This window comes from Theobroma cacao, chromosome 10 (assembly GCF_053813885.1).
Source record: "Theobroma cacao isolate CCN51 chromosome 10, ASM5381388v1, whole genome shotgun sequence".
Taxonomy (NCBI): domain Eukaryota; kingdom Viridiplantae; phylum Streptophyta; class Magnoliopsida; order Malvales; family Malvaceae; genus Theobroma; species Theobroma cacao.
The window spans coordinates 24,482,284-24,554,372 of record NC_142648.1 but is presented as its reverse complement, the minus strand read 5'-3'; the positions used below and the strand labels follow the sequence as shown (position 1 = coordinate 24,554,372).

General features: G+C 33.2%; 5 protein-coding genes and 2 pseudogenes across 13 annotated transcripts; 3 read left to right on the top strand and 4 right to left on the bottom strand.

The window, feature by feature from the left end:
* The first annotated feature begins 15,104 nt into the window (after positions 1–15,104).
* Positions 15,105–16,663, top strand: LOC108663643 (uncharacterized). The gene has a single exon (XM_018128875.2). It carries the CDS (start codon positions 15,149–15,151, stop codon positions 16,445–16,447), a length of 1,299 nt encoding a protein of 432 aa, XP_017984364.2. The 5' UTR covers positions 15,105–15,148; the 3' UTR covers positions 16,448–16,663.
* Positions 16,664–25,466: 8,803 nt separating this feature from the next.
* On the bottom strand, positions 25,467–35,575 carry LOC18587101 (uncharacterized). 9 transcript variants are annotated; one of them, XR_016028822.1, is made up of 9 exons: positions 35,430–35,574; positions 34,857–34,894; positions 34,484–34,571; positions 33,333–33,443; positions 27,156–27,260; positions 26,644–26,939; positions 26,478–26,570; positions 26,257–26,373; positions 25,467–26,033 (listed from the first exon to the last, which is right to left on the bottom strand). XR_016028822.1 is itself a non-coding variant. In XM_088810595.1 (9 exons), the coding sequence occupies exons 7-9, from the start codon at positions 26,905–26,907 to the stop codon at positions 26,311–26,313; spliced, it is 420 nt and encodes a 139-aa protein (XP_088666721.1). In that variant the 5' UTR covers positions 26,908–26,939; positions 27,156–27,260; positions 31,695–32,249; positions 33,333–33,443; positions 34,484–34,571; positions 34,857–34,894; positions 35,430–35,574; the 3' UTR covers positions 25,467–26,310. The 9 variants fall into 9 exon arrangements, 7 of the variants coding, with proteins under 7 accessions (XP_088666721.1, XP_088666720.1, XP_088666722.1 ...); XR_001929946.2 differs by having other exon boundaries at positions 25,467–25,682; XM_088810595.1 differs by adding an exon at positions 31,695–32,249 and having other exon boundaries at positions 25,467–26,373.
* LOC148760471 (uncharacterized) lies at positions 27,239–30,345 on the bottom strand (annotated as a pseudogene).
* A 1,196-nt stretch (positions 35,576–36,771) lies between the features above and the next one.
* Positions 36,772–37,880, top strand: LOC148760470 (uncharacterized). Its single transcript, XM_088810501.1, has one exon. It carries the CDS (start codon positions 36,809–36,811, stop codon positions 37,865–37,867), a length of 1,059 nt encoding a protein of 352 aa, XP_088666627.1. The 5' UTR covers positions 36,772–36,808; the 3' UTR covers positions 37,868–37,880.
* Positions 37,881–41,513: 3,633 nt separating this feature from the next.
* Positions 41,514–42,461, top strand: LOC148760469 (cytosolic sulfotransferase 15 pseudogene; annotated as a pseudogene).
* Positions 42,462–46,695: 4,234 nt separating this feature from the next.
* Positions 46,696–54,326, bottom strand: LOC18587097 (tRNA nucleotidyltransferase cca2-like). The gene is made up of 3 exons (XM_088810500.1): positions 54,052–54,326; positions 50,638–52,275; positions 46,696–46,768 (listed from the first exon to the last, which is right to left on the bottom strand). The coding sequence occupies exons 1-3, from the start codon at positions 54,324–54,326 to the stop codon at positions 46,696–46,698; spliced, it is 1,986 nt and encodes a 661-aa protein (XP_088666626.1).
* Positions 54,327–55,536: 1,210 nt separating this feature from the next.
* Positions 55,537–71,014, bottom strand: NRPA2 (nuclear RNA polymerase A2). Its single transcript, XM_018129537.2, has 27 exons — positions 70,753–71,014; positions 70,156–70,238; positions 69,940–70,059; positions 68,480–68,556; positions 67,986–68,049; positions 67,604–67,674; positions 67,377–67,454; positions 67,238–67,283; positions 65,746–65,926; positions 65,611–65,663; positions 65,381–65,454; positions 65,133–65,250; positions 64,337–64,424; positions 63,252–63,367; positions 61,832–61,959; positions 61,652–61,731; positions 60,697–60,938; positions 60,458–60,622; positions 60,165–60,329; positions 60,006–60,080; positions 59,301–59,404; positions 59,144–59,219; positions 58,574–58,702; positions 58,324–58,464; positions 57,542–57,754; positions 56,888–57,142; positions 55,537–56,346 (listed from the first exon to the last, which is right to left on the bottom strand). Exons 1-27 carry the CDS (start codon positions 70,937–70,939, stop codon positions 55,933–55,935), a joined length of 3,543 nt encoding a protein of 1,180 aa, XP_017985026.2. The 5' UTR covers positions 70,940–71,014; the 3' UTR covers positions 55,537–55,932.
* Between the last annotated feature and the right edge of the window lie 1,075 nt (positions 71,015–72,089).

Below are 72,089 nucleotides of genomic sequence, written 5' to 3'. Positions count from 1 at the left end.
TACTGATAGTCTTACATAATTAAATATGTTTTTACATTTTGACTATTTTCCAAGAAAAATACTTTAATCAGTAGCCAATGACTTTAGAAGATTACCTCTCACAAGTAATGCACAAAAGCATAACTCACATAGAAGATGGAATGGAGTTTGACAATCTATTTCTTGTTTTCTTAATGGGCAAAACGAACTATGGAAGGAGTCTTTCTCTCACTCTCTGTGTGCAAGAGTGGAAGAAAAATCAATTTTTCAAACTCAAATAAAATGGCTTCTTACTTTGTGTGTTTTGCATGAAATGGGTAGCTGCTTGAGAAAGCTCTCTCCTTATTTTCTATTTGCCTTTTCAACTGCTAATTGGTATATTATACTATTAGGCTAAACTGCTAAGATATAACATGTTATAATAGGCTTAGATTTATGTTAAGACTTAGTAGATTTACATTAGTAGACTCACTCTTATTTTTTAAAGGAATAATGTTTAGATAAGCCTCTAAACTATTCAAGAATATATAATAAGCCCTCACTTTATTACATTCAATCAAGTCTTTGTACTTTTATTTTAGGTCAAATAAGCCCTTATAACTTATGATTGACTAATTTAACCAAAATACCATTTGTCATTTTATATCCGCATGGCATTGACATGACGTTAATGTGGAGGATGAAAACTGCTACATGGTCATGTTATCATATCACGTTATAATCAATTATGATATGTCAATATGTCACATCATCATCAATTGTGATATATTAGCGTACCATGTTAGTACCACACGATATAGAATGACAAATGATATTTTTACTAAGTCAATCATTAGTCATAAGAGTTTGTTTGACTCAAAATAAAAGTACAAAGGCTTATTTGGCACAAAATGAAAATACAAGAGCTTGATTGAACACAATAAAAGTTTAAGGGCTTATTTGAATTTTCTTGTATAGCTTAGGAGTTTTTTTGGATATTATACCTTTTTTAAATTTGATAAGCTTAACATATTAGTTTAGAATTTATATGCCTCTTTTAAATCAAGATTTGTTCATTTGTTTGAAAAATATCATCAATGTCAAATTATCACCCTTAAGATCATGCTTAAGACAACACTTTCATTTAATTTCACAAATCATGATAGAAATATCAAGAAACAAGAAATTTGTGCCATTTATGTTCATATATTAGATCAATCAAAATGAATCACTTTCAATCAACATGAACAACGAGATTTTACAAGGAAATCATTTGAAAAAGATTTAGTCCTTTTGCACTTGAAGAATACAAGATTTGAGTTAGATATGCTTTATGCAAGATCATTAGCTTAATGTCACTCAATTTTGTTTAATTATGTTCTAAATAATTTATGAAATATGTAATTAGCATAATGAAACATATTATGTATGCTAAGGGTCATTTTCAAATATTTCACAATCATGTACCAAAAATGCCCTTATGAGCATTAAATCTTGTAAGCAAGCATGCACATCTAATAAGAACAAGTCAATAAGTATTTTTATCAGGGAATACGCTTGTTCGATTCATAAATTATTATAAGATCAAGGATGGCACACATTAATCATAAATCATTATAAATTCATTGTTAACCATCTTGAACTATTCAATCAAGTTCTAAGTGACAAATCAAGGTTGTTCAATTGGTCAAATTTTCTTAGACACAAGAAAATCAAAAAGTTAACTTTTTCAAGCTCAATTTTCTTTGTTTAGACTAATTGAATAGGCAAAAATACAAATAAATTATGTAAGCTCATATTGTCAATATAGCATTAGCATCAAATCTTTTATGTTCAAGAACATGCTCAAGGAAATCATTTTATTTCAAAGTAATGACATGAAATTCATTTCACAATGTATGAGAAAATTTATCAAAACAATTTTACACAATTAAGCAAAACAAATAAGATTCAATAGCAAGCAAGATATATTCAAGATCAATTATAAATATATACTCAATCTTCTTTTAAGATTATGCATATCAAAATTTAAGCAAGAATAGGCACTCAATCAATGCCCACAAACAACCAAGATTCGCAATTTGACAAATAGAAGGTTGTTGATAAAAAAATTACCCAATTTTCTTTGTGTGTCAAGAGAGCCTTCAATTTTCAGGAGTTTATTCCTCCTTACTCGAGTATCTCTATGAAAGACATTCTCATTTGATTTTTATGACCAAATTTCTTTGGATCCTTGAGGGTTAGTCTTAATATACATAGTTCCTTTTGGAACCTACATCTAGGATAAATGCATTTTAATTTAAACAAGCACATTAATGGTAACCATAAAATGAGCAATAATTGCATGAGAAATTCATGAAACCCTCTTCCTTTATTCTCTTAATTTTCCCTTTACAATATTTTTCATTTTCTTGTTTTCTTCTTCTAAAAGATCAAACCTTCTTTGGAAGATTTCCAAATCAATTTTCAGCTTGTTGTTTTTGTTTATCAAGGATTCATTTTCAATTTCAAGCTTTGAAATCTTATCCTTTTGTTCTAGACTTAGGACTTGAAATTTAAAAGTCATTTTCTCAAAAATACTTTCTAATCCACTATTTGAAAAATAAGTGGTTCACAAGATGAAGAGCTTACCTCATGGCTTGATCTTGAGGTTTGAAATTTGCTGAATTCTTCATCATCACTTGTTGACCTTTCATCCGAAAGATCATCTTCTTCCAATTCTCTTTCTCGAGTTTCACCATATAGCCTTTCTAGCTTTTCCCATATCTCTTTAGCATTTCCACAATTTGAGACTTTCTTGTACTCCTCTTCTCTAAGTGCACTAAAATTCATATGCATAACTTGAACATTGAGTTCCACCAAGTCTAAGTCACTTGAATTCCAATTAGCCAAATCTTTTTCTATCTTGTAAAGACCATTCTCAATTTGCTTCCAAGCTTGATAATCTTTGGCAATGATGAAGTACTTAATTTTATTCTTCCAATAAGGGAAAATTTCTCCATTGAAGTATGGAGGCTCTAAAAGAGATTGTCCTTCATCAAAGATTGGTTCAAGAGAATTTATGGCTATGTCTTGGAGTTAACAAGGATCACTCAAAGGCTGTTAAACTTACAAAATTGAGTCCAAGTTGTGATACCAATAGTTAGATGGTATTAGCTCAAATAATAATGAAGAGAAATGTCCTAGGGGGCTTGAATTGGACTTTAAAAATTTTTTGCAATGAAATCTTGGGTTTTATATAAACTTGAAGAAATTTGTTGGTTTTCACAAGGTATTTCTAAGAATGTTTAATTCACAGATTTGAAAGGTATATAAGTTGAAAAATAAGTTTGCAAAGTGCACAAGTAAGATTGATGAAATGAAAAACTTTAAAACAACTAAAATGATTTTGCAAGCTAGTCAAGAAATTTAAAGGCTATAGATAATTTCTCTTAAGCTTCTTCATGCAAAATACACACATTAAAGAAATGGCACAATAATTTTATAGAAGTTCGGCCATTTCAAGATGGCTACATGTTCTCCCTTTGCAAGCTAAGGAGTTTCAAATCCATTATGAATGTACTTTTGCAAGGTTTAATATAACCTTCACAATGACTTTTTCCGAGCTTAACCTCAACCCTCACAATCACTTTTTACTTGGTTCAAGTACAACCTTCATAAATTTCCTTATAACGGAGTAAGCATAACCCATAATTTGCCTTTTCATGGGAATAAGCACAACCCAAAATTTGCCTTTCCATAAGAGCCAACACAACCCACACTAACTTTTCAAGACTAATTTAGAACCTTTACAATAAGTGGATATAAAGAATAGTGTTGAGTTTTAGGTTGACTAGAATTCTAGATCTTATTTGATTAGGATTTTTGTTTGTATACAATATTAAGTAGTTGTATGGTTTTAAACTTCTTATTCCACATCGAATCCTAATCACATTCTACTTTAGACTTTTATACTATAAATGTGGATTTCTAGGCTTTAGAATTGCAAGTAGTGCTTTAAGAGCTCTAGAGAGTAAACACCTTGTAACTCTGTCTTTTGCTCTAGGTGGAGCGAGAGTGGTTTAGGTGAGTGTTCTTGGGAGGTTATTGAAGAAGAGTGTGCAAGGGATCTTGGGTTGGTTTTGGGAACCATAAAGGTCAATTTATTGTACTTTAAATTCTCAATAATAGAAGAACAGTTTCACTCCGTGGACATAGACAAGAGGCCGAACCACGTAAATTCTTGTGTTTTTCTGTTTGCTTATTTTCTCTGGATTTTATTTTTGTTGATTCTTGGGCAATTTTCACAACAAACTGGTATCAGAGCTTCGGGTTCGGTAAATTCAAGATTCAACAAGGATGTCGAAAGTTACTAGTTTTACGAATTTTTCAATTGAGAAGTTTGGTGCGAAGACTAGTTTCACACAGTGGCAGAGAAGGATGAAAGATCTCCTTGTGCAGCAAGGTTTAATGCGCCCCTTGCTAGGAAAGGAGGAAAGGCAACCAGATGACATGAAGGATGTTGAATGGGCAGAGTTGGAGCAAAGGTGTGTGAGTACCATTCGACTTTGCATTGGAGATAATATGTTTAATCATGTTATTGATGAGGATTCTGCTCTAAGATTATGGGCAAAGTTAGAGAAAATTTACTTGGCGAAAAGTCTTTCTAACAAGTTGCAGCTTAGGTGAAAGTTGTATCATTTAAAGATGGAGGAGAATGGAGACCTCATGAAGCATATGAATGAATTCGATGGAATCATTGATCAGTTGAAGAAGGTTGATGTCAAGGTGGAGGAAGAGGAAAAGACACTATTGTTCCTAGCTTCGCTTCCAGACTCCTATGAGGTATTTATGGAATCTCTTATATGTGGGATGGATACAATAACGTTAGAACAAGCACAAGCAACGTTAATGTCTCGTGAAGCCCGAAAGAAAAGTAAAGAAAGGGATAGAGATCCAAATGGCTTGGCATTGGTAATTGAGGCTAATAGAAGGAAGTCAACTGGTAAGGGATCTAAGGGTGGCAAGTCTAGATCCAACAATGTTCAAGGCTTTAAATGCAAAGGGTATGGGCATATAAAAAGGGATTGTCCTACAAAAGGGAATGAAAGTAACGAGAACAAAGGTGAGTGTGCTTTCGTTACTGAAGGTGATGATTGTGATGTCCTTATAATTTCAGAAAATATGGATGCAAATTCTGATTGGTATTTAGATTCTGCTTCTGCTACTCACATATGTTATCAAAATGATTGTTTTGATTTACTTCAAGAAGGGGTGGCTAGGAATTTGACTTTGGGTAATAAGTCAATAGTGAAGGTCATGGGTCTTGGAGTGGTGAAAATCAAAATGTTTGATGGGGTTGTGCGCTCTTTGAGTGGTGTGGCCTATGTCCCAAAAATGCGTAAGAATCTAATATCATTGAGCTTGTTAGACTCCAAAGGGTATGGATATTCTGCTTGTGATGGAGTGGTAAAAGTCACACAAAGCGACATGGTCCTGATGAGGGGGAATTTGCATAATGGCTTGTATCATCTAGAATGTGAGGCCTCGAAAGGATGGGAACAGTGCACAGGGGATGGTAGCTACCAAAGTGAGATTTCATTTGCCGAGGAGGTGATGAAAGGTTCTCATGGTGTAAACGATGGTGAAAGAATGAAAAATCTTGCCAATAGTAAATTGGAAGGGTCGTCGAGGTCCCTTTCCGAAGTCAATTAGTGCCATTGACTTGATGACTACACAGGTGCATTAGCCGTTTTGTGGAATCAAGTGTTGGACCATGCTTGATTCGGTATGTGTAGTCGTGGTAATTATAAAGGCCAATGATTTAGAAAGTCTTATGCTTGGAGAGTTGTTCAAGGTGTTGGAAAGTAGGTGGAGTTAGGAAGTTGCAATTAGGTGTGACTAGTGGAAGAGGTTTAAGGAGTTTGAATTCAAGTCAAAGGTGGAGATTTGTTGAGTTTTAGGTTGACTAGAATTCTAGATCTTATTTGATTAGGATTTTTGTTTGTATACAATATTAAGTAGTTGTATGGTTTTAAACTTCTTATTCCACATCGAATCCTAATCACATTCTACTTTGGACTTTTATACTATAAAAGTGGATTTCTAGGCTTTAAAATTGCAAGTAGTGCTTTAAGAGCTCTAGAAAGTGAACACCTTGTAACTCTGTCTTTTGCTCTAGGTGGAGCGAGAGTGGTTTGGGTGAGTGTTCTTGGGAGGTTATTGAAGAAGAGTGTGTAAGGGATCTTAGGTTGGTTTTGAGAACCATAAAGGTCAATTTATTGTACTTTAAATTCTCAATAATAGAAGAACAGTTTCACTCCGTGGACGTAGGGAAGAGGCCGAACCACGTAAATTCTTGTGTTTTTTTATTTATTTATTTTCTCTGGATTTTATCTTTATTGATTCTTGGGCAATTTTCACAACAAATAGTAAGAGTGTCTCTAAGAGGTGGATTTTGCTGGGTAAGTACAAAAGAGGAAGAGTGTGTACAAGGATTGGAGTGAAAGCAGAAAGGAATTTTCAGCTCAAGTAAAAATGCTCGATTTTGCTTGGTTTTTCTCTCTTTTCTTTTTAAGGCCTGACTTTCAAATGTTTGAACTTTTTCTCTTTTCTCCACAGCTTAGAATGCTTCCAAATGGTCCTTTTTTTATAGTTGGAGAAGTCTTGGAGCCGTTGGAGTTGATTACATGAAGAAACTAGCCATTTGTCTTTTGAAATCTATGTCTAACGGTCATCTAAGGTCAAGTATGTCTCAAAAGAACTCGACTATGTCTTTGAAATAGTTTGAAATTTGGCTTGAGGGCCAAGTATTTAAATGATATAATCGACTATTTACCCGTGGGTGTCACCATCTCTTTTTCTCTACTTTAGGGTCGAGTATTGCTTCTCTATAGTCGAGTTTTCAATGCTTCAACTTTTCTATACATTCTGCCATGGGGTCGAATATTGCTTCTGTATAGTTGAGTTTTCAATGCTTCCTTCAACTTTTCCTTGCATTCTGCCATAGGGTCGAGAATAGGTACATTGCAGTCAAGTATGGCTTCACTTTATCTTTATTTGTGCATGTGTTGTTGAGTATGGCTTCCTTGTACTTGAGTATCAAGCTTGCTTTTTGTTTCCTCTAGTTGAAAACTTAGTATTTGAAAGCTCTTTGATATTTTCTAAGCTTAAATGATTTGTCAAACATTTTCTAAGGCTTTAGAGGATTGGAATGATGAATCAAAACATTTTGAAATGCTTGTAATCGAATTTAAATGAACGTGCAATCTTGTCAAACTAAAACATAAATCATTTCAAGTCTAACAATATATATATATATATATATATAAGGCTTGGTTATAATTAATTTTCTCCTTGTGAAAATCTATTTGAAATTTGTTCTCTATGTAGTAACCTACATGGTTAGAATTAAATTGTAAAGAAAATATGAAAATGAGCCTATTAATTAGAGCATCACACCACAAGCCTTATTTGACATGAAGTTGCTTAGGGAAGTCGCTTGAATATAGATAAGGATACAAGTCATATTATTTGTATTTTAAGAGTTTAAATAAATATGATATAATACCTAAAAAAATTCATAAACTTTCAGAAAAATTCAAATAAGCTATATTTCTTTTATTATGTTTAATCAAATTTTTATTCTTTTATTTTGAACTAAATAAGTATTTATAACTAATAAATAATTTATTATTATTAGTTAAAATATAGCTTATTATTTTATATCACATGGCACTGATGTGGCATGTTAACATATCTTAATAAACGATAAGGTAGCATGTTGGTGTGGCACACTCACATGGTCATTTGATATTTTTACTCATCACATCAGCGGCACGTCAGTACCATGCTCTCGTCACTTGGATATAAAATGACAAATGATATTTTAATTTATGATAATTAATTAACTATTAATCATAAGAGCCTTTTTTTTTTTTGGTGAAAAGCAAATGATGGAATATCATTATTATCATAAGTTTACAAACACTACCTTTTTAATCGACAGTGTGCAGAGCTAAGCAAAAGTGATGGAGACCTCCTCGATAAGCCCTCTGCGTAAGCTAAATAAGAAAGAACAAAAACCATAGTTGCACTTGGGATCAAGCTGGATGAGACAAATTCCTCTCAACATCATCCCCTTGCAAGCACGATTGCTATACAACAAAACCAAAAAAAAAAAAGGAATTGAGCAAAATAGTCTTTACAATGCCAACTGATCCTCCAAACCATGGGTGGACATACATTAAGAGGAGTGGTGTCACATGACACCACTCATTCGTTGAGGTGTCAAAAATTTCTATTTGGTATATTATTTATGCCAAAATTTTATATAATTAGTGATACTCATTAATTTTCGGCAATTTTGTAGAGAGTGAGTTTAAAGACTCCAGTGAATAATCCTCTTCAAAATACATCAATAAAGAACCAGTGATTTGTGGGCTATACCTGGGCACAAAAAGCAGGTATAATCCCCAAATCTTACTCATATCAACCCAGAAAAATTTGCTATACAAACCAAAATAACTCGTTTAAGCTTCAATTGTAGGTAATTTTCAACCAAAATTAAGTTTTCAAATAATTCATGTCTAAATATTTTTTGATTAATTTGGTAGCTTAGGTTCATAATTATAATCTAGTAGAAAGAAAATAGTATTGCATGTCAAAAAATATTTTGAAAATATGAGTCTTTTTTTTATTTATTTTGTAAATATATTATTTTATTATTTGATTTTTGTATTTAACTTTACGTGGTTTGTAGATGTTTATATTTAGTTTTGATCAATGAATAGAAAATTGTCATATTGTTAGTTGTTGAATCTAATAATTTACTATATAAGATCATATTTTATTTAATTTTAATATTTTAATTTATGTTAATGAGGAGTAATTTTTAACAAGTTTTTATAATTTTGGATAAATAAGCTATGAAAAGATATTTTTTTAAAGAAATTATCTTTCGAGTAACAATAATAAAATTCTATTAATAATTATTTTTTTAATTATGACACCACTGTGAAAAATTTTTGAATCCACCCTTGATCCAAACCGTGAGATATCTCTGAACCATGTTACAACCCGGACATTCGCAGCCAAATCGCTCCCTTATAAAAAGCAAGCAACAACCCGAGGCCTCAAAACTTGTAAAGCCACACTGTCCGAGCACAACATTCCGTATTGAAAAACAACGCAACAAGTAGAACAACACGTCAGAAGACAGAGCCAAACCTAAACGAGGGTCGCAACCTGAGACCATAAGACAACAACAGCATTGACAACTACATAGGGCCTGTTACTAGTAGCAACAAAAAATCAGAAACAGAAGCAATTTATTACAGCACCACAAGAGCATCCAACTAGCATTCGCCACATCCCACATCTGTCTGACCATCAATCTCCCTTGTGCCCGTTGTTGCATTTCCATCACTATCATTGCTATCAAACATTTTGCAGATATTCATTGATAATGGTTATGTCTTGTAAACCTTGTTCTTAGATAACTAGTCGGCAATCTCAATCGCTTCCTTGGCACGTGATAGATCTCGCAACTCTCCAGCATCTGTTTGCAAGCTTCGATGTGCAACATGATTCTCTTTAGCCTCCAATGACCCTATTTGATTTAAAATAAAAAGATAGAAGTTTGATAGAGTGCAATAGAAGAATAAATATTTATTTAAAATTTTTTTAAAAATTCAAAGATTTTTTCAAATATTATGTTAATAAATATTTAATTGGACTTGGACTACTTTGTAGTTACATTTTTACAGTTTTATAGGTACTTTTAGCTAAATGATTGACTATACAAAAGAAAATGAGTCTATTTTTAAATAGTTCAATTATAAAACAATTTATGAGATTTGGACTTTTAAAAGAACCAATTAATGACTTTTATTTAGTTGTTTTGGGAATGATATTGATTAAAATTGGTTCATGCTTTGTAATTTCTTATACAATGTCAGAATTTATTAAAAAAAATTGAAATTATTGATTGCTTATATATTTTGTGTATTTTGTATTCTGTGATTTTTTTAATGCAAAACCGAAATGATTTGCAATATCATAACAAATATGGCAATTTAAGATCACCATTAATTAAATCATTTGTCGTGATCTCAAAATCAATACCCAACACTATCTTAATGCATTTGTCAATTGTCATGACCCAATACTTCTAACCCAAAAGATATATCTATCAAGTGAAAAAAGTTTTACTTATATATTCAAAACTTATCTCGTCTCTAATTAATATAAGATCCGTGACATTTTGTTCAAACCAATTGTGCAACGTTCTTGTTGTCTTGACTCTTTCAACCGAAAATGAGAGAAATCCACCTCGATTCAGATTTACTTTAACTTTAGTATCTCTCAGAGATGGTCTCATATAAATGAAAAATTGGATAAGTTTTGATATCACTAATCACAAGTCTATACTCCCAACTTAAAAAACATGAAGCGTGCATATTATGTAGAAGAAGGTCCTTACTTGTAAGTCCAAAAACTCCTCTCATCTCATACTCATATAATATTCGTGAAACATTCTTCTAGCTTTCTAATTTATAATGTGTTTAATTAATTGTTATGAATATCATTTGCTGGTGTTGGAATGTTTGTTGATTGTATTGATGTCTTTGTATTTTTACTGTGTCTCTTGCAATAGTTTTGGTGCTGTTGTTCTTTTTGGCTTTCAATTGGCTGGTTTTTGTGAATAAAGTTTTTGAGATCATAGATGCAGGATTGTATGTTGATACAAGTCTTTGTATAACTCGTGAGACTCTTATCTAACTTTTGTACCCCTGCTGTGAATCAATAATATTCATACATTTCAAAAAAAAATTTACTATATATTTTGATTACTAAATTAATCCAATTAATTTAGGAAATAAATTCATAATTACAAAAATAATAAAAAATTAAATAGAATAGCACACCATGTTTACATGGTCATAATGGCCGTTATAAAAAAGGAAAAAGCAACGCAACCGCCTTGGTTCGTGGAGAAGTAAGACTTCATTCCCATGCAAGCAGTTCCTTCTCCCTCTCATCGTCAGGTCTCGCTCCTCAGCCTTCCCTATGGATTTCGAATTTGTTCTTAATTCTTTTTAACTTTGAACTTATTATCATCTGATTCTGGTTTGCTGTGTCCAAGATTTTATTTTATTTGTTTTGAAATTATGTTGATCGTAGGATTGCATGCATAATATATGGTGGTGGGTTTGAATTATATTTAATTTCAAATCATCTTGTTTAGAGAGTTGTTCTTGTTCCGAACTGAAACCCCAAAATCTATGGCTTGAAATCGTCATATAATTTCTTTTCTTTTGTTGCCTTAGTTGAGTTATATTGAAATTTCTTTGATTTATTAAATGCAGTTCAGTTAGAGTCCACCTTGATGATGCTGCCTGAAGACAAAATCAGTGAAGGAGAAGATGTAAAAAACAAAGGTATTCCTTAAATTATATAATCCTCTTTTCTTTTTGGCTGTTTAGTAAGGAAAGAATAAGATGGACTAAAAAATGTAACAGACTAGGAGGCAGTAATTTTTTGATTAGGTTTTCTATTTGATTTTACCCTTTCTTTACTTTTTATCACTGCCTGTCTTAACTATTTTGGGACTTAATGTGTGTATTGATTTTCATTGATTTTTTTTTTTACATCAATGTTGTTTTATGCTTTAACAGAAGATAATATCAGCCGGGGACTCTGGTGGTTCCTCGAATAGTTATGGGACTAATCTTTACCTATATAGGAATAGAAAAAGGGTATGATCTATATGATTTTTTCTGTTGCTTTCAGTTTTTCAAGTGTAAGTAGTTCAATCTGCTCTTTTAAAACTGGTTCTTGACACTTCATTGCTCCATCTTATGCAACCACAGTGGTACAGGGTAGGCTTGTTAGAGATGAATGACCATGATGAGCAGGTAGCTTTGCTGTTAGACATGCTTAAATGGTAAGAGCAAGTCTTTCTTTCACTTGGCTCTAGTCTAATGATTGGTAAACTCCACATATATCCTCTGTGGTTTTAACTTTTTTCCTTATTTTTTTCTCAATTAGCACTTTGCGAATGAGTTCTACTTACAAAGGGGTTACATCATTAATTTACTTGATGAAATTACAATAATACTCTTCAGTGTTAACAAATACAATACGTTTTGAATTGATGGTGTTTTGATAATATCACTAAGTGAAATTAACTTGATAATCCCTTGTGGGAACAAAACTTAATAACAGGTACTAATTGAGAAAAAAACAAATTACAGGGTGCAATGTGAGAAAAGTTGAAACTAAAAGTGGTGTAGGTGGAGTTTACTCCTTTTATGCTTATGGATTGAATTATATGCTATTAGGTGAATGATACAATTTTATGTTTCTTCAACAGTGATAAGTCTGAACTCTGTTCTATTTATCGATACTGCAGTATCTGTTTGTTTCAAGCTTACATGACTTATGCAGAGGCTCAAAAATTCCGTGGTTAGTTCCTTCAGTTTTCTCCCTCTCTTTTCAGATTTCCCCTAGGAAAAAGAACCTTTGTGTTAAAGTTGACTCCTCCCTTTTTTTTCTTTTGGTTTCAAGCGTTGGCAGAAGTTAAGTACGTCGCAATGGTTTCACCGAGTGACGATGTTCAGTCTGCAAAACGGATCATGTCTGGAATTTTTAAGGTTAGACCAAAATCAAAGAAACAAAAGCTTAGCCTAGGTATGCTTTACTTGCTCTACGGTTGTTTTGCCCTTCGCTTTATCTTCTATGCTGTTTGTTGAAAATGTGAGATCTATATTATGATTGTGGCAGGCAGCATACTCTCGGAGTGGAGACAAAACAAAGAGAAATGGACGTATAATGAAGGTATGCCTCACGTGACATTGAATTATTTGGATATGTGGTATTAATCTTGCATTCTACTAGGTGTGCTATTGAAATGTTTGATTGCTCATGTTTTGGAATCCTTGGGCTGTGTGCATGAGAAAAGAAAAGTAGTCAAGTTGGCTTTTAAGAAAAACAATGACAATGACCAAGAGGCTGGTTTGAAAAGAAAGTTACAGTGATGGATATTTGACATCTCCCTCGTAAACATTATTGTCACACATTACAGTTGAAGTGCAAATAATCTTAGGATTGGAAGCTATCTTATTTACTGGTATTTGTGCACCCTCATTTGGAGAATTCATATGATGTGGAAGTTCCTGTGACCCAGCTTTTATTAGTCTTTGGTCTGCTCAATTGCTTAATTAAGCCGTAATCCCAAACTGATAGGTTTGACTAGATGAATTTGTTTTTCTCATTCTGCTCACTTAAGTAGCCAAACTTCTGTTTTGTGACTTCAAAACATGATTTATTAGCTTTAGATGCTACAGTGAAATCATGGCCTGCAGCATAAAGCCACTTTTCTCCGTAGCTAATGAACTAATTTTTAACGTTTTCACTGTAAGATTAGGTGGATACTGTGTTTCTAAGAGCTGTTAAAGTGGGAAGTTGTAGAGTTTGTTGAGTAATTGAGTATAACTCTTTAGAGTCTTGTGATTTTCTTTTTGGGGTCTCACTCTTTCACTCACTGTAAACAGATTTGGAGCAGAAGGATTCAGAAGAAGAAGAATTCTCAGGTATCACTTTGCATTCATCTTATAAAATTATGGATTTTTTTGTTTCCCGTTCTGTGTTGCTCATGTGTTTGTGGTTTTTGGTAGTTTTACCTCTTACAATTTTGGAACTTAAGTTTGTGTTGTTTTATCATTGATGATGGTTCTCTCCTTTTTTTTTTTTTTTTAATAATTGCTTTTACAGAGGATGAATGCAGCTATGATTTCAGTGGTTTCTCTGATGACAAATACGATAGTTATTTTCATTTTGATGAGTTTGGGAAAAGGGTTTGTTATATCTTTTTGTTGCTTTTAATTTGTGAGGTGTAAATAGTGATGTCTGCGTTGTCTTCTTGTTTCCCCTCTTAAAAGGCAATTATTCTCTTCCCCACCTTTTCCTGAAATTCTCTCAATGTGGAAATGGAAAATTGGCTTTCACTATTTAGGATTGGATTGTAATATAATAATTTTATTTTATTAGTAAACAATTTGTGATAAGATTCATTGCTCGAGCAGTGGAAAAATGCATATCAATGCTTTAACCGAATGATATATGAGCTTCATTTGGAACTTTTAATAAGTTCTTATTGGTTATATTTATTGATTAAGGTGTAAATAGTTTGTTGAGTTTGTACCCTTTATGCATAATGTGGATTGTCACATCATTCACTTTCATTTCTCATGTTTTCAAAGAGCTTATTATTGACAATAGCCTCATTGCTGTTCGTAATGGAATGGCAGTGGTACAAAGTATGCTTGGTAGATGACAAAACAGAGGATGATCAGGTAGCTTTGCTGCTAGACATGCTTAAATGGTATGCACAGGTCTTTCTTTGCTTGACTTTATTTAAATGATGGATTAAATTATTTGCTATATTGAAATGTTGTGCTTTCTGCAACAGTGACCAGTCTGAAATTCGTTCTATTTATAAATATCATATTCCTGATCTGTTTAAAGCTCGCATGTCTGAGGAAGAGGCTGATAAAGTTGCTGGTTGGTTCCTCAGCCCTATCTTCTTGACTGTCCTCTTGGACAAAATTCCCGTGTTAAAGTTTGTATTTTCCCTGTATTTTTTAGGGTCCAAAGAAGTTGAGTTCGTCGAGCCACTTTGTTATGCCATATTCCTTAAGTAGGCCTTAGGCTGTCTTGCAAGTTGATGAAAGTGACCAAGAATGTCTCAAATTTTACTACTATCTAATATTCATAACATTGAATATATATTGAAGGTTATCGAGATAGAGTTTTTATTCTCCTTTATTCTTATCTACATTTTTTAATGCACTTGACCGATTTTCCTCCAAGAAAGAACACCTTTGTCTCAGTCGCAAATCTTCAATGTAGATACTCATGGCCAAGTTTTGCAAATCTTGTTATGATCTCTGGCACCTCTTCTACATCAAGAACTGGCCTTAAACGTGGGAGATTTGTTATTTGTCTGCAATTTAATATTAATTTGCCTACCAACATTACAGCAAAACCTTCAATAGAGAACGTGGCTGCATGTGTCTCCTTTCCAATTTTTTAAAACTATTATCTCTCTTATAAAGCCCTTTGCCCGCTTAACCTTGGTCCTCACCAATTGCATTTCTCTAAACACAAAAACCACTCGAGCACTTCAAAATTTTCATTAGGATATCATATGGCTTCAAAGACTGGAGCATCGACTGCCATCTTTGTCTCCCTCAACCTCCTTTTCTTTGCTTTGGTCAGCTCTCGCAAAGTGAACTATCAACCTGCAGAGTCCAACGGTTCGTCAAACGGAGTTGGAGAAAACTCTCATGATCATCATTCCTCTAATCAAATTCGAAGTAACTCCAACGGTTTATCAAATGTTGGAGGTTTTGTAAGTAGAAGAACAAATTCCGATGATTTATCAAATGGAGTTGGAGAAAACTCTCATGATGGTCATTCTTCAAACCAAATCCGAAGTAACTCCAACGGTTCATCAAATGATGGAAGTTTTACAAGTGGGAGAACAAACTCCGGTGATTCATCAAACGGAGTTGGAGAAAACTCTCATGATCGTCATTCGTCAAATCAAATCCAAAGTAACTCCAACGGTTCATCAAATGATGGAAGTTTTACAAGTGGGAGAACAAACTCCGGTGATTCATCAAACGGAGTTGGAGAAAACTCTCATGATCGTCATTCGTCAAATCAAATCCAAAGTAACTCCAACGGTTCATCAAATGATGGAAGTTTTACAAGTGGGAGAACAAACTCCGGTGATTCATCAAACGGAGTTGGAGAAAACTCTCATGATCGTCATTCGTCAAATCAAATCCAAAGTAACTCCAACGGTTCATCAAATGATGGAAGTTTTACAAGTGGAAGAACAAACTCAGATAATTCATCAAACGGAGTTGGAGAAAACTCTCATGATCGTCATTCATCAAATCAAATCCAAAGTAACTCCAACGGTTCATCAAATGATGGAAGTTTTGCAAGTGGAAGAACAAACTCTGATGATTCATCAGAAGGAGTTGAAAAAATTTTACATGATTTATTAAATGAGGATCCATCAAACGGGAAGGGATTATTAAACTTCAACGATTTGTCAAATGGAAATGGAGAGAACTCCAATGATAATTCAAAAGATTCTACAACAAATTCCGGAAAACCTGTTGATATCCTTCCAGCAGCAGCCATGATCCTTGGTGCCCTCAACCAGCAGGGCAAGTCCACTTGTAACCCACTAAACCTAGGTGTCTGTGCTAATCTGCTGAATGGTTTGGTGAAAGTTGAGCTTGGTAACGTACCAACCAAACCATGCTGCACCCTCATTCAAAGAGTGGCTGATCTCGAAGCTGCTGTTTGCCTTTGCACTGCCATCAAAGCCAATGTCCTAGGCATTGACCTCAACCTTCCGATATCATTAAGCGTCCTACTCAATAACTGTGGAAGGGAGGTCTCTTCTGACTACCAGTGCACCCCATAATTTTTATTTTTCATTTTCAAGTACTCAAATAATGTTTGATTGATCTTGCTTCCTTTTTCTTTTATCCAGTCTTTAATTTGACTGTGGGACTCTTTGTTATTGCTTTCTCTTACTAATTCGTTCTTTAATAATTCTTGTTTCTTTGATGAAGGAAGGCTCTTTAGCCTTCCTTATCATCATTTCTATTCTTTTTCTAATTTGTAATCTTGTATTATTCATTCTTTTTCTAATTTGTAATCTTGTATTATTCATTCTTGTTTCCAAACTAGAATACTTTTCTGCAATAAATATATTCTTCTACTTTCCCACATGGAATAATTACTGGCAATCCGCTTTTAGCATTTGAAATTCAATTTCCAAGTCTTGATGCAATGCATGGGAATTAACTAATCCCTATGACAAGTGTAGATGCGGGCAAAAAGACAAATTGCATTTATAAAGTTAATTTTTGGCTTATACAAAATATTGGAATGGATCTTTCTTTTCTTCAAATTTCATTTGTATATAATTTAAAAACTAAGTATTAGAATCAAGTTACCTGGGGTTTTGTTTTCCTTTTATATCACCTTAATTACTTAACGAATGAATAAGGTTCATATCTTTCATTCTTTCTATTGAACTTTTGTCTCAATGGCTGAGAATAATAATTAATTTTTATCACCTCTAGAATATTGAGATAATCAATTATAAGGTTTGACCAACTATAGCCAAAGCCAAAACATTTATTTTATCATCACGGACAAGTGTTTTAGATTAATTATAAGATTGAGGTCAATCTTACCATGTCCATAATTTTACATAGACGTAGATGTTTACTTGTCATTGTACTATTTGAGTTGAGTTGCATAAAATCCTAGGATGGTAATAGCTACCCTTTAACCGGGTACCTGCTGGTATTCAACCCAATTATTTATGGTTCAAGAATCCTATATTCAGATTTGAGACAAATTTGAGTAGTAATTTACTACCTGTCTCGGGTTCAGGTTGTTTATATATAATTATGTATAAAATATATTGTATGCTTTTAAAAGGGATTAAACTTTGACTAAACTCTTTGACAACCAATAGCGTTGTCAATTTAACCAAATTCCTTTTATGATATTATATGAAAAAGAATTATATTTAGTTTTTCCACTTAATTAAAAATATATATTTATTGTTTTGTTTTTCTCTTCAACTTTAAACGGGTATTTAATGGGTAGTATTAGGATATTAAGTTACAGGTTCGGGTAATAATTTTAAATTTTATTTAGGTAATTATAGGATTTGGATATTTTATAATTTAATAGGATTCAGGTTCGGGTACCTAAACAATAACAAGTATCCTATCTGTTGACATCTATATAAAATAGTGAATCCCTCTTTAATTAATATACCATGTGTTCAATTTTCATACGCTCAACCGGATTACTTATAAAGACTTTATCAGCTAGAACTTGAGAGTTTATTTTAGAAATCTTAGATTTGAATCCTAGAATTGAGAGATGATGTTTATGTGATGAGAGTTAGAACTTGAGAATTTGTTATAGAAATCTTGAATTTTAAATTCAGAATCATAGGGGTTTATGTAACTCAAAATTTTTATGAAAAAATAAACATACATTGACAGTTTGTCAAATACTTGGTCTTGAGTAATGATCTAAGTAGATCAATACTCATCATTAGAAAGTTATGCACATGTTATTTTCTTGCAAATCCTTGCTATATAAATCAAAAATGGTCATTAATTGGATATTATAGACGTGCGAGATTTTGGTTTGTGAATGTACAATTTATGGAATTGCCAACTAAAAAATTTTCCAACTAAAGAAAAGAATTGCCAACTAAAGAATCTCCTAGCAAATCCTTCAATAGAATATGATTGCTTTGTGGGGATCTCGTTTCATGTTTTTATTAATTTTTTTTCCTAATAATTCTTCTTCTAGAACCCTCTGCCTATTTGACCTTCACAGCAAATCCTTCAATAGAATTGGAGAAAAGTCTCATGATTTGCCAAATGGAGTCCTAAACAACTCCCATGATTCCCCAAATGTAGTCCAAAACAACTACCATGATTCTTCAAACGGAATTCAAAACAACTCCCGAGATTCTAAACAAGATTCATAGAAATCTCTTATCATTCCAGCAATAGCCATGATCGTTGGTGGCCTCAACCAGCAGGTCAAGTCCACTTGTAACCCCTCAACCTGGACGTCTGTGCTAATCTGCTGAATGGTTTGGTGAAGGTTGTGGTTGGTGATGTACCAACCAAACTATAGTGCACCTTCATTCAAGGCATGACCTATCTTGAAGCTGCTCTTTGTCTTTGCACTACCATCAAAGCCAACGTCTTTGGCATTAACCTCGATCTTCTACTTTCATTGAACGTCCTACTCAGTAACTATTCTGACTACTAGTGCACCCCATAATTATTCTTACAAGTTACATGTATTTTTTTTTTAGTAATAATGTTTGATCAGCTAATTCCAATATTTTTCTTAATTTCATCCTGTTGTTTGAATTTTGGATTAATTTATTCTTTAATGATTCGACAATACTGTTCTTGTTTTTACAAAATGACTCATTCATAAAGTATTATTTATTCTTATTCCTTCAATACTTCTGTAATAAAGAAGAGATATTTACCCAAAATTGTTTTATTTTTTTATATATTTATTAACTATAAGTTTTGTGTACATTCGTCTGAATTAAAGGGAGTGATTTCATCATTAGTCCATTATTTTATAGTTGTTAAGATTCTACTCAAAATTACATTTACCGGTATTTGCTACTCAAAAACCTGAGAACAAATTTGATGAAGAATGAGCTTTTGAGCACAAGACGGTTTGTGGTTTTATTCGGCAGTGGGTAGATGACAATGTTTTGAATTATATTGCCAATGATTCACATGCCAGAATTTTGTGGGAAAAACTTGAGACCTTGTATGCCTCTAGAACTGACAACAATAAATTGTTTTTATTGAAACAGGCTATGAATTTGAGGTACAAGGAAGGTTGTTCTATCTTTGATCATTTAAGTGAATTTTAGGGATGCTTTGACCAATTGTCCAGCATGAGTGTCAAGTTTGAAGATGAAATTTTAGGGCTTTGGCTAATTAATACTCTACTTGATTATTGAAAAAATCTCCGTGTGACCTTGACTAGTTCTGCTCCTAGTGGTGTTGTTACCATGGATTATGTAAAAACTGCTATCTTGAATGAAAAGATGAGATGAAGAACTCAAGGAGCATCAACTTCACAGTCTAAGGTCCTTGTTACTGAAAACAGGGGGAAAAACAAAAAAGGGGATCATGGAAGAAACAATAGAGGTAAAAGTAATAATAGGAGTTAATCAAAGTCTAAGTACTCTCCTTGATGTCACATAGGAACAGGCGCCACTATTGACAACCCAACTTTTCTTCTCACGAACAACATTAACCAAATTTTCATTAAGAATAGTTACAAGATTTCCTACAGTAGCGGTGGCAACACAATCATCATTGCCCCTATCTTTATTTTTTTGTTTGCCATTGTTGCTTTTGTTCTCCCATTTTAATTGATAACAAAATCTCTTGATATCCCCCTTTTTACCACAATGATGACATTCAAGATTTTTGGGTAACAATGGTGTGTCAAGGGTGACTAGCATTGGAACTATTTGTGTGGAAACCAGCATTGGGACAAAACTATTTTTAAACAATGTTAAGCATGCACCAGACATCCATTTACATATGATTTCTACTGGTGTTCTTGATGATGAAGGTTATTTCACTACGTTTGGTGGTGGAAAATGGAAACTCACTAAGGGTTCTTTGATTATGGGACATGGAAAGAAACGTTCCAGTTTGTATTGGACCAAGCTTTCAGTCTCTACTGATAGTGTTAATGCAATTGATAGTGACAACTCTTCAAAGTTATGGCACAAGAGGCTTAGTCACATTAGTGAGAAGGGACTTAATTGTTTAGCCAAGAAGAATATACTTTTAGGGTTGAAAGGTGCAAGATTAGAAAAGTGTGCTCACTGCTTGGCTGGGAAACAAAACAGAGTATCTTTTAAGATCGTCCTCCTTCCAAAAAATCAGAGTTGCTTGAGATGGTGCATGCAGATGTCTATGGTCCAATGAAAACAAAAACATTTGGTGGTGCAATTTACTTTGTGACTTTCATCGATGACCATTCAAGGAGACTTTGGGTTTATGTCTTGAAAACTAAAGATCAGGTACTTGGTGTTTTTAAGCAGTTTCAAACTTCTGTTGAAAGGGAAACAAGAAAGAAACTGAAATGCATTTGTGCTGATAATGGTGGTGAATACCATGGACCGTTTCATGAATACTGCAGACAGTAGGGTATTAAACACTAGAAGACGCCTTCTAAGACTCTTCAGCTAAATGGCCTAGCAAAGAGGATGAACAGGACATTGATAGAGAGTTAAATGTTTTCAAAAGCAAAGTTGCCTAGATCTTTTTAGGGTGAGGCTTTATATATTGGTGCACATGTTATTAATTTATCTCCTTTATAGGCTAATGTTCCTAATAGAGTGTGGTATGGTAAAGATGTTTCCTATGATCACTTGCGTGTGTTTGGTTGTAAATCATTTGTACATGTGCCCAAAGATGGAAGGTCCTAGTTAGATGTCAAGACAAGGCAATGTATCTTCATTGGTAATTGCCACGATGAATTTGGCTATAGGCTATATGATCCAGTTGAAAAAAAGCATGTCAAAATTTGTGATGTTGTTTTCATGGAAAATCAAGCCATTGAAGAAATAGATAAGGTAGAGAAGTCAAAGTCTCCAAGTACTGATGGCTTAGTTGATCTTGATCCAGTTCTTGAGGCACGTATGCCTGATGTAGCTGAGTTGGGTGTGGAGAATTATACTCCTAATGATCAAGTTAAGAATAATCATGTTAGTATTGCTAATGAGATGGATGCTCCTGCTAATAAGGTTACTAATGAACTTGTTGTTCAACTTAGAAAGGCTAATAAATAGCAAATTCCTTCTAATCACTACTCACCTAATGAATATATGCTCCTCAATGATGGGGAAGAACTTGAGTGCTACGAAAAGGTTATGGAAAGTGAGCAAAAGGCAGAATGGGTTGCAACTATGAAAGATAAGATAAAGTCTTTGCTTGACAATTATACTTTTGAGTTGGTCAAGTTACCTCAGGACAAAAAAGCTTTGCAAAATTGATGGGTGTACAGGTTGAAGAATGAAGAAAATTCTTCCAATCCATGATATAAAGCCAGATTATTTGTCAAAGGTCTTAGACAAAGAAAGGGAATTGATTTTGATGATATCTTCTCATCGGTTGTTAAAATGTCTTCCATCCAAGTTGTTCTTGGTTTAGCAGCTAGTCTTGATTTAGAGGTTCAACAAATGAATGTGAAGATTGCTTTCCTTCATGGTGATTTGGAAAAGGAGATCGACATAGAGCAATCAGAGGGTTTTATGATGAAGGGCAAAGAAAACTATGTTTGCAAGTTGAAGAAAAGTTTGTATGGCTTGAAACAAGCACCGAGGCAATGGTACAAGAAGTTTGAGTTCGTTATGATCCAACAGGCATTCAAGAAAACTAACTCTAATAATTGTGTTTTTGTGCAAAAACCTTTTGACAATGACTTCATTTTTTTGTTACTCTATGTTGATGACATGTTGATTATTGGTCATAATTCTTCTAGAATGGACAAGTTGAAAAAGGAGCTTGGCTAGTCTTTTGCAATGAAAGACTTAGGACCAACAAGATAGATGCTTGGCAAGCGGATCATCTGTGACAGAGAAACCAAGAATCTATGGTTATCTCAAGAAAAGTATATTGAGAGAGTACTTTAGCGGTTTTACATGGATAAAGCTAAAGTGGTAAGTACACTTCTTGTTACTCACTTTAGGCTTAGCGCTAGACAGTGTCCTAGTGATAAAGAGAAAAAAGACATGCAACATGTTCCTTATGCATCCATAGTAGGAAGTTTGATGTATGCAATGGTTTGCACAAGGCCTAATATAGCTTATGCAGTTGGTGTGGTTAGTCCTTTTCTTTCCATTCCTAGTAGAGAGCATTGGAAATCTATGAAATAGATTTTGAGATATCTCTGAGACACTCGCAGTTTGAAGATCTATTTTGGAATTGGGGAATCTGTTTTTTGTGGTTACACAAATTCAGACATGGCTAGAGATGTTGACTTTAAAAAGTTGACTTTTGGTCATTTAGTTACTTTTGCGAGGGGAGTTGTGGCTTGGTAGTTTAGATTGCAAAAATGTGTTGCTTTTGTCTACTACTAAGACTGAGTTTATTGTTACTACCAAAGGTTGTAAAGAGTTGCTTTGGATGAAGAATTTTGTGCATGAACTTGGTTTTACACAGTAGAGGTATGTTTTGTTTTGTGATAGTTAAAGTGTTATCCATCTTAGCAAAAATCCTACATTCCATGGTAGATCTAAACATATTGTTGCGCGGTATCACTGCATATGTGATGTTTTAGACTTTAAGTTCTTAGAGCTTGAAAAGATTCACACAAATGATAATGGTTCAGACATGTTGACAAAGAATCTACCGAGGGTGAAGTTTGAAGCTTGTCGTTTGATTGTCGATTTGGCAATTGCCTCCACTTGAGTCGAAGGGGGAGTTTGTTATGGGTCCTCTTCAAATAAAGCCCATAACTTAAATTTGTAAAAAAAAAAAAAAAAGAATAAGTATATATATATATATATATAAGGACTTTTGCTCTTTTTGAAAAAAGCATAAGTTTTTTGAAGTGCAGAACAGTGCTGACGAAAAAAAGAATAGGAGGAAATTTTTGGCATGCTTTGTGGTACCAATTGAAATGTGGTTTGTGGTCCGATTTTAATGAAATTTCAGTATTTTGTTTCTAACATTGTGAGCTTCAATCTGTATGATCAGATTGCATTTTTGTCCTCTCTATTTGTTGGGCCATGATACCATTTATTTGGGTTTTATGCATTGTTGCTTGGTGATTTCCACTTTGTTGATAGTGAGTACAGGTTGTTATGAGTTCTAGAATTGCTGGTTAACTCTTTGCAGTACTCATTGATCTTTTATAATGGATTATTTTTTTGGACTAAGTCCCGTGGTTTTTACCTCTCACATTAAGGGGGTTTTCCACATTAATGTTTTCTGTGGCTTTTATTTTGTGCATTTCAAAACTATATTTGCTGGTTGGAATATTTTGCTGGTTGGATATTTGCTCCTCACAGATTCTTTCAACTAGGAATTGCTTTTTCTGTATTGTTACTTCCGCTATATCAATACCTTTTCTCAGCATTGAAGATTTTTGCCAAATTAAAAATGATGAGTACTTGTGAGTTTAAAAAACTTTTCTTTAAATTTATGCAAACTAATAAACCTTTGTAAAAGATTTGATTTTCAATACAAAAGTAGTTTAAGAAAGAAGAAAAGTTTGCACAAGACATTTATAGAGGTTCAACCTCCTTATCCACGTTCCCTCCCTTAGCTTTCCAAGAAGTTTTTAATCCACTAATGAAAAATGCTTTTTCAAAGTCTAAGCATAACCTTTCCAAAACAAAAAGCCTAAGCATAACCTTTATAACAACCTTTTCAGTGCTAAGATTTAACTTCTCTATCTTTTCAAGTAATTAAGGTATAATCAACATTAAGTTTTAATGGTTAATGTATTACCTTTAATTTGGATATGATGAATGAAAGATAAAGAGCTATAATGCCTCTTAAAGGCTGATGAGCTTGGTAGGTACAAAGATTTTACAAAGTAGGTGAATAAAGGATGAAGAATTTAAAGAATAATAAGTGTTACAATGAGAATTTAAAGAACAATAAGTGTCACAATAGGAAGACTTAAACGCAAGAAAGAAATTAATGAACTTGAGGTATAAATGTTACTTTTTTCTTTTTGGAATGTTTTTCTGAGTCTTCTTAACTTCAAAAATGAGTGGGAAGCTTCAGTTTATATGTTTGGAGACATTTGGAGCCATTGGACTTCATTTAATGCAAAAACTAACTATTATAGTTGTCTTTTTCATGCCTAGCAGACTTGAAGTATCGCTACTTTTGTCCAAGTATTGACACTTTTCTTTTGGGTTTAGCATAAGGTATCAATACTTGTATGATAAGTCCCAATATTCGAGACAGAATCGATACATATTGGCCATGTATCGATACTTTTGGTCTTGCTTCAAAATTTTTACTCTCGAGTTAAAATGTATCAATACTTCTAATGAAGGTCTTGATACTTATTGTTTGATATGAATGAGGTATCAATACTTTACTTATTAGTATCGATACTTATGACTTAAAGGCACTGTTTTTGACCCGTTTTAAAATATTTTCTTGTTCAAACACTTAGTCATTTCATTTTAAAGTTCAAGGGGTCTTTTAAATTATTTTAAAAACTTAGGTTTGCAATTTTGATAATATGTTTTAATCATTTCAAAACAAAGGTCAATTGTAAAGCTAATATTATTGATTAACAAGAATTATTTAAACTAATAATTAGTGTAATTGTTCTTAAGATTTCTTCTCAAAGAAAAAAAAAACATGGTTGTAAAATTTTCTTGAAGTATGCAAATTGGTCAAAGGCTCAGAAGTTACATACACAGTACTCCAAAATATGGTATGAAGTACATATATATATATATGGTATTCCAAAATATTAAGTATAGAATGTAAAATCAAATACAAGAAATTTGCAAAACCCAATTCTAAAAATTGTAATAAAAGATGGAAAAAAAAAGTAATAAAAACTATTCCTATAGCACTCACTACAACATTTTTTACCTTTGGTTGCAAAAAAAACTTACAGTCATAGGTGAAAAATATGCAGCCTTAGGTTAAGGCTGCACTTTTTCTGAGTGCAACCTTAGCCAATGAATGGAAAAGTATGGCTACACTTATTTATGGGATTCAATAGCAAAATTAAAGTGCAACTGTATTCTATATGACTACAATCTTAAATCATATGGTAGCATATAAAATGTGCAGCTAAAAAGTATAAAATACAGACACATATAACCTTTTAATAGGTGATAGAAAGACATGCTCGCAAATCATAAAATCAAATTGTAGAACTAATGCCTCAAAAATCAAATGCTTTAAAAATCATTTTCAAAGGTCTTTACAATGTTTACAATATAGGGTTTCCTCAACTAATTTTAGTCATCTCTCTCTTTCTCTCTTCTTCTCTCTAACTCCTCTCTATACATATTTGTTTGTCTATTCTCCAATCTAACAAAACCAGCTAACATTACAGTTCCTAGCCTTCCTTACCTACAAAGATTAAGTTGCAAGATAAAATTCATTTGCAAGTAGTTCATATAATAGGTAATATTTTTTCTAAAAAGCATAATTATACTAATCCATCACCAATGGATGCCATGGCAAGTCTTTTGTCTTATTAGCCTAAGACTTTAATGGCATAAAAATTGGTGTGGTAACAGAGCTGTACAATTACAATAAAATCTCTATGAAGTGGCTAAGTTCAGCAGGGACAAGATGAAAAAGAAGACTGAAAATAGTAAAAGCCAAAAGCAAGGTAATAAAGAAATGCTCCTGTCACAAAAATAAAATCAGAGCCAAACCAACAGACCTCAGGACCTTGCTGCGTTCCACTAATAGAAACTGCCACCAAAAGATTAAAAAAGAGACCCCTAGGATTACGAGTCATCAAAAACAAGGAAGCTCCCAGCAGAGAACAATACATCAAAAAATCATGATAGGGATCTAGTAGAGAACAATACATTAGAAAACCATGATAAGGATCCAGCAGAGAACAATTCCAATGATAATACTAGAACAAAATTATCTTCAAAGCAATTACATAAATTAACATAAAATGACTTACAGCATTCACCAATAGCAGTATTTGGAATCAATTCTTCCAAGTATCTTGTTAGGCTCATTTGTTCGAAGTTGTGCCTTTATTCTTCCAAGAGCAGTAAGGAACATTAACTTTCACCATCTAAGAAAAGTAAAAATGATATCACAAATCATAAATCTTAAATTATATTACAAATTAGAACGTCAAAATTGTAAAAACTCTTAAAGTGATTGTAACTTACTAACCTTACAAATCTGATTTAAAGATATATTATCAAATATTTGGTGTTTGATTATTTGTTCCATTTCTTGACAATCAATCAACGATGATTCGTTAAGCTGCAAATTATTATAAGTAAAGAAACTTGAGAATTGAAAGAAAATAAAAAAAAATGGTTGCAATGGATGTTACCATTTGTGAAGAAGTTGATGGCCAGTCATTTATGGTTGAAGTTGCTGGCCTAGGAAACCTCATTTGTAATTGTGAGATCAACAAGTTAATTTGCTGCAAAATTTCTGATTTGATCGTTAGAACTTGATCTGTCATCTCAATCTTGATAGATTGTACTTGCTGCTCCAACTTTTTTTGCATCTCCTCTTCTAATTTATCTTTCACTTCTTTCATCTCATCCATAGCAACTCTTCTAGCATTTTCAACCATTCTTTGGGCATCCATGGAATCAAATGAAGGTGGTTTTTTCTTTAGATCTGAAGCAATCACACCTCTTCCGTTAAGATACACATGGCTAGCTTTGTTATGCCCCATTACATGAGCAAAGATTTCATTTTGAGGTTCAAGATCTTTAGAATTCTCTAAATTTTGAGATATTTGCTGCTTATATTCAAACTGAAATTAAACATAAATAATTATAATTAAATTATTCATGTTTATATGATCTTTCAATATAAAGTTTTTAGTCATACCAAAATTCCCATGCTTTCCTCATCCAATTCTCCATTCTTGTGTTTATGTGTCAAAAGAAACATATCAGCTTGGGATATTTCCTCTATGTTTCCCCTATTAACTTTCTGTATTAATAAAAAATAAAATAAATTACTAACAAAATAACTTACAAGTTAACAACATTATAAATACAATAAAGGGTAAAACTAGTACCATATATTCATGGTGATCCAATTTCTGTACAAAAGTTAATGCATTCCTCTGCTAAATAGCCCTCTGCTATACAACCTTTTGGATGATTTTTATTACATACATAAGATTTCATTTTTAGAAAATATATGTTAAAAAACATAACATTAATAATTTGAGCATAACTTTCTTAATGAAACTTAGCTAATAATATAATAATTTTACATACCTCTCTACAGGGTACATACAACGATATTAGACTGGTCCACCTAGTATACCTTCACGTCCCAAATGAATGGGCAAATGGATCATGATGTCAGAAAAAGATGGCGGAAAAATTCTCTCAAGTTCACAAAGAACCACTGCAATCTCTTTTTTCCAAGTGCTCAAACTCTTCCAATTAGATAACTTTGGTGTATATTCCTCAAAAGAAGGCACTTAGTCTAATCAAGACTTTGACCACATGTTTTGGCAATACTTTTCGAACAGCCATGTGAAGTACATTGTGCATCAAAAAGTGAGAGTCATAACTTTTTAGTCCTGAAACTTTACATTCTTTGAGATTGACACATCTTGAGATATTAGTTGCATGGCTATCTAGAATTTTCATTCCTTTCAAAACTTCACAAAGAACACCTTTTTCCTTTGAAGTCATTGAAAAGCATGCAGGAGGTAGAAGTATCTTGTCAAGTGCAAGAGTTCTAGGATGAAGCTCTTTTCTTATACCCAAATCTTGTAGGTCAAAACGACCTTTCAAATGATCTTTTGTTTTGCCATCAATATCTAGAAGTGTGGCAAGTAAAGAATCACAAACATTTTTCTCTATGTGCATTACATCTAAATTGTGACGTAAGAGATTATACTCTCAATAAGGTAGCTAAAAAAATATACTTTTTTTCTTCCATGGATTATCATCATCTGCATGCTTTTGAGTCTTTCCAAATTTATTATTAAAATCCTTCAATACTTTTAACACATCAAACCCAAAAAGCAACATTGGTGAAAAGCCCAACTTTATAGTTCCATCAAAAGATTTCTTATCATACCTCCATTTATGATTTAAATCCAAAAATCTTCTATGCCCCATGTAAACATTTTTCTTACTATGGTTCAAGAATATGGAAGAAGTTTCATAGTTACAAGTAGAACAAGCTAAGTATCCTTCAGTACATCTAGATAACATTGCATAACCTGGAAAATCACTAACAGTCCACGATAAAGCTGCAAGCATTTGGAAGTTTTGTTGGCTTGAGGCATCAAAAGTAGTAGCTCCAAACTCCCATAACTCTTTTAATTCCTTAATTAAAGGTTGCAGATAAACATCAATGTTGTTTGAAGGTGATAAAGGACTAGGAATCAAAAGAGATAATAAAAAGTATGAAGACTTCATGCACATCCATGGAGGTAGGTTGTATGGAATTAGTATGACTAGCCATATGCTATATGACAAACTCATGGTTCTAAATGGGTTAAAGCCATAACTCTCTTCATGCCACCTCATTGCCTTAGCAGTCTTGGAGAATAAAAACAACCTTTGGAGTCTTGGTTTCAAAGGAAAGTACCTAAGAACCTTTTTTGGGATTTTTCGAAGTTTTGTAGAAGTACTTGATTCTTGATCTTCATGATATCCCTCCCATCTTGAAGCTCCGCATATATGACAAGATGTTGCTTCAACATAATTTCCCCAAAATAGCATACAATCATTACAACATGCATCAATTTTCTCATACTCAAGGCCTAAACCTTTCATAATCCTTGCTGCTTCACTGTAGGATTTTGATAGTGTTTCACCTTTTGGTAATATTGACTTAAGCAACTCCAAAAACATGGTAATTGTAGCATTGCTACATCCAGTCATTCCTTTGATATTAAGCAATCTAATAAGAAAAGACAGCTTATTAGATTTTTTGCACCCAGGGTATACATCCTCCAAACAATCCTTCATCAATTCAAAAAATTTCTTAGCATCTAAATTTGGGCCCTTACCACCTTCTTCTTCATTGTCCTCAAAATAACCCATATGATCATCATAACCTTCTTGCCTCATAACATCTTGCACTAATTGCTCTACGTCATCATGCATATTTGACTCATCTCCCATACCTACATCATCATCAACACTCACAGAAGGTGATGACCTCTCCCCATGATATATCTAATGAATGTAACCTTGTGTCGTAACGTGCGGGTCCGGGAACCCGACCGCCAGACGCGAATATGAAAACTCACTAAAAAATTAAACTAGGAGTCGCCACCAATCTTTTTTACTAGGTGCGATTGGCCACCTATTGACTCAATTCTAATCGATGAAAACTTAAATTAATTTTAAGCCCACCGAAAAGAACCTTAAACTGGTCTACGATTTTCTAGATCTAGGTTCGGGAGTACGGTTACGCCCGGGGAAGGATTAGCACCCCCGGGACGCCCGTTCCATGAACGGTACCATTTTTAGATTATCCTATTGGGCTTTAATTTTTAATTTCACTATATTTTCTTAATTATTATTCTTCTATTTTATCTCCTAATGGAATGCAAATGGGTGGCAAGATGAAATGCATGGCGTGAGATAAAAATGTCCGACGAATAACCTTTTATCGAGGATATTTTTCCGAATCCGTCCATCATGCTGGTGGGACTCGGGGTATTCTCTCACCTAAGAAATTATCCGAGAAACTCACCTTCGCTAATTCGATGAATAATTCCCATCATCGAAGTCATCGTACGTTTTCTTCTAAAATAATATTTTTGTGCATAATGAACCTAATTCGGGCAAAAGCCTTTTATTAAAGATGGTTCTCGAGCCCTCCCATCATACTGGTGGGACCCGAGGACATCTTTTCACTTAGAGAACTTTTCGAAAAATACCCGTCTTCGCAAGATCCTCGGAAGATCCCATCATCAGGGCTTAAACTCGAAAACAGAAATATTTATATGCAATGGTATACATGATGCAACATATATATGCTAGGCTAATACAATTATCTATTTTATTTTTTTTCATTTTCTCATTGTTTAATTATTATTTTTATTTTATTTTTTATTATGTTTTCTATTTTATGTCTAATCATTATTTTTTGTACCTTACATTTTTTATTCTAAATTTCTCCTATATTTTCCTTTTATAATTAGGTAAATTATTTATGATTCCATGTTATTTTTAGTGAACAAAAATTTTATTATTTTTTTTATTTTATTTTATATTTTTATATTTTGTATAAATATATATATTTTTTATATTTCTATATTTTTTATTATTATTATATTTTTTCATAAACAATCTTTTATCCAAACCTAAAGCCTAAAATCTTATTGTATATATATATTTATTTAATTCTTTTTTCTTTCTTATCTTTGTCTTCACATTTTTTATAATATAGTTTATGCCACTTAATATCCAATACTTAATTTTAAATTAGTTGTTTTTTATTATTATTTATTTATTTATTTTACTTTTCTATTTATTTAATATCATGTATATTGCATTTTCACAAATTAATTATTTACTATATATTTGAATTATTTATTTATTACCTTTTTATCTTTTTTTTGTTATTTATTTATTATTTTTATTGAGTAATTTTTGTATAATCAAATTCTTTATTTATCAAAACTTCGAGATCTTGAAATCGAAGCCCTCCCATCATACTGGTGGAGTCTTGATTCGGATTTCGAGCCTAGAAAACATAAGCCCGGGATTGCGACTTCTCGCGTCTCGATCGATTATCCCATCATCGACACCAAGTTAAATGATTCTTTATCTATATTAAATAATCTATTATCTCATCCCATTTTTATCAACTCTACATTTTACGTAAAATTATCTCCTTTGATTTGTTTGTCATTCTACCGATCTTATTCCATTACATTTTACATGTATATATACTATATATTTAGTTTTAGCAATTAGATGTATTTCTTTGTTTTGTTATATATTTATTCATTTTTTCATCTACCTTTGTAACCAAATATCTATCTCTTCATAATTTTATTATTACTTATTATACATTTAAATATATATATATATATATATATATATATATATATATATATATATACTCCTATATTCTTATCTATCTCCATTTTTTACATTTTTTATATTATGAAACATTCTATTTTTATTCTTACCTATTTCATTTTTTTTTTTTTTTGTTTTTAACTAATCATCTTTAAAATGAAATTCTTGTCATTCTACCCCTTTGCATCTTTACACTTTTGCTCAAACTAATTTCCCTAATTACAGAATGCTATTTGAAGATTTTAAAGCATTATACTAAAATGATTTAACTTTGCTATATATCATCAATCACCACAATAAACCCAATTCATACAAAACACAATAAATTATGAAAAAAATATGATTTTTTTTTTACCTCACTTGGAATTATATGGCAGCCCGGGTGGAAGGATCACAACCCACTGCACCCTTTTGCCATGCGCACCATGGGTAGCTGAAGAAATGACTTTATCCTCTCTTGAACGGTGTCGTTTGGAGCCTCTTTTTGCACTGAGGTATGGTTTTCGTCCTTTCCTCCCTGTTCTTCTTGTTCCTGACTATTATGTTGCCCTCTTTCTAAAAAATAATCTCCATTTGTTCTCTCATGCTCTCTTTCTTCTCTCCACCCCCCACCGGCAATGGGATCCAAGGCTCTTGCCGTCCACCTTTCACCGGATCTGATGCCGCGGCACTAGGCTCACTCTTCCTTCCCTTGCGCCGACAGCCGCTCCTCTCTCTATTCCTCCGCTCAGCTCTTCTTTCCCTTGCGCCGGCAGCAGATCCTTGGCGCCAATCTGCAGCTGGTATTCACGCCGGTGACGCAGGCCAGGGACTCGATCCTCTCTCTACTTGTCTGTGATAACCGAGCCTTGCTCTCCCCTAAAAACCCAACTCATCCCCTCCTTTCTAGCCGGCAACATCTCACCCAAAACTGAAACACTCCCAGTTACTCAGAACCTCTCCTAAAAATCTAGATCTTCCCCTAAAAATCAAAACCCACACTCTAAAAAATCAATTGCTATTTCTCCTAATTTTTTTTGATCAATTTTTCAGTATTGATTGTGGATTTTCAATTGTTAGGAAGCTTGCTAGGGATTTTTTGATTGCTTGTTCTTGTGGCTAGGGATTTGTTGGCTGCTAGAGAATAGGATTTCTTTTGGGTTTTTTTGGTTTCCATTTTTTTTGCTTGCAAGTTGTGCCTTGTTGCTTTAGCTTGCCAGATCCCCCTTTCCATTGCTACAGTGCCCCTCCCCTTTATACCCGGTTTCTGAGCACTGGGGGGGCACGTTCCACTACCCTGCCAGACGCGAATTTTTCGCGTCTGGCAGGGTGAGGGAGGTGCCTGGCAGGGTGCGTCCACACCCTGCCAGTCGTACCTCTCTCCCCTCTTTTTTCATTTCTTCTTTATTTTTTAATTTTTATTATTTTTATTATATTTTTTTTAATTCATTTTTTTGTTTATGATTTTAGTGTCTACACCTTGATCAATTCCTTTGCAAATAAGATGATTATAAACTTCATCCTGATCTTTCCACAAACAATTGTTACAAGTCTTACAAGGGCACAAAATCAATCCTCCCTTTGACCCATTTGCAAATGCAAAATCAAGAAATTGCCTAACTCCATCTATGTATCCTTTACTCAATCTAGAACAACACATCCAACTCTTATCTATCATCTTTACAGAACTATCCAAATTCACTAAAAAAAATACTATTGAAAAGTAAGTCTACTCACGATAATTCTATATAACACAAGATAGAAATATATAACAACATTATAAAAAATAACTAGCATTAAAACAGTAACAAACATGTATACTTTTGTCTACATGCATACATATAAAACAATATAATGTTTTAGACTCAAAGACCAAGATGAACCTTGACCCTAAATACAAAATAAGATTAACAGTATAAGAAGAAATAAAAACAACATATGGATAAAAGATAATCGTTAACTTATTCCATCTTAATAATTTCCAAAACTGCCTTGATGTGTTTAAAATACATACCCAGACAGCTTGCCGGAACTGACGTATCAGTGGATGATTCTGTGGACTTGAAGATGAACTAGCCTTGACCTTTTCAAACTCGGTATCAAGCAACTTCTTAAAGTCAGGTAACTGTAGTTAAAACATGGAAGCAACAGATGACATTAATTCAATAAGTGTTAGTATACAAAATGATATTAATTCAATAAGTGTTGACATTAAATGTTAACATTAGATGTTGCTATTTTAGATCCTTAACAGCGACAATGTGGAAGAAGCTGCAAGGGATACTGATGGATATTTCATTAAGAGTGGGATTGTCACAGTAATCAAGGATGCCTTGATTCCAAGTGGAACTGTAATATGAGAAAGTTACATGTTGATGCTAACTAGAGCTACTGTTCCGCTAGTAATTCTTGAGAAAGTACTGCAATAGCATATTACTTCCACTTTCCTTCAGTTAATCTCTTTCTCGGATTATCAGAGATGAAGCATATTACTACAATGTAAAAATTGTATTATCAGAGATGAAGCATTAGCAGATGCAAAATGCCTGCTGAGATATAATTTCATCAGATATCCTCATCCAATAACAACTTTTAGCTATTTACGTAATCAACGAGGATGAGAACAACAAATGTAGTATTACCCAAACACATAAATGTTGTGCTTAGTAAGACTAACAAAACAAAGAGTAACAAGCTGAGCAAATGACAAAAAGAAAAAGAAGCAACAAAAAAATCTTAAGAGGAAGCGGCTTCAGACTTGAATGGTGTAGAATACTAGAAGCAACAGATGCAAAAATAAAAGTGCATCTAAAATTGTCATTAAAAGTTATTTATGTTGTAGTGACTGTTACTAGCTAGGAAAAGTATTACAGCTAAAAAAAAATACTAATACAATTGTACTAATAATGAATAGCTTGGAAAGGTGTTAATATACATATAACAAATATGGAGGCGTTGTTTACTAGTCTGTTTTTATAGAAAATGCTAATAAACTTTCAATCTTTGATTGAAAACAAAGATTCCTAGATCAAAGAGAAAGACCCCTTTATCATTTCTAGCTTGTTCCAACTTACGTTGTTTAATGTTAAAAGCTTACTAATTATAAGCTGACTTGACTTGAGATTAGTAAGAGTAGAGCTTGAGCAAATTCTCTTTACATCATACCTATTTATGTCAAAATTGGTTACAGCACTTGTCCCTCTAAACTTAATTGCAGCAATATCATAAGCTTCAGCTGCTTCTTCTTGTGTGCCTATAATGTAGAATATAAGTTATAACATTGCATATCATAGTTAGGATTCTTTGGGAATTGACAGCTTAACTACATTAAATTTTATAAATAAAAAGTGAAGGACAAAATTTTAATCCAGCTGCCAATTTCATCAAAGCATGTCTTTGAATTACCTAGCTGAGCAGTATAAAGGCGATTGTAATGAAGATAAGCACTATCATAGAGCTTATAACACAGTTTCTTTAAGTCAATTCCATCATCAACTAAATTACAAAAAAAATCAAAGGAAAAAGCACTGAAACTTACCTATGTCAGATTCTCAAGCAACCAAAGTCATCTTACTCCTAGAATCAAAGAGACAAAATAGAAAACATTAACTGCAATCAAGTAGAAAATAAAAGAAAGAGAAAATTAATGAAAACGAAAATCCAATTTAAAAATATCTCACAAATCAATAAAAGAAAGACCAACAACCCTAAGCAACCCTATATTGATATCTATATTTTCTAAGCAACCCTAATTTGCGATCAAATCCTTAATTAGTGTTATAGGAAACCCTAATCTAAACTTGACCTACATAAATCATGCTTAAAATAAAAGAAAATCAGAGGAGAAATAGAGTGAGTACCTGAATCAGAATTAGAGAATTGAATATGAGTACTTGCCTGAACACAATAAAAAAACTCTATTCAACATTTGTTCAAAATTCCCAACTATCAAATTTCAAATAGATTTGAAAAAATAACAAACAAAAATAACATAAAATCAAAAGAGTTGAGAAAATCACTGAGGATTTCTTTTCATCTGTGTCAACCGAGAATGTTCTTAGTAGCCAAAGAAAGCAAAAGAGAATTGATGAATCGAGAAACAATGATTTACCTGTCTTAGAAAAATTGAGAGTAGATCAAATAATTTGTACGGAGCAGAGCACTTGGGAATTGAAATGGGCAGGCTCAAATATAGGAACAGGTCTAGGACTACGCATACGACACAAATCCATTTGAGTTAATTTAGTTACATAACTAAAATTTTTTATGCTTTTATTTTGTGGGATTTTCTCTTCTTAATTTTTTTTATGGAATTACACTTCAAAGAGTGTAATTAAATTAAATGTATTAAAAGCAATATGATGAATTTAGTTACATAAGAAAAAATGCAGCTAAAATTTTACAGTAAAAGGGTAAAAATGTTGCAGTGACTATATTTAAAAATTGAAGTGTACGTCCAGGAAGCAAGAATGGTGGCTACAATCAAATCACAGATTGGTAATTCAAATGCCTTACGAATTCAGGAACCAATAAGGCATGACAGTAATCATTCTACAAGACTTACAATTGTTCAAAGTACTCGCACAAGAAGGTGAGGAATAACTCAGTTTCAATAGCAAAATATAGGAATTGTGAAAATTTAAGAGGTAAGAAATAATTAAATTTAGTAGGAAGAAAATTACAACAGTGAGTTACTAGAAAAATGCTTACAGAACAAAGTTTTAGCATATCTGCAAAAGAAAAAAAATAATAGATATAAATATATATATTTATATATATATATATACACAAAATCAACTCTACCAGTACCAGTATATATACGGGGTAACTCCTGACATCCCCTTCCTGCAAAACGTTGGCGGAAATCATGCCTGTCTCTCTCCACCCTGCCATCACAGAATTTTTCATTCCCTTATGAATAGGATTTTTCCAAATCCTTAACTGAAGAACTTTTACTACCATCTAATAGTAATGACATTGAAGATATATTGAAGGTTATCAAGAAAGTATTTATAAGATTAGTAAATAAATAATATTTGAATATTATGCACTCGAATATTTAGTTTATTGGTTGGAACACGATCCCCTATCTAGAGAACAAGTTCGAATCTCCCTTCTCCCACTTAAAAAAAAAAAAGTATTTGAATGTTAACTAAAATTGTTATATAGCAGTAGGGCTTTTTAGACAAGATTTGCGTATCTTATTATGATCTCTTGCACTTTTACTAAATCAAGAACTGGCCTTAATTGGATTATCATATAAACGTGGGAGATTTGTTGTTTGTTGGCATTTTAATATGAATTTGCTTACCAAACATTACAGCGAAACCTTCAACAGAGAATGTGCCTGCGTCTGTCTCCTTTCTAATTTTTTAAAACTATTATCTCTCTTATAAAGCCCTTTGCCCACTTAACCTTGGTCCTCATCAACTGCATTTCTCTAAGCACAAAAACCACTCAAGCACTTCGAAATTTTCATTAGGATATCATATGGCTTCAAAGGCTGGAGTATCGACTGCCCTCTTTGTCTCCCTCAACCTCCTTTTCTTTGCTTTGGTCAGCTCTCGCAATGTGAACTATCAACCTGCAGAGTCCAACGGTTTATCAAACAGAGTTGGAGAAAACTCTCATAGCCATCATTCGTCTAATCAAATCCAAAGTAACTCCAACAGTTCATCAAATGTCGGAGGTTTTGCAAGTGGAGGAACAAATTCTGATGATTCATCAGATGGAGTTGGAGAAAACTCTCATGATCATCATTCGTCAAACCAAATCCAAAGTAACTCTAATGGTTCATCAAATGAGGGAAGGTTTGCAAGTGGAAGAACAAACTCCGATGATTCATCAAACGGAGTTGGAGAAAACTCTCATGATCATCATTCGTCAAATCAAATCCAAAATAACTTCAACGGTTCATCAAATGATGGAAGTTTTGCAAATGGAAGAACAAACTCCAATGATTCATCAAACGGAGTTGGAGAAAACTCTCACAATCATCATTCGTCAAATCAAATTCAAAGTAACTCCAACGGTTCATCAAATGATGGAAGTTTTGAAAGTGGAAGAACAAACTCCGATGATTCATCATCAAGAGTTGGAGAAATTTTACATGATTTATTAAATGGGGATTCATCAAACGAGAAGGGATTATTAAACTTCAACGATTTATCAAATGGAAGTGGAGATAACTCCAATGATAATTCAAAAGATTCTACAACAAATTCCAGAAAACCTGTCGATATCCTCCCAGCGGCAGCCATGATCCTTGGTGCCCTCAACCAGCAGGGCAAGTCCACTTGTAACCCCCTGAACCTAGGTGTCTGTGCTAATCTGCTGAATGGTTTGGTGAAAGTTGAGCTTGGTGACGTATCAACCAAACCATGCTGCACCCTCATTCAAGGCTTGGCTGATCTCGAAGCTGCTGTTTGCCTTTGCACTGCCATCAAAGCCAATGTCCTGGGCATTGACCTCAACCTTCCAATATCATTGAGCGTCCTACTCAATAACTGTGGAAGGGAGGTCTCTTCTGACTACCAGTGCACCCCATAACTTTTATTTTTCTCTTTCAAGTACTCAAATAATGTTTGATTGATCTTCCTTCCTTTTTCTTTCATCCAGTCCATAATTTGACTTTGGGAGTCTTTGTTATTGCTTTCTCTTACTAATTCGTTCTTAAATAATGATGTTTCTTCGATGTCTTAATTTCTATTCTTTTTCTGATTTGTAATCTTGTATTCTTCATTCTTGTTCCCAAACAAGAACACTTTCTGCAATAAATATATTCTCACATGGAATAATTACTGGCAACCCGCTTTTAGCAGTTGAAATTCAATTTCCAAGTCTTGATGCAATGCATGGGAATTAACCAATCCCTATGACAAGTGTAGATGCGGGCGAAAAGACAAATTGCATTTATAAAGTTAATTTTTGGCTAATACAAAATATTGGAACGGATCTTTGTTTTCTTCAAATTTCATTTGTATATAATTTAAAAACCAAGTATTAGAATCAAGTTACCTGGGGTTTTATTTTCCTTTTATATCACCTTAATTACTTAATGAATGAATAAGGTTCATATCTTTCATTCTTTCTATTGAACTTTTGTCTAATGGCTGAGAACAATAGTTGATTTTTGTCACCTCTAGAATATTGAGACAATCAATTATAAGGTTTGACCAACTATAGCCAAAGGCAAAACATTTATTTTATCATCACAGACCAGTGTGTTAGATTATTATAAGATTGAGGTCAATCTTACCATGTCCATAATTTTACACAGACATAGATGTTTACTTGTCATTGTACTATTTGAGTTGAGTTGCATCAAATACTAGGATGGCAATAGGTACACTTTAACCGAGTACCCGCCGGTATCCAACTCGATTATTTATGGTTCAAGAGCTCAATATTTGGATTTGAGATGAATTTGAGTAGTAATTTACTACTCGTCTCAGGTTTAGTTTGTTTATATATAAATATGTATAAAATATATTGTATGCTTTTAAAAGGGATTAAACTTTGACTAAACTCTTTGACAATCAATAGCATTGCCAATTTAACCAAATTCATTTTCTGATATTATATGAAAACGAATTATATTTATTTTTTCCACTTAATCAAAGATATATGTATATTGTTTTGTTTTTACTGCATTCAATCAAATATGTGCATTTTTATTCTTTTACTTCATTCAATCAAGTCCGTGTATTTTTATTTTCAATTAAATAAGTTCTTATAACTAACAGCTGACTCAATCTAATTAATCAAAATATTATTTATCATTTTATATTCATGTAAGGTTGACATGTTGCTGAATATGTTACTATGATATAAAAGGCTGTAGCCACATACAAAACATATTGAAAAATGCTACCTTTACAATACCACATCATTTTTCGGAGTTTTAGCAACATTTGTATTTGCTGTCTAAACGTAGATTTGGTATGGTGAGATAGAAATAATTTGAACAAATTTGTAAAATATTTATTTTTAATAATATCAAATATTATAAAATTAAAACAATTAATAATACATGTTACCACGTTAAATCTTTTCGAAGCACAAAAGTAGTAATAATTACAATTTGTACTTGTCTCACTTTTATACACGTCTGAGTTATTACACAATATTAAAATCATGTGATAACATTTCAAAAAACAATTAAGTCATAACTTATACTAGATATCCAAATATAGAGAACGTACTATAATCCATACATTGTTTAACTGGTTGATCATTTTTCAAAATTTTCAAGCTGGTAACATATCGATCATGTGCACATGGTTGTCCATAGTTATCCCATAAAATTCATCATACCAATTACCAATATTTGATCTCATTCTCTTTTCTTAACTAATTGAATTTTTTATGCCATTATTCGTAAAGTTAAAATCATCAATAAAATATTTTCATGAATATTTTTTAAAATATTAATTAATACATGGATTGATATTTAATTTTATGTTAACCGTAAGATGACATGTGTCTTTTCTTTTTAATCAAATTTGAATATTATAAATCTTGTAGTTATTAAAAATTTTGATTCGGAGTTTTGAACTTGAAATAAAAAAATAAAAAAAAAACTTGTAATATTGTTTAAGATAACTCAACTTGTTACCATTTCATTTTAGATCGATTTAATTAGGGTTTTAAATAAAAGAGTGCACTTCACATTTACTTAATATATTATACATTTATGAACAATTGAATATCTTATATTGTCACGTATGCTTCGATGATGCATTGTCATAATTAGTATGGTATGCGATATTCTAATGGATACTTTACTGATATTTTTCAAACTTCATGTGCATATTTGATAACCAAGTTTCATAAATTTTTACTAATATTTTTTATTTTAATGGCTGAGAATAATATATTTGATTAATTGCCACCTCTAGAATATTGGATTAATCAAATGATAAGCTTTGGGAAAGTACATGTCTCAACAAGCATTTACTGTATGTCAAAGATAAGTGTATTAGATTGATGAAGATAAATTTTTTACAAATATTATTGTCAGAAAGGGCAGACATGGTGAATGAAGGAAAACGGCGCAGGCACAGAAAGAATTTCTCTGGACATTCTCATTGATTTTCTAACCTTAGGTCAGAGTATTACAAGGCTATATATATGTACAGCATTGAATTAGTTTAAGAAAGAATGAGTTTGTTTCTAACTAACTAATAATTAAAAGCTAACTAACTTTTAAAAAAGACTTAAATGAAGTGCTGCGTTTTGTGCTTCCTTGGTCTTTTATTGAAACGGTGAGTTTTTGATCCTCTGTTTTAATCTTTTTTCCCAGCAGAGGACTTCTTCATTCTTTGTCTATGTTTATGCTTCCTGGAAAGCTTATTCTCACTGCTGATCCAGTCAATGTTTAATAATTATAATCATTTGAAACTCCAATTTGGAGATTTTATATTCAAATTTTAATATATATATATATATACATATATACACACATGAGAGTCTGTTCTTTCTTTTGTCTTTTGGTCACAATTCACAAGTCTTTCTAAATTTTTTGATAATACTCAATCGCTGTGCCCATCATACAATCTCTTGCTTCAACTGTCTAGATCTAGATCTAGTTTTATATATATATACTCTCCAACTATTTGATTTTGGGCTTTTATTTAATGCAATTTCTTGGGCAAATCTTGTTGGTATCTTCAGCCACTCTTATCAAGCAAAATCTAAGACAATAGTATTTTGTGTGTGTATATATATATATATACCAGTTATTAGGTGTTATATTTCTAGTATATAACAGAGAACAATATGGCAAAGATACTCTGTTATAAAACTAAAAACAGAGGCTTAAAAAACTTTGAAAGAAAGGCTGTCGATGGTTACAAGAAAACTGCAAAACATACTTCATTGATCTGATTGAAGTACAAGTTAAATATGCAGTAAGCATGACTAACACTTGTAACATACTATAAACACAAGTGTTATGGCATAAGGACAACAAACTCATGCAGCTGTACACGTAGGAGATGGAATTAACAGAAAGCATGCATGACTAATGACCAGTACAATGAAGCAAAGTATAACAAAAGCTTGACAAGTGTACATTATCATGGAAGTATCAACTTAACATTAGGTTGATGCGGGTGCAACTTGATAGTAGAAATTTTGTATAAGAGAGAGACAATTCTACCCTTTTTCTCACATACATCATCAATCAAACTACATGGAAGCCGGTCATGGCCATCCCTCTTCGGTTTCTGAAGAAGAACACGACCACCCTAAAAACCATGGTCCCATTTTCACACCATTCCAAGGATTTTGGTTTTTACCTCAATTGGTTCCAAACATCATATCCTTTCAGAAACATTTCCAAGCTCTTGATGACGATATTATTGTAGCCAGCATGGCAAAAGCTGGCACTACTTGGCTAAAAGCACTTGTTTTCGCCGTTGTGAACCGCACTCGGTATACACTACTCTCCGAAAGCCCCTTGAATACTGCAACCCCTCATCAACTTGTACCGTATTTCGAGATGACATTGTTCAACGAAGATCATGGCATTCCCGATCTTGCTACCATTCCATCCCCAAGGTTGTTTTCCACCCACCTGCCTTACTCAGTGCTAGCACAATCCATCAAGCAATCCAATGCCCGAATTGTGTATGTCACTCGCAATCCTCTAGATGTCATTGTCTCGTTTTGGCACTTTCTTAGAAGCAAGCCGGAGCATGCGAATTGGCCCTTTGAGGAATGTTTTGAGAGTTGCTGTCGAGGTGAGGAATACTGTGGACCATTTTGGGATCATGTTTTAGGGTATTGGAAGGAGGGCTTGGAGAAACCGAACAAGATACTGTTTCTCAGGTATGAGGACATGAAGAGAGACCCAACGCTGCAAATAAAGAGGATCGCTGAGTTCTTAGGCTTACCTTTTTCTATGGAGGAGGAAAGAGATGGAGTGATTAAAGAAATAGCCAGGTTTTGCAGCTTTAGCAATTTGAAGAATTTGGAAGTGAACAAGACAGGAAGACTCCTACCTTTTACACCTGATAATAAGCACCTTTTTAGGAAAGGTGAGGTAAGTGACCACGTTAACTATCTCACCCCATCTGCAATTGAACGTTATGGTAAAATTCTTGAAGAAAAATTGAGTGGATCTGGCTTGGCCTTTTAATCTCTCTTGCTAAAGGTACTTCTTATAGCACAAATTTCATTTGAGGCTAGCATGTTGGCCGCAGTTCTGTCCCTTGGCACTCCTGTTAAAAGCCAATGTCTTAGGCATTGGCCCTGATCTTTCCCTTTTATTAAGCGTGCTACTGAATAACTGTGGAAGGAAGGTTGCATCTATTTTATGCATGGTTTGTTTATTTTCATGTAAATGTCAATTATTATGTGAACATGTAAGTGAAATTCTTATAACTAAATGTGACTGATTTGCGTGAGAGAAGAAAAAAATGTGTCAAAATAATTCATAATTTATGCTTACAAGTATTTTTAGCAATGTATTAAGATCGTCTTGCTTTTGTTCTTTCATCCTATCGTCTGAATTTCAGGACCGTTTGTTGGAGGTTTATTGTCTTAATTCATTCTGAAATATTTTATTTATATCTAAGAAAAATTATTTTCATATCGAAGTAAGTGAATAGTATTTCTTTGTTATAAAGCCCCCAAACAAATGATTAAAGGTTCTAGACTTCCGTACAGTATGGGATTTTGTTCCTAATAGTGTTAAGACTTCCAAAATTATGCACTTCTCCTCCTACCAAGCAGACTTCTTTCACATATCCCATCGTAAGCCAATCCATAGGCCGCTCTTTATGAATTTTGGATTTCTCTATTTATGTTTTACATACAGCTAACAAAAATTATATAAAAAGAAGGAAAAGTATTTGTTTTAAGTCAGAATGCTTTTATTCAAAAAAATTCAAATAAATTATCTATTTTTCTATTGCATTCAATTAAGTTTTTATACTTTTATTTTAAGTCAAATAAATTCTTACAATTAAAGATTGACTAATAATTATCATTAGTTAAACTATCAATTGTTATTTTATATTATGTGATATTCACTTGTAGTTGAATATGGTATAATGAGATAAAGGTCTGTAACCATATACAAAACACATTATCATACCGCAGCATTGTTTTTGGAGTTTCAACAACACTTTACTCTTGCTGTCTAAACATAATTTTGGAATGGGGTGAGATAGAAATAATTTGAATAAATTTATAGAATATTTATTTTTAATAACATCAAATATAATAAAATTGAAGTGTTTAATAATACATGCTACCACGTTAAACCTTTTAGAAACTCAAAAGTACTACTATTACAATTTGTGCTTGCTTCACTTTCGTTGGCATATATCTGAGTTATTACACAATATTGAAATCATATCATAACATTTTAAAAAGCAATTAAATCGTAAGTTAAGCTAGATATCCAAATAGAGAGAACGGACTATAATTCACGTATTCACATACCAACTATCAATATTTGATGTCATTCTCTGTTCTTAATTAATCGAAATTTTTACGTGATCACTCATAGAGTTAAAATCATCAATAAAACTATTCATTAATCGAAATTCTTCATGAATATAGTTTAAATTATATATACATGGACTGATGTTTAATTATTGTTGACCCTAAGATGAAATATATCCTTTCCAGATTTGCTTGAGAGAAGGGTAAAATCCCAACAAAATTTGCACGACTATTAATCGATTCATAAAAACAAAATCGTGGGAGAATCTATATTTATATTTATATTACATAAAATGTAAGGAGGTAAATAGTAAAGCAAGAGGGAAGTTCTAATATGGTCAAAGAAGCAATCACGTGGCACCTTAAAGAACATAAACATTTCTCCCCATATTAAAATTATTCATTTTTTTTTATAAATCTCGTTGTTATTAAAAAAATTGATTCCAAGATTTGAATATGAAATAATTTAGAAAAAAACAAGCTGGAATTAATTGGCTGAAATTAAGCACTTGTTTTCACTGAGCCAATGTCCTACTCATTGACCTCAATCTTCCCCTTTCGTTGAGCGTGCTACTCAATATTTACAAGTAAATTTAATTGATTTACATAAAAAAGAAAGAAAAATGTGTGAAAATAATTCATAATTTATGATTACAAGAATTTTAGCAATGTTAAGATCATTTTCCTTTTGTTCCTTCATCTTGTCCGTTGAATTTTGGACTGCTTGTCGGGGTTTATTGTCTTAATTCATTCTATAATAATTTTATATATTCATATCTGTTTAGGTGAATAAATATTTCCTTATTGACTCTTCAACACTTCCCACATGATTCTCAACTATCTAGACATTACACCATTAAATGTTTTAGTCAAAGCCCCCACCAATGATTAAGATCTCAGACTTCATTATTTTTTTATAGGCAAAAGAATTTTATAACTGACAGGGTTATCATAAAGCATAACTTATAGTGGCAGATTTAAGATTTTGCATAAGTGATGGTTAAAGGGTAATCATACAAGGTCATGGATTAAGTCAATAATTCGATTCGAGATAAAAATTAATCAATTTTAAAATAAAATTTTAATAACATAAAATTTTATTAATAATTTAAATATAATTTTTCAAATTCACCAATACAAATTGACATAAAATAGAAAAAAATTAACATTAAATTTTCACATTAGGTATCATAAACTATACTCGACATGTTTTATGCTTTCAAACTCATCTAGTTAAAGGTTTAGTATAGTTATCGATACTTTTGCTCTTGCTTCAAAATTTTTACTCTCGAGTTAAAATGTATCGATACTTTTAATGAAGGTCTTGATACTTGTTGCTTGATATGAATGAGATATCGATACTTTACTTATTAGTATCGATAGTTATGACTTAAAGGCACTGTTTTTGACCTGTTTTAAAATATTTGCTTGTTCAAACATTTAGTCATTTCATTTTAAAGTTCAATGGGTCTTTTAAATTATTTTAAAAACTTCATTTTGCAGTTTTGATAATATGTTTTAATCATTTCAAAACTAAGGTCAATTGTATAGCTAATATTATTGATTAACAAGAATTATTGAAACGAATAATTAGTGTAATATGTTCATAAGATTTCTTCTCAAAGAAAAAAAAACATGGTTGTAAAATTTTCATGAAGTATGCAAATTGGTCAAAGGCTCAAAAGTTACATATATAGGATTCCAAAATTTGGTATGACATACATATATGGTATTCCAAAATATTACGTATAAAATGTAAAATCGAAAACAAGAAATTTGCAAACCTAATTCTAAAAATTGTAATAAAAGATGGAAAAAAGAGTAATAAAAACCATTCCTATATCACTATATTTAAAAATTGAAGTGTACGTCGTCCAGGAAGCAAGAATGGCGGCTACAATCAAATCACAGATTGGTAATTCAATTGCCATAGGAATTTAGGAAGCAACAAGGCATGACAGCAATCATTCTAAAAGAATTACAATGCTTCAAAGTACTCACACAAGAAGGTGAGGAATAACTCAGTTTCAATAGCAAAATATAGGAATTGTGCAAATTTAAGAAGTAAGAAATAATAAAATATAACAGGAAGAAAATTACGACAGTGAGTTACTAGAAAAATGCTTGCAAAACAAAGTTTTAGCATATCTGCAAAGGAAAAAAGTAATAAAAATACATTATACATGTATACAATATCAACTCTACCATTATCAGTATATATACGGGGTAACTCCCGGCATCCCCTTCCTGCAAAATGGTGGCGGAAATCATGCTTGTCTCTCTCCACCCTGCCATCACAGCAACATTTTCATTCCAATAGGATTTTGCCAAAACCTTAGCTGATGAACTTTAACTACTCTATATCTAATAGTAATGACATTGAAGATATATTGAAGGATATCAAGAAAGTATTTATAAGATTAGTAAATAAATAGTATTTGGATGTTATACACTCGAACATTTAATTTATTTGTTGGTACATGATCCCCTTCCTAGAGAGCAAGTTCAAATCTCTCTTCTTCCAATTAAAAAAAAATAGTATTTGAATGTTAACTAAAATAATTATATAGCAGTACTAAAATAGTTATATAGCAGTAGGACTTTATAACCAAGATTTGCATATCTTATTATGATCTCTTGCATATCTTATTATGATCTCTTGCACTTTTACTAAATCAAGAACTGGCCTTAATTGGATTATCGTATAAACGTGGGAGATTTGTTGTTTGTTGGCATTTTTATATGAATTTGCTTACCAAACATTACAACAAAACCTTCAATAGAGAATGTGCCTGCGTGTCTCCTTTCCAATTTTTTAAAACTATTATCTCTCTTATAAAGCCCTTTGCCCACTTAACCTTGGTCCTCATCAATTTCATTTCTCTAAACACAAAAACCACTCAAGCACTTCGAAACTTTCATTAGGATATGGCTTCAAAGGGTGGAGTATCGACTGCCCTTTTTGTATCCCTCAACCTCCTTTTCTTTGCTTTGGTAAACTCTCGCAATGTGAACTATCAACCTGCAGAGTCTAATGCTTCATCAAACGGAGTTGGAGAAAACTCTCATGATCATCGTTCGTCAAATCAAATTCAAAGTAATTCCAACGGTTCATCAAATGATGGAAGCTTTGCAAGTGGAAGAACAAACTCCGATGATTCATCATCAAGAGTTGGAGAACTTTTACATGATTTATTAAATGGGGATTCATCAAACGAGAAGGGATTATCAAACTTCAATGATTTATCAAATGAAAGTGGAGATAACTCCAATGATAATTCAAAAGATTCTACAACAAATTCCAGAAATCCTGTCGATAACCTTCCAGCAGCAGCCATGATCCTTGGTGCCCTCAACCAGCAGGGCAAGTCCACTTGTAACCCCCTGAACCTAGGTGTCTGTGCTAATCTACTGAATGGTTTGGTGAAAGTTGAGCTTGGTGACGTACCAACCAAACCATGCTGCACCCTCATTCAAGGCTTGGCTGATCTCGAAGCTGCTGTTTGCCTTTGCACTGCCATCAAAGCCAATGTCCTAGGCATTGAGCTCAACCTTCCAATTTCATTAAGTGTCCTACTCAATAACTGCGGAAGGCAGGTCTCTTCTGACTACCAATGCACCCCATAATTTTTTTTCTCTTTTAATTACATAAATAATGTCTGATTGAACTTCTTTCCTTTTTCTTTCATCCAGTCTTTAATTTGACTTTGGGACTATTTGTTATTGCTTTCCCTTGCTAATTCGTTCTTAAATAATTCTTGTTTCTTTGATGTCATCATTTCTATTCTTTTTCTGATTTGTAATCTTGTATTCTTCATTCTTGTTTCCAAACAAGAATACTTTTCTGCAATAAATATATTCTCACATGGAATAATTACAGGCAACCCGCTTTTAGCAGTTGAAATTCAATTTCCAAGTCTTGATGCAATGCATGGAAATTAACTAATCCCTATGACAAGTGTAGATGCGGGCAAAAAGACAAATTCCATTTATAAAGTTAATTCCAATATTTTTCTTAATTTCATCCTGTTGTTTGAATTTTGGTCTGTTTGTTGGGGCTTGTCTTAATTTATTCTTTAATAATTCTACAATACTGTTTTTGCTTTTACAAAATGACTCATTCATAATGTATTTATTCTTATTCCTTCAATACTTGTGTGTAATAAAGAAGAGATATTTACCCAAAATTATTTTATTTTTTGTATATATTTCTTAACTATAAGTTTTGTGTACATTTGTCTGAATTAAAGGGAGTGATTTCATCATTAGTCCATTATTTTACAGTTGTTAAGGTTCTCTTCTCAAACTCAAAACCCCAGAATGATGAAGCTAAGAAAATTCTTATTTTGATAATGGCGGGCTTTATATTCCCCCAACTCTTCATTGAAGAGCTTTTATACTTCTGTTTTAAACTTTATATCACTTGTTTGCAACGGCTTGAGTAAGTAGAGGAGAATTGAATGTGAATGATGAATCTGGCTCATAATTATTATATCAATTGCATCCTTCGGATGTGAAAACTAGAACTTAAATTAAACAGACTTATTATTTAGTAATTCAAAGCTAATAATGTTTGCCTTGGTAGAGATCAACCAGAGCTTACAGAGCCTGATCCAGCTCATGTTCATAGCTGTGGTATTGGTTGTTGCTCAACAGTCTTTGTGTAAGTATATTTGGTTCTTGCTTTGGAAATTATATAGTTTGCAAGCTTTCTTTTCTGAGGTTGTGTCCTGAGCTGTTGAAACATATAAAAATTATAAGCTCAGTTTCAAAGCTTTCTGTTCTGAGGTTGTGTTTGGGTTCTCAAGTGATCCACTGCAATGTTATCTAGGATAGGAGAGCTACTGTGATTAATGGGCAGAGGAGAATCCTCTTCTCTAGTTCCATTCATTCACTATGCTAGGGCAGGTTGTGTTGATAGCATTAAACTGTGCCTTTCACACAATTTTTGAAGCACTTTTAAGTGCTGTCTAAACATACCACATCATTTCTTTTTGGAGTTTCAGTAGCACTTTACACTTGCTGTCTAAACATATATACCTATTACCACATTATACCACACTTGTAGATTAGTTGGTTGATCATTTCAAAAATTTACTTTTCAAACTAATAATATGGTGGTTTCTGTTGGGTGAAAGTTTGGGTTGGCTTCTATGTTATTTCTGGTGTTGTTTCCTTGTCTGAGTGTTTCAGGTTTTTAACAACAAATATGTTTTGTATTTAGGTGTTACCTGTTTTCCTTTCTGTTGTTGTTTCCTTATTGGGTGTTTCAAGTTTTTAGAAACAAATATGTATCCTATTTAGGTATTGTCTGTTTTCTTTTTTATTGTTGCTTCATGTCTTTATAACTAAGCAACTATTATGCATGATCTTCCTCGAAATGACCCTCTACATTATTAATAAAAAAATTTCCATCGATTGAGAAAAAAATGATAAGAAATTAACCATGTGCACATTATTGTCTACAGTTGTGTTTCTCATTATAATCATCATATCAACTACCAATATTTGATCTCATTTTCCTTTCTTAATTAACTAACTGAACTGTTTTATGGGATTACTCAAATTGAAAATCATGGATTCAATTATTCGTTAATTAAAATTTTTATGAATATTTTTTGAAATATCGTGGATCTAAATATTCAACAAAATTCGGGACTTTTACTATCAACATTTATTGGTATATCGAGACATGGGCTGAACTTTAATTATATGGTCACCTGAAGATGACATGTTTCTTTTCCATATTTGCTTGCCACAGAGGGTAAAATGCCAACAACATTTGCACAAGTATTATTCTATTCTATTCATAACAATAAAAACATGTGGGGAACCTATATTATATACTTATAATATATATATATATATATATATATATAGAGAGAGAGAGAGAGAGAGAGAGAGATATTTTAGTTGAGGCTAGCATGTTGCACCCTCAATGAAGGGGCTTGACCCAAGTTCTTTGCCTTGGCACTCCCATCAAAGCCAATGTCTTAGGCATTGACCTCCATCTTCCCCTTTCATTGAATAACTGTGGAAGGAAGGTTTCGTAGCTACTTATACCAATGCCTTCCCTAAGGAAGGTTTGAACTTTGGGATGCTTGTTGGGACTTATTGTACGTTTTAATTCATTCTGTAATAATTTTCAGAATGCTTTTTTTGCTTTGACAAAAATAATTCAAGCAGTTGATGGTTGTCTGGTAAGATGATACATTTACCAAAAATTATATTATTTATTTATGGGGTTTTTAATTTTTTTCCGAGATGACAATTGTCTTACATTTTATTTTCCAATTGTAATTGGGCTAAGAAAATGCAGTAGCCAATTCCTCTCTGGCATTCCCCGTATTATATACCAACATCTCAATTCTTTTTTTGTCCAGTTCTTAGTACAAATAATCAAAATATTTTACCAATTAAATTAGTTGCATTTTCTTCAAACATATCTTCTATACATAATTTATTACTTAATTTAGTTGAACTAATTCACAGTCCCCTGCATATGGAACATCTGAATATGTTTGCATGACTTAAATTTCAAATCTTAATTCAAATACAAAAAAAAAAACATGAGGTCATGAACATGCTACTTTGTTCAAGTAGTAAATGTACAGAGAAATTGCTTATGCATTTACCCTGAGGTTTATGTACAGACATCATGTTGCTCCAGCGATACTTGTCCAAAGATTCGTTTTGGAAGCTCAATTCGACACCCAAAATTTCAAGACAATTTGGCTCGGATGGTAATCGAGCTCCAAGATGTTCACAACAGTGGATGATGAGAAAAGTATACCAACCCCAACCCTCTGTTATGATAAGCTTAGGTTGAAGAAAAATGTCTGGTCACCAGGCAGTTACTGCATCTGTCCCTCATCCAATCAAGACATTCCTCTGCAGTCCCGCAAGGATGTGCCAGCTGCCATGCGAGAACTTTGTGATGCCATTCACTAACAAGCGGCCCTCCAACTCTAAGCTGCAAAACATTCATAATGTCCTTCCCATTAACCAATGGTTTTATATCCCAAACTTTCTCAAGACCTAATTTAACCACGGCATTCTCAACTGACACAAAAAGTTTTTTTCTTTTATCCAGTTCAAACTGCTTGTCTCCATCATCTTGAGTGCAATCAATATCAGTGGGATATAGCAATGTAGACATCAACAAAGCAACTCGCCAAAAATCTTTAATTTCTCTGAGAAGAAACCCTGTCAGTACCCGCAGTTTTGAACTAACGGGGACATGGACAAATTCTCGTCCCCAGTCAACCTTGGTGAGTTGCATATCATCATTTGATAAGAGGCAAGGAATCAAAGATAAGAATTTGTCCGATGACTTGTGGACGTTTATGACCGTTTCAGCATCACTTGCTTTTCGCTTAAGAGAATCCTTGAAAATGTAGTTGACAGCAGGAATCTTCTTACCTTTTCGATCCTTGTATGTGGCATTGCGCAATGGAAGAAACAAAGCAGAATACAAAGCCAGCCTTCTCTGTTCACCACTAAAGCTGGAGCATCCAATACGTTGGAGAAGTTTCCATGTAGCATCCAAATAAGCAGCAGAAAGCCTGCAGCATTCTTCTGATACAGCAGGCTCAACCCCCGGAGGGAGATTGAAAACAACCCAAAATAATGTCAGATCACAAATGTAGTCAACTGCTTGAACAGGTTGATTGCCAGAGATCATGAGGTCAATTTCAGTTCCAATGCGCTCTCTGCTAATTTTATCTGCAAGAGCTGTTTTCACATCATCACAAGCAGCAGCTTTCTTTAATTCTTCATCCAGCGCAAAACCAAACCTTGTAGCGAAACGAATAGCTCGAAGAACCCGTAGGGGATCATCCGAAAACGTTTCCTTTGGAGGTAACGGAGTCACTATCCTTCCAAATTTTAGATCCTCAATCCCTCTTTTAGTGAAGTCTTCGACTAAGTTGGTGTTAATATTGTAGAACAAGCTATTAATGGTCAAATCCCTTCGATATGCATCCTCCTCAGCAGTACCAAATTTCCTTCTAGGAATGTGGCTATTCTCACTGTAGTCCTCACACCTCAAGTTCACAAAATCAATCCATAAATCAAAAAGGCGCATCCTTGCTGTTTCTAAGTGCTTAGACTGCTCAGGATTACTAGGAATGACAGCAAGCCCCTGTGCCTCTTCCCCTATAGATGACAAGTATTCCCGAACCTTATAAACAAATTCACTGCCCAACATATTGTCAAGTGCGATGTCAATGTCACAACATTCTTTGCCGAGAAGCTTATCCCGGACCCATCCACCCGCAACTCGAAGCTGAGTTTGGAGATTGAAGTAGCGAAGGGTGTTCAAAAGCCTATCGAAAATCTTCCTTTCCGTTTCCGTCAACTCAATCTGCTCCTTCACTGGATTGCACGCGGCGGTCGCCATGGCAGCTCCGCAAGTAAGAAACGGCGAGGGAAGGCTCTGGTTTTGGTACGTAGGATTAGAGGTTGCTGTGAAAGTTGTTGGCCAATCAATAGAGGTTCCACTAAGAGAAAATTCAGAACAACTGTCTTAAACTCACCGCTCCTTGTTCTGTATTGTTTAATGTCATTGGATCCTTTTATAGAGTTAAGCACAATAACCCTTATCCTAATATAATTAGGATATGTTACTATGCTCAGCAAGGTACATAAGTTTAAGTAGGATTAAACTATCCTAGTTCAACCATAATTCAAAAAGGAGTTAAGACGTTTTAAAACAGTAGCAAGGTGTTGGGAGTAGGTAAATAGAGGGAGTGAAGGGGAACAGTCTTGCCCTTGAGCTTTACAGCCTCGAGTATTTGTTTTGAAAAAATGTTTAAAATATTTTTAAAAATTTAAATAAATTCTTATTCTTTTATTATATTCAATCAAATTTTTATATTTTTATTTTACATCAAATAAATTTTATAACTGATAATTGATTAGTAATTATCATTAATTAAAATGTCACTTTTCATTTTGTGTTTATACGAGATTAATGCTCAATATGACATAATGAAATAAAAGGATGTAGCTGCATATAAAACACATTGAAAACTACTACGTTTACTACATGACAATATTGTTTTTGGAGTTTCAATGACACTTTATACTTATTCTCTTAGCATAGTTTTGGTATTACGAAAAAGAAATAATTTAATAAATTTATAAAATATTTATTTTGAATAACATCAAATATTATAAAACTGAAGTGATTAATAATACCTGTTACCACATTAAATCCTTTAGAAACTCAAAAGTACTAGTATTACAATTTGTACTCGCCTCACTTTCATTAGTACTTTGAGTTATTACACAATATCAAATCATGTCATAACATTTTGAAAACCAATTAATCTGTAACTTACACTAGATATACAAATAGAGAGAATGAACTATAATTCACGTATAGTTTAGTTGATGGATCATATTTAAAAATTGACTTTTCCAACTAATAATATGATAAGCTATCAATCACGTGTATATGATTGTCTATAATTATGTATCTCATAAAAATCATGTAACGACTACCGATATTTAATCTCATTCTCTTTTCTTAACTATTTGAACTTTTGTATGTGATTATTAGTTTAAATCGTCGAAAAAAATTTTTATTAAACAAAATTTTCATAAATTATTTTTAAAATATCGATGCATGGACTAATTTTTAATTACATGTTAGGAATGACGAATTCAAAATTTTGTAGGAATGGTGACTAAAGGATAATTATAAAGATAATCATACTATATATATATCTATATATCAAGTTTTATACATAAAATAATAAAGAAAATTAAAAATTAAGAGGTAATGGTCACCACAACCCGTTATTCCCTTAGCTCTGCCTTTGACCATAAGATGACATGTATTTTGTTTAGATTTGCTTGACAGAGAGGGTAAATCCCCAACAAGATTTGCACAAGTATTGGGTGCTATTCTTTATATAAAATTTTAATCTTTAAATCTTTGATTTTAAAAAATAACTTAATGATAAGAATAATGTCAATATGAAAAATATTCTAAACACCTTACGCAAAATTATGAAAAAAAAAAACTTTACATAATAAATAAAGAAAAAAGATTTTTGTTCCATCACTCATGATTCACAACTTGTATGATCATTGCCTTTCCCCAGCTTTGTCACTCTCATTGGCTATATATAAAAAAAAAAAGACCCTATTAAGTTATGCAGCTACAACTTAATAGTAGAAATTTGGTATAGAAGAGAGCAAAATTCTAGCTTTATGGCGTACATCATCAATCAAACGCTATAGAAGCCTACCATCATCAAAACGACCACCCCAAAAGCCATGGTCCCATTTTCATCCAATTCCAAGGATTTTGATGCCGCCCTAAGTTGGTTCCGAACATCATGTATCCTTTCAGAAACATTTCCAAGCTCTTGATGATAATATTATCGTAGCCAAAAAGCCAAAAGCTGGCAGTACTTGGCTCAAAGCACTTGTTTTCACCGTTTTGTGAACCGCACTCGATATACACTGCTCTCGGACAGCCCCTTGAACTCTGCCCTTGAACCCCAGCTATTTCAAGATAACAGTACTCAAGGAAGGTCATGGCATCCCCGATCTTGCTACTATTCCATCCCCAAGGTTGTTTTCCATTCCACCCACCTACCTTACTCAACGCTAGCACAATCCATCAAGCAATCCAATGCCCGAATTGTGTATGTGGCTCGCAATCCTTTAGATGCCATTGTTTCTTTCTTAGAAGCAAGCCGGAGCATGCAAATTGACCATTTGAGGAATCGTCTAGACCCTTCTGGGATCATGTTTTAGGGTACTGGAAGGAGAGCTTAGAGAAACCGAACAAGGTACTGTTTCTCAAGTATGAGCACAGGAAGAAAAACCCAATGTTGCAAATAAAGAGGATCGCAGAGTGATTGAAGAAGTAGCCAAATTTTGTAGCTTTAGCAATCTGAAGAATTTGGAGGTGAACAAGACTGAAAATAGGTATTTTTTTAAAAAAGGTGAGGTAGATGACAACGTTAACGATCTCACCCCATCTGCAATTCAATGTTTTCGTAAATTTCTTGAAGAAAAATTAAGGTAAGTGGCTCTGGTTTGTCCTTTTAATCTGTCTTAAGCTTCTTTTTTTTAAAGATTAAAAGTATTTCCATTAAATCAGGGTGAAATCCCCTATGTACACAAAAAGGAAGGGACTATGAGAGACTTGGTCCAGGTGCCCTTCCTGAAGCTTGGCATACAAAAAAGCCAGCTGAAAACAAAACACTATACAACACAAAATATGATATTAGCAAGACTCAGAAGTTACAGCCACCCTTAACAGCCAGAAAGGGCGAAGGGAGAGCAAGAGTGAGAAACATGACCATTTTGGATGTTTCTCCCTCTTGCAAATCCATACTAGAGCAAAACAACCCAAAAAGCTATTGGCCATATTATGCAAAAAGTGATCTGCACCAGCTAGAGGTTCTTATAGCACAACTTTAAGTTGAGGCTAGCATGCTGCACCCTCATCGGCCGCAGTTCTTTGCCTTGGCACTACCATCAAAAGCCAATGTCTTAGGCATTGACCTCCATCTTCTCATATCATTGAGCTTGCTTCTCAATACTTTCATAGCTAGTCATACCAGTGTCTTCTGTAAGGGATTATGTTCCTAATAGTGTTATCACTTCCCAAATAATGCCCTTCTCCCTTTGCCTTCCACTCCCACCGATTGATGCCACTGTTTAGGACTTTTGGCCTCTAATCAAATCACAAATTGGTAGTAATTCATTTGCCTCAAAAAGGCAAAACACAAGAATCATTCTAAAGGAATTACAATGCTTCAAAGTAGGAATAATTTAGTTTCAATCAATAGCAAATTACAGGAATTGTGCAAATTTAAGAGGTAAGAAATAATAAAATATAGTAAGAAGAAAATTACAACAGATGGTTATTAGAAAACTGCTTACAGAACAAAATTTTAGCATATCTGCAAAAGAAAAAAAAATAATATAAATACATTATACATATAAACAAAATCAACTCCATCAGTATCAATATATATACAGGAAACTCCTAGAATACCCTTCATTTAAACTCGAGCTCTCCATGTTGGCGGAAATCATGCCTATCTCTCTCCAGCCTGCCATCACAGCAACATTCTTCAGTCCCTGATGATTAGGATTTTGCACAAAACCTTTGAGAACTGCAATAGCCTTCAAGCCCCAGCTCCACTATTAAGCTGTATGGTCATTGTTATGTTCATAGCTGCCAACTCAGCAGCCAAATATCTAAAAACGTAAGGCATTGCGACGGTCTCCATCCCTTTGCTTGTCTGGCATGCATGACATGTAACCTTCTTTGGAGCCCTTGCAGGAGGCAACCCACCAATCTCTCGAACTACTCGCTTTGGTGGCTGGACAATGGACGTCGTAAGGATGCTTCCACACAGAGAGCAGACGTCAGCAATGTGATAATCAGAACATGTATGGAGCCTATCATGCAACAGATACGCAGCCCCATGAGCAAGCATAGCATCTCGTTCCATTTCCCCAAAACGTATACCTCCACCCCGCTTTCTTCCTTTGATAGGCTGTCGTGTAATCTGGTCGACTTGTCCAGTGGCACGAACCTGCATATGGCACAATAAGTACAAAGCAAAATTAACTAATTCCAAGAACAAATACAAGACTGAGCGATCCAACAATTAATTGCACACACATCAATATGAAGAAGCAAATTCCACACAATAGAGCATAACAATTCAATAGAGTTCCACAGGCCAAGCATAACAGCACACTGCTCCATCAGAAAACGTTACTAAATATTTAGGCCATATTCAAATAGACTTGGTCAGCGGGTGTACACTTCCAACAGTCATATTTAAAAGCTACTAAACCAAGGCCAAAAGAAATTAAAATAAACAAGAAGAAAAAGTTTCTAAAAAGCATTATTATATGCAGATAGCTGCACTCAGAGAGAGAGAGAATATGAGTCATATATTTTATATAAATTATAGAATTATAAAAATAATCAATTAAGGTTCATTGACAAGCTAAAGAATTATATATTATCCCTTGTCTAAATAAGAAATGCCAACTCTATTATTGGCAAATGCAGAAATTTCATACAATACTTCTAGAAAAAGAAAAAGATTCAAAATAATTTCATACCTGATATTTGTCAGAAACCATGTGTCTAAGCCGCTGGTAATAAACAGGGCCAATAAATATCTCACATGTTAGTTCTGTTCCATAGACCCCACTGTATAATACCTCTACTCCATGGTAGTTAAACCCACGAGCTCTTAACATGGAACCAAGTTCATCAACAAGAGACTCAGACTCTGCCTCAGTCTTTCCTTTAGCTTCCTTCACTGAATCAGAAAATGGTGTTGCATCCACAAATTTCCCATGTAAGCTTCCTCCCTGCAATGGGAAATATTTAAACATCCATGAAACAATTTGGGTCTTCAAGCATTGAGCTTCTCAAAACCCTTGCATTATACTTTGAAAACATAGAAGTTCAATCTTACAAACTGATAATTTGGACTCAATTACAATAGCTATCTTAAACAAATAAAATTTTGAAAAAGGAAAACGAAGAATTCTATTTTAACCAATGAACATAAAATCACCCACAAATCTTAGACAAAAAGCCCAAACTAATGAACTGGTTGAAGTTTGAACCTTAAACAATTATTCCCTTCTTACTGCAGTTTAAGATTCCATTGAAGATTATAGGATCACAAATTTAATTGTTAGCCAATCTTCGAGTTTCAGTGCCACAACTATTCACAACTAATTTCTTTGACTAATTGCTAGTACCTTAGCAGCAACAGATTCCAAAAGCATTGCAATTGTCATCCTTGAGGGAAATGCATGAGGATTGATTATAAGATCAGGGCGCATTCCTGTAACTCCTGAGAATGGCATATCAATATCTGGCCACAACTGAGAGCAAACACCTTTCTGCCCATGTCTACTGCTAAATTTATCACCAATGACAGGGTTTCTCGGATGTCGAAAGCGAATATTAGCCTGCCCAAAACAGATGTGTAAAAACAGACATTGACAGTGTGATGATATTTAAGTAATCAAATGACTGATGGATTTCAGAAAAAAAGAATGCTTCCAGATGACCTCTTATACAACAAAATATGATCAAAGTTAGATTTTTAGGATCAAATTCCTATTTTAGCAAAACAGAACTGAAAAAATAAAAAAGCATTAAGAAAATAAAATAAAGGTGTTATTATACAATTATTGCTTTCTAATATTTCTAATCCATTTAGACCAGTAAGATGTTAAATATTTGGCACATAATAGAAAATTGGATAAATGCAGAAACTAACGTTACTGATCTCTTAGCTTTAAGTTCAATATTTCCTAGAAAATAATTAGTGTGATCTCTTGATAATGCAGAAGATAACAATGATCTGCTATGCCAATTTTAACACTGAAAGTCAGAAAAAGCTGAGCAAATATGGTAGCATCGTATCTAGAAATAACGAGCAGAGAAAGTTCATTAATACACCCTAGTCAACATTTGTAGGCTTTTAAGCTTTTCTCTGACAATGAATGATTAAGAAAGAGAGTGTGCTGCTTACCTTCTGAAGATGCTTCTTGCTTTTGGTATCAACTGCAACATAGTCAACAATAACAGTTTCTGAACCCTTGTGATTGTAGAGTCTCTTTGAATTTGTCACCTGATTAATGGTGCTACAATAAGGTTCATTTGGGCGTATCACCTGAATATTGTCACCAATGAGTTAGTCAAAAATATAGCACAAGAGAATTTGAGCTTTCCTAATTGTTTATTTGAAAAATGAAAGAGGCAAAAACAAAATAGAATCTAACCTGACCAACATGTGGAAGTCCATCTGAATCAAGACAAGAAGATATTGACCTATCTGAATGTTCTCTTTTAAAAATTCTTTGACCTCGATCTGATTTGCTCTTATCATCACCCAAGTCAATAGTTTCCGTCTACCAAAATAATCAAAATTACAAAAAGCAACAGTAAAAAGCCACATAGAAAAAAAACCATGTGTCAGCATTAGCATCAAAAAATATGAGAGAGAGAGAGAAATAAACAAATCAGTGAACTTTATACATGAAAGAGAAAACTTGTCATTATTTGACAGGTAACTTTTAAGGGGTGTCTGGAATCCCAGAACCCAAGAAGCTGTGTCAACAGAGATAGTTGTGAGGTCATTTAGTTTCACAACTTTAATTCCTATTCAAAATTTCAAACTACCAGTTGTTAAGTAGCCAAATTAATAGTATAGCATTGACTGCACAATGAAAATATTTTTAACCTAGACCAGCCTTTTAAGGAACGAAATAATTGACAATTGGTTCCCCCATTTGAAATACTCCAGGACAAGAAAAATGTAAATCAAACCATGCAGGAAGATGAGAACAAACCTGGTATATTTGTCCATGACACATCCCACGTTCCACAGATGACTTATTCAAAATCATGGCATCCTCCATATCATATCTACATGATACAAATAAGTTAAATTTTCTAGGTCCTTCAACATGATAATGTTACTTCACCATTTTTTTCTGAAATACAAACCCTGTATATGCCAGCACAGCTACTATTGCATTCGTTCCTGAAGGATATTCATCCATGCAGTACTTTGTATATGTTTTTGTGCGCACAATTGGAGTTTGAGGAGTCTGAAAAAGCATAGAAAAATTCTTCAAAAGAATGTAAATGAAAAAGAATAATAATGCTGACAATTGTCATAACCATATTATAGTAGATAGAGCTCCCAGGAGACAAATGCAGACAAAGAAGTTTAAAATAAATATCTTCCAGAAACAAAAGATAGTAAGGATAACAAATTAAACAACTGTCCATATTTTAAGTGCTTTCAAAACTTTGTGGGCTCTAAAAACACTTCATGTTAAGATCAATTTGTTATTTTGAATGATTTCCCTACACTAAATTGGAGGAAATACAAATCACTGTGCAAAAATTAGCTGCACAGACTGGACATTGAAATCCTTAGACATGCAACTTAAAAGTGGGTCCAAGTGCGATAGCCATCTAACCATGTAGCTTTTGAGATTAAAATCAACGTTTTAAAGGCAAAAGCATAAACTGAGGTGTTCCACCCTCCTATGAGACAAAGCATTTCAATTCTTATAAGATGAGGTCTAGGCCTCAAAGCATTCAAGCGTAAGCTTTTCAGGAGTCAAGCATAAGCACCAAGGGAAAACACTGGAGAAAGAACAAGAAGCTAACACAAAAATTAAGAAACAAGAGGATACAGACCTGAAGATGATACAACTTTTGATCTGCACGTGCATTAATTGCTTGTAAAGAAAAAGCCATTGTTTGTTTTGCCATCTACAAAACCAAAAAAAATACTGAGTAAAATATTAATCATTAAGCATAGAATAGAATGCTTTTAAAAGAACATGGTAGAAAAACCTGGCACTGATACATATTCCGTGGACTTTGATTATGGTCTGACCAAGGCGTAAGATTAGCAACCACACTAAGCATTGCAGTTGGACTAATTTCTTCATGAGTTGCAGGAAAAATATTACTTCTTCCTCCATTCCCACCATCTGGACATCTGATTTCCATGAAAACCTATAAAACAGAAGAATTAGCTCTCATCTGCTAAATTAGAATTTAGAACCAGTTCACAGGATTACAGTTTAAAACTTGAACATATAAATATTAATGATCCAAAAAGGAGAAAAGAAATCTGTATTCACCTGTTCAAATGGCCCAATAAGTTCAATATCCTTCCCATCTGCCGAAGGGATAGAAATATTTCTGACAGGCCGAACAAATCTAGATGGAGAAGTAAACAGGTACAAACCAGGATACGTGCCACCCAAGCTCAAAGGAACATAGCCGACTTCCAAGTCATCAGGAATCTGAAAAACACGACATAAAATTGTAAAATAAATTTAATCAAAAAGGAATTGCACAATCAGCAACAAAAACAGACCACTGAAGCAGCTGCTAATTTCAATCTCCGCAAATGAGCAACAACTTTTTCAGCTTCACCAGAAGGTAAAGAGCCCACAACACGACCATCTAAAAGAACAGGAAGAACTTGAGGAGGTCCAGCATGATCAACTTTTGGCCAAGAAGTTGTCATTCCAACCCCAACTAGAACATCAAGGATAGACATTCTTATTTTAAAAAAATCTCTAATATTTCCTGGCGAATTGTAGTAGGATGTAATTCCTGAGATAAAAATAGAATATAAGGGATAACACTTGCAGCAATTTGTATTATGAGAAATAAAGCATGCAAGAGTCTGTACGTGTAGTTTGTTCCTTTTCCTTTAAAGCTAGAAAAGAATGGAAGAGATTCATCTAAGGATTAGAAGCCAATAACCACCAACTTTTTTCATTGTTTGTCTTCATTGGAAGCAAGATTCTTTATCAAACTTAATTGTAATTTCAAGCCTCATGTTTTACTTGCTTCTAGTCACATCTTTTAATGTTATTTTATAAATCAAATAATTTTCTAAATTTTATCAAAAAACAGATAATCGGTAGATTAAGTATTTGGATACAATTTAAATTGGCCATAGACGGGCAAATGTGTAATCATGACTCGACCATTAAATAAATTGCCGACATGACACCTCAATTTTCAACATTAAAACCGGTTGTAGCAGTTTTAGGCAGTTATACCAAATCAATTGCCATCTTCCTTCACCAATGAGAATGCTTCAGGAAGAAAATAAGTTAGAACAGTAACAAGGTGGGGACCACAGTGTCAAACATGCCAAAAACATCTAGCAACATCATTGCCTTCAAAATTGAGGCTCCTGAATTCTTGCTTCTAGGAAAAATTACTTTAACCAAAAAATTTAGACTTTAGTTGCAAAAACTATTTCATAGAGTCACTTTTTTGTGGAAAAAAAAAATCAAATAAGAAGTTGAACTTACGACAAGTACATGTCATGTGGTTCAACAACCCACAAGGCTCCCCATCAGGAGTGTGCACCGGGCAAAGAAAACCCCAAGATCTGTAAATCAGAAGAGAAGGGGGTGTTAAAAGCCCCATGACTACAATGGTTTAAAGTAAATCAAACAAAATGCTAACTATATTGGCAAGCAGATACATACTCAGGTAACAACTTCCTAACGCTGGTCGTACGAAGTCCGGCGAATGAAGCCCCACGATGAACACACCGAAAAAACGAAAGAAATCGATGATAGTTAAGCCTCTCTGCCTGAACCGTGAAACCAGCCCTCTAATGGAACAAAAGAAAAGTCATAAATGATTTTCCAACCTTGAAAAGTGCACTCCATAACATTAAACATGTTATGCTGGATAATAGAGGCAAAACAGGATAATTTCTTATAGGATACACGCAAAAATAATAAATTAAAATCTTACAGAACCTTCTGATATGTAAAGAAGTAAATTTGTCCAGTTAGAACTCACCTCAAAAGCAGTTTCTTTAATTATTAGTTTGGGTATTGGTGAGTCTCGAAATATGCTCTAAATCAACCTCAACATGCTAATTGGTTTTGACTATCACATTAGACTCAGCAACAGACCTTTCAATCTCCTCACAGACACAAGAGTCTTGTGACAAAACCATTTGGAAATCTTCAAAGTTATCCAATAACTTATTATTTAAAGTATAATTGCAGTGAGTTGGGATTATTTTCAACAGGAGTAAACAGCATACTTTTCAATCACGTTACATGGTCATAGATGCCATTGTGCACTCTAGAATCATACCTTTAGAAGATCAGTATAAGCAAGGTCCTTTTTACATTTTCCACCCATGTCTTCTTCTGTCTTACACTTTCCCCTTTTTTTTTTTTTTTTGACATGGCTAAGTCACATCTTCTAATAGGCGCTGTTGAATGCCTTCATCTCACACATCCAAATCACCTCAAATAAGTCCCTCACTTTGCCCTCAATTGTCCTCCACCTTTAAATTGATGTATTCAATTGGGTATTATTTTAAAACCATAGAATTTTAATTTGATGTATTAACTGCCTTCAGTTGCTCTCCAGCTCAGATATATTCACAGATATGAAGTCATTTTTTAAAGAGAGCTCTCTCACCAGTATTACACTTTCACTTACGGGCATCTTTCTTGCAGTACATAGTAATTTAGTTTCAGTGGAAATAAGGTGAATTTACTAACAGCAAGGAGCATCATTAATCATCTTTGCTCAATCACCAGAAAGCAAAAGGTTTAACACAATATGGATGGTCAACTTTACAAACATGGTCACAGGCAAAGAAAGTCACTACCCAGTTATCATCCCACCAAAGTGAGGTTACCGCATGTTACTTGAATAAACAATAAAAGTCTTTCCTGAATTTTAACACCATCTATGGTTATCTGGGGTAATTGTGCTTGAGGTCCTATCCAGCTCAAGCGTGTATGAGTTGTACAATGAGTTTAACAGAAGGGGGAAAGAAAAGAAAACTAAAACTAAAACAACATCCAATTTCATAGTTTAAGTTGACAAATTCACACATTAAAGTCAGAAGCTCGAAAAAAATATATATGAGCTGACCTGCTGTAAATCTAGACCTGTCTGTGTTATCAATCTTCCAGTTTTCAACAAATTCTCAATTGCTGCACTGACTTGCGTCGGACGATTTTTTTCCATCACCTTCTTGACATCTTTCACTGCATCATCCCACAAACAATAAGTGCACTATCAGTCTACAAACGGAAACAAGTAGCACAATCGTTTCAAGTTCTGATTCTGACATCAGAAATCTTAAGCAGCAATTTCAACAAGATGCAGACCAAATTTGTATCATTGAAGATTTGTTAACTAGTTTCATGGCCTTGAAAGGTAGCAAAAGTCTTCTAAAAAAAATGAACTAAAAAAATGACAAATACACTACTTCACAGCAGCACAAATTTGCAGGCAGAAGTAGAAAACATAACATGTCACTAACAGAAATAAAAAGCACTGAGTACCTTAAGCATGAAAAGCACAAAACAATCTTTTGCATTCAATGTCCTTTCTTAATCTTTAAGCTTTTCAAAGAAAACAACAATATCTTGGATGGGGATGCTTATCATTTCTTTTAGGTACAAAAGAATGAATATTGCAGACTTGGAACACCCATTGTATTTATAGGAGCAGGTTACCTAAAACTACCCATTGAACACTGGACACAACCCCTTGAACTTCAAGAAATGCATTTGGAAGCCCAAATAAAAATGCCAAATGCATGTAAGCCAGACATATGATGCTGTCCGAAGGTCCAACTAGAGATAATAAGTTAGGTAGGTCAGATCAGATAAATGTTGGGCTGTTTCAAGTTCAGGCCATATTGTGTCATCAGGTTTGGGTTGTTGACTTTTCAAGTCAATTCAAGTAAGCTCAAATCAGGTTCATCCATCTTTTGCCAAATTGAACATTCAATGGAAAAGACCACTGAACGTACTCCAACTGCAGTAGAAATATTATAGGTATATGGTGATTAAAAACCAACAATTGCTACTTATAAACTGGTAAAGCTTTCAGCCTCCAACAGGATTCAAAAGACACATAAATATTAGAACCTCTTTCAAACAAAGCATGATGGCACAGAAAGAGAAGGTAATTTCCAAAGAAGATAAAAAGGCAAGGACATAACATACTGCTGCAGAAATCAAAATTTTTGCTTTTGTTATTAATCGCATCTTCAATAAGCTTCTTTCCTTTGCGCAACCAATCTTCCAGTTTCTCCTGAAACCAAATAAACAATGAGTTAACATTCAATCTTTATGTGAAATTACATCAATGAAGCTAAATCATGGTACAGATACTGCTACTTGTTTGGTGGCTAGATTAAGAGGTCAATGATAAAAAATTCTAGTCTAAAAGAAAATAAAAGTTAAATAAGACTTCTAAAAATCAAATGACTCCTGACAGCTCAACTGAAAGAATAATCTATACTATATATCAATATGGCATAAGGGGTATGAAACTTCTGTGAATATTATATTTCCCTTTTGCTTTTGATTCAACTTCATTTATGCCATTTTATCAGTTATTTTAAATAGCTGTATTTAATCAATAGTCTTTATCCTGTTCCACTGAAAACAACCATAGAAAAAGTTAAAAACCTTGACAATTAGAATGGTAAATTTAATTGTAAATATCGTTAAGAGTTAACAATTTAATAGAATTTTTATTGTATTTAAATAACTTGTAAATAGTATTATTTCAATAAAATAAAGGAAATAAAATACATGATTCACATGCAAATTGCTCTTAATTAAGTCCAAACTAGTTATGAAAGGTCAGCTGGTTGATGCATCTCACTATATTTTTAGTAAAATTGTACCCTGCTAGCATGAAACTTCTATAGATCCTTTACAAAGGATTAAAACAACAAAGAAGAAAAAGAAAAACAACAAGAAAAAATTCTTCAAATAATTAGAATGTCTCTACCTTAAGGTAAATGGTAATGAGATGACCAGGGAGTAAAACTTCCTGATTTTGCAAGGAATCTGAGTTATCTGGTGCAGAAGTTTGATCTATAAGCGAGAAAAGTTTCTGCACCATAAAGCTAAAGAGAAAAAGTTAAACGGAAATCCAAATGCAACATAGAAAGAGTGTGCATGAAACAACAGAACATGGCAAGACTATTCTAAAACATGAACTTCAAACTACAGATAAAAAGAACCCCTGTAGCTTACATGAGCAGATTAAACTTGTCATTGTTGTCATCCAAGTGAACAAATATGTAATTCCTCAGCACCACATCAGCAACCTACATTTATAACGTTAGAAAATAAACAAACAAAACATTGAACAGAGAAATGTCTTAGCATTCACTCAAAAAAAAAAAAAACTAAGGGAACTAACTAGCTTCTGTTATCTTTGCAGCATACAAGGGAACATTTAATAGATAATAAATACAACTTACAGTAGAATAACTCTCACTTTCCATTCCCTCCATAATAGGCTGGAAGTGTTCCCCTATATTGACAACAAAGGAAATTAACATAGATGCTTAACATATGAAATAAAATGTTAATGAAAGAAGTATCATAGTAAGCACCAATATGCTGTAGACACTGCTCCTGAGTGAAAAGAGCCAAGTGCTGAACTTCATCAAGAATAATCTTGGCCCTTTCACCAACGAGTTGAGTGCCAACAGCCCCCTTTCCTTCGCCATTTTTCTCATTATAGCAGCATGTCAGTTTTGTATAAATTTCACGATCATTAGTGTCAATCAGAGCCTGCAAAGACCAATCAGAATTAGCACAAGAAAAGAAAAAGGAAGGAGGGAAAAACATGAAAGTATAATTGGCTCAGGTCACGCAGGTAAATTTTGAGTGCTTAAACAAACTAAAAGGAGCTGGCATCAAGGACAAATCTTGCTGCTGAAAGTATGGCAAAGGAATGGATCACGTGAAATCTAATTTTAAGGTCACAGAAGGAAACAATTGATAACTTGGATAGAAAAGCATAGAGATATAAGGTGGTGGGACACGCATAGAGATTTAAGAAGCTGGGATACTAAGGAGAATGCTATGTATAGAATCATATTTTGAGGTTTGCATGTTATGCAGAAACATAAACTGAAACAGTGAGGAGTTGAAAAGAGTAGGACAGCAGCAATAGCATTCTGATGTACTACAAAAAAATTTACCTGTGAGAGATATTCTATGAAGAAAAAACAACAATTCTAAATTTATGAGATCTCAAGCAAACAAAAGCAATTTAGAAAAAGCAGAATCAAAAGTTGAAGAGCAGAAATTAACTGAATTGAGTGAAAGATGAGGCTCAAGCTAGTACAGGGGAAAAAGATAACAGATGATAAGTGCATCACTTCTACTGACAAATCAAGAATAAGTACATACATTATATGAAACGACTCCCAATCAACTATCATTGAACAGTACAACTCTAACAAGTAAAACATGGGATATTTCGAAACAATACCTCATTGTTCCAAACTAAATTTACACAGAAAAATCAAACTGACTGATACATAAATGTTACCTTTCAATAACACGGTGTTTATTTCTAAACACCAGGAGTCCATAACATGTTATAAACTACCATGCCAAGTCATCTTATAGAATGCATTATAACACGATATAAACCATTATCGAATATCTCCCAAATCAGGAAATCGACACTAAGGAGATGTGTCCCAAATTGGTAAATAATGATTATGAAAATGCTTTAAATGATGAAAATGCCAAAAGTATGCAAGATGTTTGAACATCCAATTAACAGAGATTAGTGTTTTGTGCCTCATTTCTCCCTCAGCAGCATAATGTTACATTCTAAAATTCATTGTGAGATCCATATGTACTTCTCTACTACTCTGAAACATATTACATCACCAATAGAAATTTGACATAACCTAACTAATATGAATGTGCTTCCACACCAAAGCTGAGGCACCTGTTCAAAATCATCAACCAAATTTTATAGGAAAAATATGACTCCAACCGATTTTGGACATGATTCTATACATTTCCCAAAATCTTATTGCACATTCACAAGTGGAAAAGTACAAAAAGAACCAGCAACAGCACCTTTAGTATAATGCCCACAGGAAGCATGTATTCCCTCCCCTGTACCCTGCAAGAGTGAATTAAAAGGAAGTATACACAGCTTATTTCAGAATTAAAAGCTAAAAAACCATTGTTCTTCTTCCAACTCAAAATTTCTTACCAGAATCCAAGTCTTGCACTTCCATTATGAAGATAATATAACTTAACTGTCACTGATGATAGATCTCCTCTCACACACCTAGAATAAATATTATATGAGAATCCAGAAACAATCAGAGTAGTAGAGTAAGAAAGATCTAATAAGGTCTTAAGTGGTCAGATGGAACGCTGAAATAATAAGTAAAACAAAAAGAAGGAAATTGGATCCATTTAATATAAAGAAAGAACCTTATGACAACTGCTTTATCAGTATACCCTTCCCGACGATCACGAAATGAATTACGTACCAAACTCATTGGCTGAAAAATAAAATGCTGCCTCAGTAACGCAACATTTTGTAATCAAAGAAAAGAAAAAGGAAAGGAAGTGTAATTATGGAGCGATGATGTGACAATAGATTTCTTATTCTATTCTAGAATCATGAATGATATTAATTCCATTAACCTAAAACAAAAAGATCACTGAAGAAAGTAAATAACTTGTCAGCAAATTCAGTAGAACACTAGAACTTGCAAGGGATTAAACTACAAATCTTAGCTTAATTCATCAACCCAAAGTAAAGTGTTCTCCCTGTAGTTAACAGGATAACATACAAAAAAGGCTCACTCACATAATTCCGTTTCGGCAATATCAAAAGTCGAACTACTCTCTCAAGCCCATTCAGAATGAAGTAACTGCATAGCATGAAAATTTTAAATAGTGATTAAAATTTAAAGGGAAAAAATAACAAATAGAAAAAAAAAAAAAGGAAAGACCGGATAGCAGTGCACTACACATAATTTATGTGTTTAAATCATTCACATAAATCATTTCCATATAAGATTCATATAGGTTCCACATCAGACACAAACAATTAATTGTTACTATAGGGTGTGTAGGCTCCTAAATACAGGGAATATAGTCTCAAAAGATCATAATAAGGTAAAATATGAAGAGCAATTGTTAAAATTACAAAAAAGTACATTGTAAGCATAAAGGCAAGCAATCTGTAACTCATAATCTACAATAACAAACTTTCAAACAGACATCATATTTGAATGCTGATAATGTTAAAACTTCTAGGGATCTCAAACATAATGAGTGAAAGAGAACTGAATTACTCACCCACCCATTTCTCGCGACTCTTCTTTGCAAGCAACCAGTTTTCTGGGATCAGCTTCTCGCAAGTAACAACGTTTTGACTGCATCAATATTAAATAAGTTTGGCCCATGACTACCAAAGCAAAAGAAAATACTAGTATGGATAATCCAAGGAAAAGGAGCAAATTTGCCTCAAAAAATACTACGCTAAGTACTTTGGCATGTTTGTTCACATGCAGGGCAACTAGGAAAGAAGAAAAAAACTTCGAAATTAAATGTGATGCTGTAAAATTTGTGTCAATTCTGCATGTATAGTGTGGGGCAAATCAAAGAGAAAATGTTGTTCTAAACTGCCAATATAAAACAGATCTCTATTTCCTGGGAAGGAAACATGACAGTCATGCCCCTACTTTACATTAGTGATGCACGAAATATGGCCACTCTCCTTCTACCCCTTAATTAAGGACAGAAGAGAGCGTAGATAAGAATGAATCAACCACTGAGAATTTCACTTTTTTTTTTCTTTTCTTGTATTTTCTTTTTCATTTCTCACTTTGCCCCTCAAAGCATTGCACTCTATAATACAAATCTACTTAGAAACTGAGCAGATAAAGTTTTTAGTATCTATTCATCACCAGAGAATAAATATGTCTCATAAACAAGCAAAGCAAGCCCCATTGGCAACATAGCAAATAATAAAAGTTTGATGCAAGTATATCCAAAAAAAACATTTGGTTTTGAAGAACTAACCAAAAACAATTGGTACAATAAAACATAATGGGGATGTAAACAGGTAGAAATAAGTTAACATGGCACAGGTTAGAGCAAACATATAAAAAATAGCAATTTGATGCATTTAAAAAAATGAAGAAGCTGACTCCATTCACAACAACTCAAATTAAAAGTTTCATGGAAACATGAACAATGACAACCAGAAATGCAGCCAGGTTTTAGGCAGCCATGTGCCACATGGTATACATGTATAGAACTAGTGCATTTTTCATGCTTTAGTAGATATATAGCTATAAACTATGGCCCTAGGATTTCAATAAGACTTTCAAAAAATTTATTAATAAGTCTTCATCAACTATAAGAGATTAAAACATATAAAATATGCTTTAGAATCCTTGGGAAACTAAACAAATTAAAAATTAAATACTAAATAAATATGTAATGAAGCAACAACACCGCCTTCTAGAATTAATCACTTAATCCTTATCAAAATATGGCCATGGATCCACACAACAATATATATATCCAGCAAACTAAATACCCTCAATTCTGAAATTAAAGAAAACGGACAAGTATAACCAGCAAGTGCAATAAGATATTCCAATAATCTAAAACTAAATTTGTCATAATAATCTAGTTAAAACATTCTATACAACTCAGTTAAATGAACACAAGCATTAAACAATCTTCGCCGAACATAAAATTCAGTAAAAGTTGGAAATGAAGAACAAAGAGAAAAAAAAAAAACTAACCTTTAACATTATAGGAAACTCTCCAAAATTTAACTTTTCTCTTACAACAACTCCACCATCCCACTGAAAGCAAACATCTATATGGAAACTCCCTGTGTAAGAAATTTTTGCTTGTCTACACTGTTTAAAAAGAAAATTCCAATCAATAAATAAAAGAAATGAGAAACATATAATAAAAATAAACAAACGATCGGAAATTATAGTGTAAACTTTTACTTCAAATGGATACAAAGCTCCTGCTGATGTCTTTGATGACCGGTCCTTCTGCGGTGGATAGACCTCCGGATGATCCAGCCAGAGTAAGATACAAGTCAAGGACAAACATCAACCACATTATACAATTGCATTCAAAAAAATGAAGTTTCCATTTGGTTATGGCTTTTATTTGACTAACGAAAATAAACAAATAACTAAAATATATCATGAATTCTAACATAATTGATGCATATAAAAGTGAAATCATCCTTGCCTGCAAAAACAAAATTACACTTACAGCTTTTAATTCATCAGTCATAACAAAATGTAGCAAAAGCGACAATCAATCAGTACCTAAAACAACTCTGATTCCTACTTATATTTACCACAAAAATTTTGCTAATTTCTCCAAAAAAAAAACTAAAAACTCTATTTGATCAAAATATAATTATAACTTAAGTTTATGCATTTTTATTTACAAAAATTAAGTGTTTCACTTCATTACTCGAAAATATTATTCAAGCCTACATTCTTACTTTCTGCTTCCGGAAGCAAAAATCAAGCAATAAAAACAACAAAAACGAATTCCAATAAAACAAATTTCAAGAAAAAGGATATTTCTAAGGGTTTTATTGGAGGAAGAATCGAAGATTTGGACAGGCTTAACGCGCTTAAGCATAAGGTCTAAGCCTTCGTCGATCATGTAATCGAACGACTCGATATGGTGTTTGAATAGCTCCTTTAGTTCTTCTAGCTCTTCCGCGTCCGAAAACGGCCCCGGCCTCTTCCTCCTCTGCCTTTCCATGGCTTCTTTACTTGTCTGAATTTTTGAATGAGCTGAGGAAGGAGAGGAAGGCGGAAGGCGGGGAGAAACTGGTGAAGGGTTTAGGGTTTTAATTTAAATAGAAACTGGACAGTTATATTGGGCTGGGAATCAAAGTGGGCTCCTCGTTATTTACCTCACTTGTTGGGCTAAAAAATAAAATCCAAATATATAATTATATAATTAATATGCTAAATGCTTTTATTATCTATTCTAATCATTAATTATAATATCCAAAATATTTTTGACCCTTTAAACTATTGATAATGATAAATTAATACCTACTATTAAAAATTATTCTCAATTAAGTACTATTGTTGACATTTGGCAACTTGGAGTGTGTATTTGGGGTAATTGAGGAATTGGGTAGATGGGTTGTGTTTAGATGGTTGCTGGGTTTAATACAGTTTGTTTGCTTTTAGGTGTAAGTGTTGTGCTAAAAAAGTTTGGGTCACTCTCTGTTTGAATTTAAGGAGAGTAGTGAATAAATTGCAGATATATTATCATACTTAATGTAATTGCGGACACATTTTTAACATGTTGTAAGTGTCACGTATTATGTAAGTTTTTGACTTATAAATAAGGGTTTATCTCTACTTAGTATATATATTTTTTGGATTGAAAATATGAATTCGTGATAAGTGATATTATAATTTTTTCAACTCTTCATTAATACGATACCTCTCACGAGAAATATCAGAATCGAGGTAAGTTCATATCAACTTGAGTCTTTTTTTTTTACGGATAAAAGAGTTACTGAGTGGAATAAAATGTCACAGATCGCATATTAATAAAAGTTAATAAGAGATGAAACGAATTTTTAATTTTTAAACATAGCAAATTCAAAAAAAAATTTTAAGTAGTGTTGTAATCAAATTACGTTGATTTGGAGTCTTTGACCCCACTCCTTATAAAATTGTAAAAAAAAAATTAATAAGTTTATTAACATCATTAACTACATAAAACTCAAAACTCTAACATAAGTAGTATAACACAAGTAGAAGATTTTGACACTTTAGTGAATAAGTGGTGTCATATGACGCCATAAACCATAATGTTGATATACCTGCCCTTATAAGTAAAGCTTTACCTCCATTTAATAGGTATGTCATTTGAATTGAAAATATAAGTA

Coding starts and splice junctions, on each gene's coding strand:
- LOC148760470 (XM_088810501.1), top strand. CDS start 36,809: ATGGCTTCAAAGGCTGGAGTATCGACTGCCCTCTTTGTCTCCCTCAAC.
- LOC18587101 (XM_088810599.1), bottom strand. CDS start 26,907: ATGGATGCCCAAAGAATGGTTGAAAATGCTAGAAGAGTTGCTATGGAT. Junction 26,571..26,643: donor CATCAACTTCTTCACAAATG/GTAACATCCATT, acceptor AATAATTTGCAG/CTTAACGAATCATCGTTGAT. Junction 26,374..26,477: donor CTTTAAATCAGATTTGTAAG/GTTAGTAAGTTA, acceptor TACTTTTCTTAG/ATGGTGAAAGTTAATGTTCC.
- NRPA2 (XM_018129537.2), bottom strand. CDS start 70,939: ATGGAAAGGCAGAGGAGGAAGAGGCCGGGGCCGTTTTCGGACGCGGAA. Junction 60,623..60,696: donor AATTAGCAGCTGCTTCAGTG/GTCTGTTTTTGT, acceptor CGTGTTTTTCAG/ATTCCTGATGACTTGGAAGT. Junction 56,347..56,887: donor TGGTTTCTGACAAATATCAG/GTATGAAATTAT, acceptor TGCCATATGCAG/GTTCGTGCCACTGGACAAGT.
- LOC18587097 (XM_088810500.1), bottom strand. CDS start 54,326: ATGACCTTCCTTGAGTACTGTTATCTTGAAATAGCTGGGGTTCAAGGG. Junction 52,276..54,051: donor ATGGGACCATGGCTTTTGGG/GTGGTCGTTTTG, acceptor ATTTTCTCTTAG/TGGAACCTCTATTGATTGGC. Junction 46,769..50,637: donor CTTGATTGGATGAGGGACAG/ATGCAGTAACTG, acceptor GCGAGAGTTTAC/CAAAGCAAAGAAAAGGAGGT.
- LOC108663643 (XM_018128875.2), top strand. CDS start 15,149: ATGGCTTCAAAGACTGGAGCATCGACTGCCATCTTTGTCTCCCTCAAC.